Source organism: Simochromis diagramma, unplaced genomic scaffold, assembly GCF_900408965.1.
Source record: "Simochromis diagramma unplaced genomic scaffold, fSimDia1.1 OVJJ01000321.1, whole genome shotgun sequence".
In the NCBI taxonomy this organism is placed as follows: Eukaryota; Metazoa; Chordata; class Actinopteri; order Cichliformes; family Cichlidae; genus Simochromis; species Simochromis diagramma.
In genome coordinates this window covers 15,425,886-15,495,783 of record NW_024386772.1, presented here as the reverse complement: position 1 = coordinate 15,495,783, position 69,898 = coordinate 15,425,886, and the positions used below count along the sequence as shown (strand labels likewise).

Genomic DNA, 69,898 nt, shown 5'->3' with positions numbered 1-69,898 from the left:
CCTGAATTGCGGCAGATTAATAATGTAGAGGCCCTGCTCCCAGGAGGAACACCACTGATTGAATGGAAATCAGCCCCTCAACCAATGTGCACCATATACACATACATACAGAGAGTCACACATGCCCGTCATACTCTAACTGTATATGAAAGACATACATAACCACAGTGTCACCTGTTGCTTTGTGAAATCCTGTTTTAAAACCTTAGGTTGAGGATTTTTGCAACCACTCTTAGTTTATTGAAACAAGACATCCCGAATCAGCGGTGTTTCTTACTCAGTCTTATTGTATACTTCTACAGTAGCAACTTCTAAATGTATGGTATAAGATCCTAATTAACAAAATGAGCATCCAATTGTATTCACTAAGACCACAAAGCAGCGATTAAGAACACAAACTTCATCTGAAAAAAGTTTCAGAGGCTACGTCCATCTTTTATATACACTGAATGGTTACCACACACACACATTTTGTTATACTTTGTTTTTTTTCTCACAAAAATAATCTGTTTCCAGACATCGGCTTTCAACTTTTTCACTACTCTAATTTTTCCCTCCATCCATCTTTTTCCATTTATCCAGTTCAGCCCATTTATCCAGTTCAGGATAGATGTTCAGGGTGAGAGGTGGGTTACACCATGGACATGCTGCCAGTCAATCACAGGGCTAATGCAGAGATACAGACGATCATTCAGGCACACATTCACACCTATGGCATATTTAGAGCCACCAGTTAACCCCACAAACTAAACGTCTTTGGACTGTGGGAGGAAGCCTGTGTACTCGGAGAGCATGGGGAGTATATGCAGACTCCACACAGAAATAGACCAGTTGGCCAGTAAATGTGACGCCAAGACCTTCATGCTGTGAGGCCAAAGTGACAACCACCAAACTGGCATGCCACTCTAAAATTATATATCTTTTTTTTTTTTAATTTAGAATGCCAGCTTGACCCTTTCAATTTTGTATGAAGTGCTAACAGTGAAAAATTGTTGGGCAGACGAAAGAAACCAGCAGATGTCTGTATTAATATTCCTTTATAATCCCCCCCCCCCCCCAATCCAGTCTGTAGTCTCGGGTTGTGATTCCATTTTATCTCATTTGCAGGTTTGTAATGTGCTCAACAAGTGTTTCAGGTGGTGATGTCAGCATAAAGTCTGGGTATATAGAGAAAAGAAGCTGACATACAGCAGTCGTTTCTGATCATGTGTGTAGATGTTTGGCCAGCAATGCAAACATGACATGGTTGATCCAGTCATTCATCTATCCATCCAGGTTACAGAGGGTACTGGAGTCTACCCCAAGGTGACAGGGTACACTCTGAATATGTTGCCAGTCTGTCACAGGACGATCATATAGATATGGCGAACCACTCACACTCAGTTATAAGATTAAAATAATAATGGATTGGATTTATATAGCGCTTTTCGGGACCCCTCACAGCACTTTACAATACCACTATTCATTCACTCTCACATTCATACACTGGTGAAGGCAAGCTACAGTTGTAGCCACAGCTGCCCTGGGGCAGACTGACAGAGGCGAGGCTGCCATATCGCGCCATCGGCCCCTCTGGTCAACAGCAGTAGGCGGTAGGTGAAGTGTCTTGCCCAAGGACACAACAACCAAGACGGTTCGAGCCGGGGCTCGAACCGGCAACCTTCCGGTTACAAGACGAACACCCAACTCTTGAGCCACGATCGCCCCACGATCTTGACTGTTGTGCATCTCATGTCTGCTGTGCAAAATGGATCTGCTGTGCTCGTTTCTGTTGCATCACACTAAGTAGTTTTTTAGCATCCGTGTTTACATACTGATGGTGATAATTATATGAAGACTGTTATAGGAACTTAGAGCATGCAGTTCACTAAAAAGTGAAGCCAGAGCAGAAGTGGCAGAAACTGCAGTTCAAAGTGCCACTTGAGCCTGGCTGTAAAGGGAGGTCAGTCCTAGTTGACCCACAGTGTTAAAATGCCAAATTTTACAGCATCATACATCATATTTACAGCCTTGTATGATAAACAAGCAAACAAAAATATATGTATATGTGTCTTTATCTCTGTTTGAATGACCAACATTTCTATATCGTTAAATTTAAATCATCACCTGTTGCTTTGACATGAGATGCACAACAGTCAAGATCGTTTTCATGTGGATGACGATATTTTTCAAAACAAAGACATCCACTTGTTACAACAGAACAAGGGCCAGAAGGAAAAAAAAATAATTAGAAAGACAATTACTAATAAATAAATAAATAAATACAATAAGACCCCCAGAATTAAAACAAACAAACAAACAAACAAACAAACCATAAATCAATAAAATACAATACAAGTGTGATGGAGCCTTTTGGAGATTGCTGCTTGCTGTGTAGTACAAATCATTCAAGAAGATTGTGTTTCTGTTTTGGTGAATTAATTTTTTTAGCCTGTTACTAACTCTATTTAGTTAAAATGTATTTATATAGTGCCAAATCACACCAACAGTCCATTGTAAGGTAAAGACACTATAATAACACAGAGAAAACCCAAACAGTACGATAACCCCTGTGAGCAAGTACTTGGCGAAAGTGGAAAGGACGAACTCCCTTTTAACAGGAAGAAACCTCTAGCAGTACAAGGCTCAATAAGGGCAAGCCACTAACCAGTGAAAAATTGTTGGGCAGAAGAAATAAAAATCAGCAGATGTCTGTATTAATATTCCTTTATATGACTTTTCCCCTCATGCATATTAGTCTTGGGTTGTGATTCCATTTAAAGGACAAAAGACGCTGTGGAAGAGAGCCAGAGATGAATAAAAACGAATTATTAGAGATGATGATTAGCTGATTCACATGTCTGTGTGTTGAACCTGCATTGTGCATGAATGCAGCTTGCTAACCAAGCTAACAAGCAATTGCCTATAAATTAGCACTCCACCCTTTCATCCACGTAAAGTAACTTCTGGCTCCAACATGATGGTGGCAAATATGCGACTTCTGAATTTTCAAAATGCATGAACAAAGTCCAGAAGTCACTGTGCCCACATCCATCTTTTATATTAGTTATGAGTGGTTCCCAGAAGTTAGACCCTTGTAAAATAGCTTTAAATACTTTAAATAAGTGTACATCCCTTTAATATTTGATTAAAGAGATAGGGCAAACAAAAGAACCACACAAATCAGTTCTCATTATTTTGTTTTATTCCTTGAGTCCTACAACATACCTTTTGTGGAATAGTGGATAATTGTAAGCTTATGAGTCTATTATGTTAATGAAACCATCTGGTTGGATTGCTACACAGATAAATGTTGTGGAACAAAATCAGCTCCACCAAAAAATATATCTGTGACATATGAACTAGAGGAATAAAGTGGAATAAAAAAGGAAAAACTCACAGTTGCGTAAACTCTGTATAAGAACAGTACTTGGGTAAACGTGCATAATTATTCTCCACCAGTGCTGAAGGGCATCTACCTGATGCACTTAATTAACTCTGTTATTGTTCAGTTTGGCTGTGCTGGGTAAATGTCATATCTCTTGAAATAGAAAGGCCATTTCATTGACACAGTTTAAAATAACTTTTCTATAACCGCTATAACATTTTAAATGACAAAATTGTCAATTTTCTTTCAAGGTTAGAGACTCGAAAATGAACTAAAAATGAAAACTGGAGCAGGTTAATGAACAGAAGCTGAATGGGAGCCTTAAAAAAACACCTTGAACAGTCAGACAGACAGAAAGAAAATAAGACGCGTTAAATAACTATGACGCACAGGCCTGATGCAAATTAAGATTAAGTTAAAAATAAATCAGAAGAGGACTGATCACCGGTGGGTGGACAGCCTAACGGTATAAAGCAACTTGATAGTGAGACAGCATTAATCCCATTCATATTTCTTTATTGGACATCACACACTTAACAGCTGCTGTCAGCCATGAAACAGCTATGCATGTTATGAAGGAAATGTCCTTTAGCCATGGTTGCCATGCCCCCCTTGGCGGAACCGGAGGAGGCTGTAGGATGGCTAATAAACATGAGGGGAGAGTGCCAAGCTTAATCACTGTCAGCTGCAGTACCACACACATCTGATCAGCTAAAGGCAAACCCAGTCTGCTGGGTCGACTCCTGAAAAAAGTTTAGTTTTCTGGAAGAGGTGTATGGTGAACATGTGTGTGAGGGGAAAATGTATTTTTCCTGTCCAGAACTAAAAAATGAAGCCAACTCTGAGGGGCTAAAAAATACAGCTTTTCCCTTAATGGCCACGAGAGGCTGGTTTAAAAGTGAACCAGTCCCAGGAGCTCATCTGTAGAGCAGAAATATAAACCTTTAAATGACCTCTCTGGCTAATTCTCTCCTTTATAGCTCAGCCCAGCTAAACTTTATTAAGTTAAAGCTATCATTATTAGTGCACTGGCAGGTGGCTGTAGGCGTTAGCTGTCAGCTAGGCATCACCTCACCTTATGTGACTCATTAAACCGGACGTCTCAACTATGTTCGTGTTATCGGTGCTTTTTGGATGATTTTTAATGTAAACCGGGCACAAGAAACAGAGGGGTGAACAAGAGTTTCATGGTAGTGACCAGAATGGGCAGCTCAGGTTGATTTGGTTAGGACACAAAGTCAGACAGGGAGGAGATGTGTACAGGAAGGATCGTGGATATATCGGATATATGGAGTTGTGGAACACCACAGCTGCAACTGAAAGAATAAAAACTAAAACTGTCTTTTAAACATTAATTTAATAAAACACCTGATTATGGTCCATCAGATTCTCTCATGTCTTAATGACAGAGTTGTGATATTACTAAGTGTGATAACTTGTAAAGTTGGGATTTTTGCCAGATTTCCTTCCTGGCTATTTTCCAGACTGTCTGACCAAAGAGCTTAAAGCACACACACTATCATACAGCACTTCTAATATTAAAACAAATACTGTACACTCACACACACTCACTGCTCCGTCAGCAGCAGCTGTGCTGTGTCAGTCCGTATTGTATCTGTAACCTATTTATATTTTTCCAATGTGATAGTTTTATCTTTGTTTGCAAATCATACTTACTATAAGTGATGGGATTGGTCAGATGGCGCCAACACCACCACTTTCCTGTGATTAAACCTGGGTTAACTCAACGAACTGATAACCAGCTTTGTGTAGCCATTTATAATGACTGCCAGTGTGAGGGTAAGTGAATCCAGTTAACAGAAAGATACTGGGGGTATGTTGAACTGCTTCTGTAGGACTCTTTGTTTTTGATCAAACTAGGACAATAACACATATTTTGGTCACTGCCCATCAGTGTTGGAAAGGTTACTTTTAAAATGTTTTCCACTACAGGTTACAGATTACATGCCCCAAAATGTTAGTCAATGTGAGTAAAGTATTCTGAATACTTTGGATTACTTAATATATTTTCATGCTTTTAATGTACTATTGCTGTGTGATTTGTTACTATTATTACAAGGCTACTCGCCATGCCAATACCAACTAGATTTTTAAATCTTAATATAAAATGAGTAACAGTAGGGTGGACAGTGATGCAGTGTATCTCGTATAGAAAACTATTTCTGTATCAGTAAGATGATTTCTTTCTGTCTGTTTTCAGAACTGCACATGATTATCTGCAGCTAGCAGGTTGTTAATGCTATCCAGTGTAACAGTCTGCAGTCTTTGAACTGACCTCAGCTAACGTCACCTAACAATGTTATTAGCTTGGTGGTGAGTAGCTTTCAGTAATAGCAATAAATTACACAGCAATACTACTTCTGTGGTAGAATTTGACCTAAGCGGCTAAAGAATGGCAGGAGACAGATGCTATCCAGTGTAGCTAGTGATTTATTCACCCTTTTGTGACCAAACAATATTTACAAAAAATAAATAAGAAACTCAACTCCACAGTTAACTCGGTTCAAATAAACTTAACTGAACTTAAATCAACAGAAATTAAGGCCAACATGCACACAGCTACACTGACCTGATCCTTTTCCCCCGAACACCTGGTTCATCTGCTTAAATAGTCCGCTCACCCCTGGACTACTCCATACTGCTACTCCTTCCTAGCAATAAAACTCTAAGGTATAGTCAATACACATTACAACAAATCCATCTCTGTATAAACACACTCTAAAATCAACTTTATTAAATTACAAAGATTCTCCCTCTTCTTCACCTGGTCTCTTCCTGTGACCTCAGACTAACCAGGAAGCTATAAATACAGGAAGTGAAACTGCATTTCCTCCTTTTGTTCCTGGAAGACATGTAGGTAAGGTGAGTTCAAACTAAACCATTTAACAGTTGAAATAAATAACATGTTAACTTAACAAACTTGTATCAAGATGTTATGTTATATAATCTGTAAAAGTGCAAAACTTAAACAAACCCGGGATAGTAGATGTTTGCCTATTGCAGACTACATATGAGATATGAGAAATCAAAACAAGAATGTTAACTAAGAATATGGACAAGTGGTGTTCTCACCTACTTTGTCACAACATCAAAGATACTGAAGTGGCACATAACTCGGGTAGCTACCACAACTAAAACAAGGTAGTTGCAGTAGGCTAACATTAGATCTAAAAAAACAACAACAAAAAACTAACTTCCAGATGTTTCTTTAGGGTTGGAGGTGGAGTCTTTTGATGCTGAGAGCAGCTTGGTTGCTGGCAAACAGTTTGCACTGCACGGTCATATTTTGCCCCATCCCTTTCTTCTTTAAATGTGAAGTGGTGTTTCCAAGTATAAAATGCATTCTTGCTTGTGCCATTGTGTAACTGATGCCACCAACATTACCAGGACGCTTACATTAGAGCCTCTTATTGGGCGTTTTATTTGGGTTTCCACCAGCGTGGAATTACCAAAATTAGAGGGGAAAGAGAGGGGATAGCCTGACGTATGAAACAGGAAAAGATCGCCCTCTAACTGTAACTGTATTCTAATTATCATCTTTTTAAACAGTAATTGTAATGGAATACAGTTACTCATATTTAGTATTTTAAACATTTAATGCCGGTACGTGTTTCGACAGTTCCCAACACTGCTGCCCATACTTTGGACTTGTACTTACAGCCTATTCAGTAGGTCTTTTGTGTATAACACTTAACAGTAATTAGCACATGTCTGTCTGCATGAAGTGCTGATAGTGTATGGATGCAAACTGCTTACCAAATTACTGTTAGACGATAACTGTTGTTCAAATATGTTCTCTTCTGGCTCCAAATAAGCAAAAAGAAAGTGACTGTGTCTGCATCAGTCTTTTAATAACTGCCCGCGTCTCACATTCTCCCCATCTTTTCACTGGCACCAAAACAAGCACAAGACCCATGCTTCATAAAGAAAGTTCAACAGGAACTTTACTCCTCTATATGTGCAGAGCATCCAGCAGCAGCAGCGACATCCTATTGAGGGAACCCAGAAGGCGCCTAACCACTGTGTCCAATTTTTCAGCCTACATGAGAGCTCGATCTCTTTCTTTGAGTGGTCAGTAAGACTAGAAAAGCACCGTATAAATGCCAGTCCATTTCTGTCTTCATTTTTCATCTGTGATAGTCACCATGGTGATTATGAAACTCATACCAAAGAGCAAGCATATACTATAAATTGAAAAAAAAAATAAAATTTAAGATTGAGAAACTTTGGCTGTACTTACGTGATTTCCTCCCACGTTATGCACGAGTGAGTCATAGATGCAGATGAGAGCTTTTATCGAGCAAGTGAGAGAAAATGGTTATTCTGCGTCATTCGAAGGTACGACCGGCGGCACAGAGCTGCACACGTCAGCTAAATGTGTCTGGCAAGTGTAGTATGTCTCCTTTCTTTTGTTAAAGTTAAATATGTCGGTCATGTCTCCTTGTTTACCTTTAACAAAAATAGCAGTGACTCAGTTGAATGTCAAAATAAAATGAGGAACTCAGGTATTTATTTTTTGTCTATTGTGGGTTGCAGAAATCCTGAGAATACATGCATTTCAGATCTGGCCTTTCATTAATGTCTGATTTTTGAGCACAAATAAAGTTTTGCTAATTCTCCTGAAATGCTCCGCTCTAGGAATGTTAGACAACAGAGATTTACTGTTTCTTAAAGTCATGACCTTCACATACTGTTCATCAGTTTTAGGCAGTTTTCTAGGCCTTCCAAGTCTTCTTTTGTCCTTTGCTTCCCCACTTTCTTTAGATTATTTAAACACCCTGTACACACGCCAAGTACTGCAAAGTTAGTTCTTTAGGAATCACATTGTTGATGCAAAAATACAATTTGATGCCTGTCCAATTGTGTTATCATGGGCATTTTTTTGTTTTTGGAGTCTCAACTGAAGAAATGGGAACAATTGATGTGGTTTTGCAACAGGCTGCTAGTAACAAAGTGCCTAAAGATACAATTTAGGACAAAGCTGGTTGTTTGCTCACACAACAGTGGTTCAGCCCTCGAGTTAGGAGCGTTTTTATGCCTGCTTGATTCATAGGTCAGTGTTAAGTGGTTCAACAAACCTTCAACAAAGCCTGGGGAACTAGTGCTCAAGATGGCATTGGAAGAAATCAGGGGTGACCAAGACTTCTACACAGAATTGTATCATAAACAGAACAATAAGACAGTGTGTCATTATTTTATATAAAACAGTAATATTCCAGTGTTGAGAGGTTTATGAGCACACCAAGATCAAGGTGTCATTACTGTTTTTGTTTCTAAGTGTTTGCAGTGTTATTGTGAACAAAGAAAGAGCTGAGTGAAAGAAAATAGGAACAAGTAAGAAAAAAGTCAGAGTACAGGGTACACCTAACAGCAACTGGTACCACAACATAAAAGCCAAAGAAGCTGATAAGAGGAGAAAGAAACTGTCTGTTACTGTTTGCCCACCGCTTTTCTAAAATATGTTGTCCTCTGCGTGATTACCCGGCGCTGGCTTTGTCAGTCTGAGTACTATTCATTTCTCCTCTTCCTGTCACTGCTCTTCTTACATAACAGAAAAAGAAACATAATGGCGATGCTCAAATCTATTTTCCTGCGAGGGCTGGCCTGAATAACGCCTCCATGCTCATCATCCTAACAACCGTTTCCTGTGTGTGTGTGTTTTAGGTAATTATTGCCTGACCTCTTCTTCCACCTCTCCTCCCTATTGATTGTGAAAACAGACTTGGATTAATAATTCACAAAAAAAGAAGAAAAAACTCCCCCCAGTGTGACTTTTAACTACTCCTTGTTGCCCATGGCAGCAACCAGAGTATGTATTTGCTTGTTGTAAGTGTGTGTGTGTGTGTGTGTGTGTGTGTGTGTGTGTGTGTGTGTGTGTGTGTGTGTATCCCTGGTGCTTGTGATCATTAGTGTGCAGCGGTTGTATTTTAAAAATATATTTTGCTTTCTGCTCAAACTCTTGCAGCTCTTTCGCTACTGATATGATGACTTCATTTCTCTCCACTGGTTTCTCTTCTTCTCTTTCAGTATTGGGACACAAAATTGGTCAGTGTGAGCATCATCTTTGACTCTTGTCTCCCAGCTCAATCTAGATCTGTAGAGGCATGTTTAAATGAGAAGCCTGATCTGTACCCTACAGTTTGCTCTTTGCTGGACAGTTGATCGTTGACTAGCAGGCACCGAAGTTCCCTATGCTGTAAAGCAATAGCTATATTTCTTGCTTTTATGCTTTTTTTTTTATGGCAAAACTTAAATAATGAAAAACATATGATGGATTCATACTGAGATTTATGTTTGTAGCTGCCATACCATCTTTATACTGAGCTGAGTAAATGAGATGCTGTTTTGTTTGCCTGACAAGCAGTGGAAATGCTTCCTCCGAATGGTGGAGGGGCTCAGAGTAGAGCTGCTACTCCTTCACATCGAAAGGAGCCAGCTGATAGAAGTCGGTGAATCGATCCAATTTTTTTTTGTTTGAAAATGAAAAAATATACCTCAAACATGCACACGGTATTTTATTTATAGTCTATAGCACAGCGTTTCCCAAACACCAGACTGTGGATCGTTTTGTTCCGGGGAGCAAAGAAAGAACTAATTTGTAAAAAATTTGTTTTTTTCTCATTGCTCTTCTGGGAGTTTTACTTTTTAAAAATGCCACTTTTGTCCATACTTAAATCAGCTGTTTTTTTTTTTTTTTAATTTTTCCCACACACATCAGTAAGTCTGCAAGATAAACCATTCACAAATGACACAAAAACAAATGTCACTATTGAGGGAGAAAGATGAGACACTGGGATCTCAAAATGACCTCAGTAGTTCTTCATTTTTTTCTTAAACAAGACAATGAAATTTGTGATGCTCCAGATAGATTTTACAGCCGCTCGTTGGGTAGCATTTAGGGGGTTAGCGATGATATTTGGTCTGTTTAGGCACAAGCAGTGAATGAAAAGCACAGTAGGGCACGAGCTGCTGAGTCAATAACGTTTCCCCTTGTGCTACTTTAATTTCAAGTGAAGGGATAAATCTGGATTAAGGTTTTTGTTTTATACACACAGAGCTCATCTTCCATATTTCTATATACACAGTAGCTCCTGCAAAAGCTTAGGGGAAGCTTTCAATATTTCTGGTCCCTGACCTAGTTTTTACTCAGTTGTATATAGTATTTGTATTTGTATTCTATTTTTATCTTATTGTATATTTATTTTATTTTATTCTACTGTATATAGTATTTTATTCTATTCTGTACAGTTGTGTACTGTATTTATTCTTATTGTATTCTAATTTTTGCCTCATAACTTTTGCACTGTCCACTTCCTGCTGTGACAAAACAAATTTCCCACGTGTGGGACTAATAAAGGTTATCTTATCTTATCTTATCTTATCTTAGTTTCTTAGTTTCAGAAATAAAGCCTTTTATACTCATGAATGGAGCACAGGTGCTACACCTTAAATATGATAAATTAAGAGGGAAAAAAAATATTTCTAGACCCTGGTTATGGCCCTGCTCCCAGGCGAAGTGTTTCTGTATCTGTGCTTAGACTGATGCCCCCACAACACTGCACCCAGATAAGTCTCAAAAAATGGCTGGATGGATAAATATAAGAGGTGTACCAGTCTTTTCACTTTCCAACATCATAAACCCATCCACTTTACAAAATGATTAACCAGGTGTCCAAGATTGAGGAAAAAGGAACTTCTCCCTGAAGCCTTTCTTTCTTTTTTACACAGCTGTTTTGGTTTGTTTTCATGAGGAAAGACTCTTTGCTTCAAGTGTGTTTTAAAATCTATAAAAGATTTCATCTTTTTGGTGTTTGGATGTAGCTGAATAGCAGCTGTTGTGTTCAAACACAAAATATTATCGTTATTTTCACAGAGCTGCTGACAATCTGAGCAAACTTGCTCTATGTCATCAATTCCCCAGGAGTCCAGCTGTAAAAAACAGTCACATTTTCACACCGATCCACACCAGAGAGGAGGGTTGAAATTACATTTTTTTCCCCCAAGCTAAAACTGCTTAAATATTAATCATTTTTCGTTTGATTCTTTTTATTCTGTGACAAAAAAAAGGCAACTTGAGTCTCCAACTTTGTCTCCAAAACGCTCGATCTGAGCTGTCCTTCTGATGTCTTTTTGTCCATTCTGGTCATTCTGTTAGCACCAGATCATACATCATAACAGGTCTCACTGCAATCTTATAAACCTTCCCTTTCACTCCTGCTGCTATCCTTCTGTCACAAATCACCCCTGATACTTGTCTCCACCCGCTCCACACTGCCAGCACTCATTTCTTCACCTGTCTTGTGCCGTGGCCGATGTTTTTGAATGGTTGACCCCAGGTAATAACAGCAACAAATGTAAGCTTAAATATCAGCTTTCTCACCTGGGTTGAATGAATATCAGTGGTATCAATTCATGAATCACAAGTGCTTGTCAGATACAGATGCAGACAGTGCAGCAGTGTGTCAGCTCTGTTAATCCTTTGGCACAAATATGACAGTTTTGGTGTTCTGTTTAGACTCCACACAGACCCCGAAGTTGTTAATTTAAAGGCTTAATCCACCAGACAGGATGGGCTGATTAAAAAATGTGCTGCTGCAAGATTTGGCCTGAATAAAAACACTATGCAATAAGATGCAACAAAAAAACTCGCAAGTACATGAAAATTATCTTCTTATCTCCAGAAGCTTTATTTATTAAAATACACTGCTCCTATTATTTTTTTTTCTAAAATTATACCACTTGTCCTTCTCTTTTCTTCTTCACTATGAGAGCAGAAAACATATGTGATTTACTTAAGGACTCTCTACCCAGAGGACATTTTACTTTTTCATATATGCGCCGTCAGCTCCTCTTCCTCCATGCTGCCTCGAGGCTGGAGAGCAGTGTAAAGTACAAACAGATGAAGCACCGGTAGTGCTTTGCACTCTTGCGCGGGGTTGGATTGCCTTATTACAGGTCTATCTCCTCTCAACAGTCACTACCGATACAAGTCATTAGACAGCAGAGTGCCTGCTTGAGAGCGCACTGGAGCAGAAAGATATGGAAGGAGGGTGAAGGGTGAGGTGGGGGAGGGTGGGGGGGGGAGAGAAAGAGAGAAAAGCAGATAAAAAGAAGGAGGAGACGAACCAATGCCTCACTGTCACTGCCTGTAGAGGAAAGCACCAAGGAGAAAGGAAACAGGAGGAATATGAGGGGAGGAGAGAAGAAGAGAAGATTGAAGCTGACTCAGAGGAGGCAAAACAAAGAAACAGGGTGATTAATGAAAGAAAAACAGAGGAGAAAAGGGAGCGTAATCTGCTCTCAGGCAATAGAGGGAAACATACAGATGAAGGAAATAGAGAAAAAGATCATAAAGCAAAGACGAGAAATGGGAAAAGAAAGGAAAGAAAAAAAAATCTGGCTGAAGATAAGAAAAAGATAAGATACAGAAGATATGGAAGGTGTGGGCAGAAGGGAAAGACACACAAAAGAATGACACAGTGATGAAGACGTATAGAAAGCGACCGTGCATCAGAAACAACGAGACAAAGGCTGAAAGGAAAAAAATACAGCCGAGTGGAGAAGCAGAGCAAACTGTGGTAAAAGATGTACTTCAGGCCAACTCGAGTGTTGGTGTCACTGTCTCTGAGGCGAAGAGCCTGTAGTTCAGTGGAATAAGTGAACTATCCTGGTAAACACTGCTCTCCCTTATCTTTGGACTGAAGTGTGCATTCAGCCAAGCACTAGGAGAGTGTGTCTGACATCTGAAAAATGCCAACGGGCAGCATACTGGATCCCTGAAACAGTTTGGGTGTTGAAACTTGGAACTTGCAGTGCAGTACGTATAAGATTTTTTTTTAGGACTAATTAACAGACATAAAATCTGTATGTGGGGTTCAGTTTCAATATATTTATGTTAACAATCTGCCTTAAGGCATTTGATTATCTAATCAGCCACTTCTAGATATTATTTGTTGTACTTCTCCCTTTAAACGTGACTTTCTTAGCCATCATCCTTATGTAGCTGTGATGCTGTATGGACACCTTTATGGACATGAACTGTCCATTCCAATCCCCACCGTTAGCGAGTCATCAAGTGTCTACTTGTGTCATATATTGCAAGTAATTGCCACAGTGCCCAAGGGTCTGTTAAGACAGGGACACACATGCATTAATAGGGACAGCTTGTCACGCCCACACATACAAACACTGTGCATGACACATTTCAGCTCTGATGATTTTCTGGGATAAAGAAGAATGATAATGTTACTGAGTTTGCAGCTCCGCTATAGTCGGGAGAATAAACATATTAGATTACTGTCTAATGTAATCAAAATTAGTTATAAAGCACTTTATATACTGTTAGGCATTTGTTAGGTACACCTATTCAATTGCTTGCTAAACCACATATCTAATCGGTCAATCACATGGCAGCAGCTTAGTGCATTTAGGCATGTAGACATGGTCAAGATGACCTGCTGATCTTCAAACTGAGCATCAAAATGAACTTTAAATGACTTCGAAGTTGGCATGGTTGTGGGTGCCAGACAGGTTGGTCTGGGTCTGTGGGTCTCGGATTTTCAAACACAGTCATCTCTAGAGTTTACAGAGATGACTGTGGTCTGAAAAAAAGAAAATATCCAGTCGGTGGCAGTTCTCTGGGTAAAAATACTTACTTAATGCCAGCATTTAGAGGAAGATGGTCAGACTGCTTCTAGCTGAGAGGAAGGGGAAATGGTAACTCAAATGACCACTTGGTACAACCGAAATTCACAGAAGAGCACCTCTGAGCACACAACACATCGAACCTCGAAGATGACCACTAGTGTTGCCACTCCTGTGATCTAAAAAAAAAAGGAAGTGAGGCTACAATTTTAAAGAGCTCACCAAAACTGGCCAATAGAAGGTTGGAAATGTTGCCTTGTCTGATGAGTCTCGGTTTCTGTTGCGACATTCAAATGTTTTTTTTTTTTAAAATCATAAACACTAAAGCATGGATCCATCCTGCTGTGGATCAAAGGTTCAACTGGTGGTGGTGGTGTAATGGTGTGTGGCATCTTTCTTGGCACATTTTGTACCCTTTGTTTTAATGCCACAGCCGACCTGAACATTGTTGCTGACCATGACAATCCCTTTAAGACCAGTGTACCCATCTTCTGATGACGGTACTCAAACAGCTGACACAGTCACCAGATCTCAATCTAATAAATCACCTTTGGGATGTGGAGAAACGGGAGCTTGACATCATGAATGTGCAGCAACTGTGTGATGCAGTCGTGTCAATATGGACCAGAATCTCTGAGGAATGTTTCTGGCACATTTTTACATCTGTGCCACAAAGAATTAAGGCAGCATTGACAGTACAAGAGGGTCCAACCACTAGTAGAAAGTTAAAGTGAGTACAATTAAAAGACAGTCAGCAAACACTGATAGATAGAAAAGACTGACGTCTTTAGTTTTGCAGACTGACCTAGACATAGTGAGTTGCGAGTAGATTCATAGATCAGGTCAACCATACATTCTGGAGATAACTCTCTAAGAACCTTAAAATTTATGTTTAAAAGAATTAAAAGTATAAAAACTACTGGGAGAAAGTGAACTGATCGCTCTCAGCTCCTGAATATGTGTGTGCAGCCTTGACTGTGACATATTACTGTTAGGATCATCAGATCATATGAGCTTTATGTGCAGTGTTTGGACCTGATAGCCTATTACCTTTGTTTATTCATTTCATTCTCACACAGGCATTTTTCTTCTGGTACAGGTCATATATACTTGGATGAGAGATGTTTGTAATTCAGTATTGTGTGGCGGTCTTACTCTTGTTTCTGTCTGCTTTGCAGCGTTTGCTGCTGGCAGTCTTTAGGCGCTCGTGTTTTCTTTTGCCAGTCAGTCTCCATGGCAAACTTGTGTCCATCTGTGCTTTTCAGGTTGTTATGTGTTTCTCTGCGCTGTCCTCAATTCTGTTTCTTCATTTCATCCTTTTTTCTCTTCTGTATTCACCCATCTTGTAAGAAATCTAACCCTGTGATTTTAGCCTTTTTGCCTGCTTGTACTCTCTGAGGAATAAGGCTGAATGGGAAAGACTGGTACTGTAATGGTGGTGTGTAGAGAATAGTAACAGCTTTGACAGCACTCAGTCAGAGGTCAGGAAAGGGAATGACAGCTCTACATTCATAGCGGTGACTCAGAGGACCGGATGACTGCTGCAGACGTCAGCTTGTTTTTGTCAACTGAGACAAAGGTGAGATAAACTATGGCACTTCTTTGACCACATCTCTGTTTGGTTGCACCTTTTGAGGGTTTCTAGTAAGACTTTTTTTAACCACTGACATTTAACACTTACACTTATTGGTCACTTCATATCTCACAGCTTGCTAGTACTGGAGTGGACCATCATTTGCTTTCAGAATTGTGAAGAATCAACAAGACGCTGAAAACATTCCTCAGAGATTTGAAAGGTGCTTCACAGGACTGAGATTTGGTGACTGTGGATGCCATTTGAGCACAGTGAACTCATGCATGTTCAAGAAGCCAGTTTGACATGATTTGAGCCTAGTGACATAATCATGTTCCAAGCATCAATCAGAAGATGGGTAGACTGTGGCTATAAAGGGATGGACATGTTTAACAGCCATGGTCAGGATGTGGCATTTAAGCAATGCTCAGGGGCCCTTGTGGTTTGTATTGCAGACCAACTCTGGATGGTGCTGAGACTGTGACAGGCTCACTGCAGTATTCTCCTGAGCATTAAGTGTCACTAGTCAGACAAAAAATCTGCATCAGCGCTGGAATAGGAGTACAGGAAGCTGCAACAAGGAGCAATCTAGTTTCAGTTTTGCTATATTGTAATTGCCTTGGGAGTCAGATGTCAGAACTGGGAGTTACATCACTTCTGAGAGGGGTGTGTTCCAGTAGAAAGGCCACAAAAGCAAGGAAAAACAGGATTTCTTTTGGTAAGCTAGCACCACTCATGCATCACTAGCAATACAAAAAAGATGCTTCTTTTGCTTCTGCTTCTTTCTCTGTGCTTTAAAACTTCAGCACATTCACTGATAGATGGATGGACAGCGATCTGTGTATGGATTATTTAAGGAGTCACAAATCACAAGAGTGGCAGAACAGCTTTTCACTTTTACCAGTGTTTACGTGTACTGCTACCATCCTGAAATCAGGATGAAATCAGGGTTGGTGGGGCTTCCTGGACTTTCTGAGTTTGAAGTGAGGACATACTTGAAAATTATTCTTCAGAACTTGGAATTTCTGAATTCCTACTTCAAGTGGAATGCTGCATTTTATTTTCAACGTTTTCTCCTTTTTCAACATCTCCATCTGTATAATATTTAAATATGATATAAATCTATGCGCTGATGCACTTATATATTTTTGAAATGGTAGTAAAAACCACCACGATTGTACACTTTAGCACACCTGCACTGGTCAGTCTGCCTGGGTGACATTACAAATATTGAGAGATGTAAGACCAGCTGAAACAACACCAAAGCATGGCTCACAGCTGATGTTACATTGCTTCTGGCGGTCACCACAGTTTGTGATAGTGACAACAGCAGGTATAACAGATCCTTAAGACATCAAAAGACATCAAATTCTGTACAATTCAAATCTCACAGAAGAAAAGATGACTCATCGGATCAAGCAACTGTTACTAATTTGCTCAATTTTGGTGAGAATGTTGCAATTATTGCCTTTGTTTTCTGTTCTTAGCAGACAGGAGTGGCACAGGTACAGCAGCTAAAAGGAAGACAAGATACTCGTCTTCATTCCTCGGTTATTATAATAACTGTTGCCTTCCTCTCAGCTTGAAGCAGTCTGACCACATACTCCTCTGATCTCTGGCAGCAACAAGGCTGAATATTTTTCTCTTTTTCAAACCGTTCTCTCTGAACCCCACAGATGGCTGTGTGGGAAAATCCCAGTAGATCAGCATGTCTGAAATGCTCACACCAGCCTCTCTGGCATCAACAACCATGCCATGTTCAAAGTCTCTTAAATCACTGTCTTTCCTACTCTGATGCTCAGATTTCTAAATGCATTGACTTGCTGCCATGTGATTGGCTGATTGAATATTTGCCTTAACATGCAGTTGGACAGGTGTCACTAATGAAGTGACTGGGGAGCTAATTCAGTCCAAGTTCAGTTCTCACTGGACAGTTGTGCTTCTCTACAATATAAAAGCAGTTCAACAAACATTGTATTAACTTTTTTTTTGTAACCAAAGACAATTGAAAGTCTAACTATAAGTGGGATGCAATGATACAGTGGAATTTACTCCTAAAGGCATCAATGCAGTTGCTTAATTAACTATGACGGAAAATCTAAAATCAAACAAATGTAGGATGTAGAAAGCACATGCTCTCATTCTTGTAAGGTAAGTATGTCATGAATGATTTAAAGATTTTCATCCATCTATTACATCCACCCCTGAAAAACCTTAACTTGCTGAATGTTAGGCGTCTGAAGAATTTCCAGTAGGTTTGTCTCTCAATTCAAGCACATTTTCTGGTTGAAAGCTTCCCTGAACGTGGTTCACTATTAATTCAACGTTATTATGATTGTACCACAGTAACAAATGTCTCAAGTTGCTTTATACTGTAAGGTAAAGACTCTGTGGTGCTGAAGACACTGTAACTGTAAAGGCAAAGTGGAAAAACAAAACAAAAACGGAAATACAATGAAATATTTGGTCAAGAAAGGACTTAAAATACCACTTTTATTTTGAAATAAATAAACAATCCACTTTGTCACTCTAAAGCTAAACATATCAAAACATAATAGGAGGGAAAGGCCCTGTTTTATTAGTATTAATATGATTTCAACAGTAATGTAAGTACAGAGGCACTAACATGATTAAGCATGAGTAATAAATTAGTAGACATTTGAAGGTCAATGTGGAAGAATATGCCCCCCAAAAATGTAAAAATTCAACATTTACTTGCACAAAAACAAAGAATTGAAAAGCTTTACTCAACTTTTTGATGAACATGATCTTATTCTTTAAAAAAGCTAATCACTGACATATAAGAGCAATTTTACAAATCAAAAGTAAAAATCACCTTGTTTATATAATTACTGTATTAACACTGAGTCAGGCTTTTTTCACAGAACTGGTATAAATGCTTTATTATACATATTATTATTATTATTATTATTATTATTATTTATTATTATTATTATACATGTCTTAGGTCATTCTTTGGCTGTTAATTATTTTAAAAATGTGATGTCCAGATTCAGTCACAGGATCATTTCACATCCTCATTAGTCGTTAACAAAATGAAGATACATGCAAGTTTTATTTAATATTCCTAAAATACAAACGTGGATATCGTACTGGTGTAAGGAAAATGGGATTGTTCTTTCTCAGAAAGACCTCAGAGATAAAAGTAATAATGTCTTCTTGTGTTCTTGAGTGAAGCATCATCGTTCAGGGATTTTGCTGCACCTGCACCAGCTGAATAACTCCGTGGCTGAGTGACTCACTGAGAAATAACATATAAGATGTAGACTGGTTTGTTTTTTTTGTTTGTTTTTTTGGTTAACATTTTGTTACAAAACGACTGCCATCAGGTAAAATCAGGCATTGGAGTTTTTGTTGTTGCAGAGATCATCTCTGATTCATTTCATCTGTGAAACTGAATAAAAAGCCACATCTTTCCGATCACGGTTTTCTTTAGACAGCTAAGATATAAAATTCTTCATCATTCGAATTACTATTTTACATTCAATGACAATACTTTAAAAAAACACGACTTATTCTAAATATTTGTGACCCCATAATGGAAAATAACCCCAACAAAAATGTGAATACTGCACTGGAATGGAAAAAAAAAAAAAGAAATCTTAATGGTCTTCCTGTTTTGTTTTTTCTTTTAAAATAACATTACTATCTGGAGCAAAACTGGAACAATGGCCGATCCCGTTTAAAGGTAGACAAAAGCTTTGGCTCTTCAGTTTGGACAGTTTTTGTCACTTGTTAATGCAACCAGCTGTTGTTAGGTAGCACTAGAACTATTGATAAATTATAATAATTATTATTAATAAATTAATCTAGATTTTTAAATGTTCACAACTGATAAGTTGTAAGTGAAAATCCCCTAAATAGTTAATAAATAAGCAGTGGATTGATAGGCTGGAGCTGCTGTTATGGCTTAGTCACACTGGAGTAAAAATAGTATGGCAACCTGTATACTCGTAAATGACTGGTTAAAATCAGCGGTTGCCTGGTGATTGCGCAGATTTTTATCTTTTTGGGGGGTTTTTATTTGGAGACCAAGATTGCAAGTAGCTGTGATGACCAGCTGGTTGCTCAGAGGTTGAACGTGCAACACCCTAAACCTCTTGGTGACCACTCTCCGTGACCACTTTCAGGATGATTGCACAGGCTACCTGGTGGGAGGAAACTGGTCTCCAAGTAACTGCGGTCTAACTTGGACTGAGTGCAAATAATTGCCTTCTAATTCATAAACACAGACAGATTGCCAAAACATTTCAGTCAACAGGGGACACGACTCAGCTGGTTGCCAACTGGTTTTATTCTGGTTATATTCTTATATAAACGTGAAGTTGCCGAGGGCGTATGTCATGCTGCTGGTAGATTGCTGTCCAGCAGCAACTATGTCACTATATGTCACTATTTGTGAATGTCTCTTTCATATCTACGAGGTTCTGGATGAATTCTGAATGTAAGTAGTTAATATGAATTTCTGTGTACATAAACAACAGGTTTGCAGCATACGGTAACACATTTGTGATTGCCATATTATCACAAACAGATGTAACTGCCAACTTGAACCTATTCAGCTGCAAACTGATAACAGATTGACTCCATCTTATTGCCATTTTATCACCGTCTTGATGCACCAAAGAGTGCGATTGGTTGCAGACCTGATCCCCCAGTTCATTCAATAAATCATACTGCATCCATTGAACACTGTATAATTTTGATCTTGCTGTGTTCTGCTGGTTCCCATAATGTGACTGCACAGACACCTTGCCCATCACTCATGCAGACAACTGAAGAAAAGAAACCACATTGTTCTAGTGTGTCACTAGTTTTCAAGTTTGGAAGATCAGTCTAGCATTTTATTCTAGGATAACTGTTTAGCTTACATACCTGAAACTAAGTATTGGGACCACCACCCAAATTCTTTATATGTCGAGTAAGATATTGCTGTTATATATAAATAATCAGCGATGTTCTTAAAATTGATGTTTGCAGTGTTTTAACTACTTTTTTCTGGGTCTCGACTAACAACAGAACATTTCTAACATACAAAGCACAGGCCAGAGGTTCAGCAGATATTATTGACAACAGTATGGATCAGAGCTGCTAGACCTAAATCACCAGGGATCTTGAACAGTGACTCAAAAATCAATGACTTATGTCAACAAGGGAGTATCCAGGATGCGGTGTCTCTCTCACGATGATCAATGGCATAGATCGATTGTAGAAAGTTGGAGGAATGAAAAGGCTGCCGACCATTACAACTCATTAAAGCGTGTAAGCTCACTCTTCCTATCTGTTGTGGTGGGGTACAGATTTAGTTCAGTCTTTCTTAAAAGAAAAAAAAAGTCAGTCTTTCTTTTTCTGATTTATTTGTCGAATTTCAGTATAATAATGCATTTGAAAATGATCTTACTTTAATAAGGACTCGATTTACTGCAGTTGGACAGTACTGGTGTTAGATAAATCACCGATGACCAGATACATTATGAATGTATATGTAACTGCCCAGCAGTTTGGACTTCTTTACAGGCTAATGTGTCACAAACAACTAAATGTGATGTACAAATGAAAAAGAATCTGTCTACACAGGACATAAAGAGCATTCCAGATGTTTTTTTTTAATGTGTTACTTCTTCCACATTTGTACAAAGCATACCATAATACTTTAGGCTGATTCATTCCTCAGTTATAGCCATCCACTTGTTGGATCCAATATCCAGTATTAAAAAATCAAACTGCTGATCTATTATATTTACACCTCATTAAAACCTGGCATTATATAGCCTCTTGACAGTGACCCCTGAAGACCCAGTCACACAGGCCTTGAGACTAGCTGGTGACGGCCTAGCAACCACTGGTGCCTGACTGATTGGTGAATTGTTGCTCGAGGTTTCTGGCTGTCACTGGGGTAAATTGGTCACACAGAACTATACAGTGTTGCACCAAAATCCTCCTTACAATTGCTTTGGTCAGTAAGACACTGCCTTGGCTGCCTGTAGTTTGTGTGAAAGATGCTGACATGTCGGCTCTAGCCAAATATATGCTAAGCAGAAAAACTTCAGACTTAATTTCCTTTAATGCAGTAACATTTCAGGAATGATTTACTGGTTGACATACAGACAAAAATGACGAAAAAAAAAAGCCTGGGACTGTTTGAAGGAATCCACTCTTCAGATGTCACACAGCTTTTGCCAATCATTGTGTGTCCAATCATTTATTTATTGTCACAACGATATTTACTTCTTTCATGGCTGATCTGGTACTGTAACATAAGTCATAGTTACTTGAAAATATGAATTTTAAGAAAAAAGTAATAGGAGCTTTTAGAAATACAGAATAAAGATGAGTCTTGGCAAATCAGTCTCAGATCTCAGATATAACTTACCTACTTTTAAACAGTTCTTGGTCCCAATTGTTCTACAACGTGTTGATATTTTGTGTTAATATTTTGGTAAACACTGAATGAAACCAATGGACGTGATCATGAGAAATGATGCAGAAAATCTTTTAATGCTTTGGAAAATTGATCGCAATAATAACAGAAAGAGAAAACATCTCCTTTCAGAGTAAAGTTGGTTATAGTTACAGTTGTTTGTGTGTGTGAGAGTGTGTGTGGTTTTTTTTTCTTTCTTTTTTTTTTAAAGATATAGCTGTTACATCACCTGTGGCTAATCTAAGGTGTCAGGCTCAGCGTCCATGCATGTCTCCCAGGGGTTACGTGGCATGTGAGGCATGGAGATGAGGAGCAGGGCGACTCCACTGAGGATGAGCAGCGTAAAGGAGGCACAGGCGCAGGTAAATGACCAGGAGTAGTAGTATTCAATCCAGATGGTCTCATCACTGGCGATCATGCGCTTCACAGACTGGCGCATTACTTCGACAGAGATGATGATGCAAAGGCCTGCGTGCCAGAAAGAGAGAACTGGTTATAATCGGCTTCAGAAAAAGCAGATGCTTCATTTGCATTCATGCCATTTGTGTTGTCAAGACGGTTCAGTCAAACGCTGTCACAGTTTCTCGTTTATACTAGAAGATTGTCAGTTTTATTTTAAGTTTGGAACAGATCGGCGCTCACACCAATCATAGGTAATTTAACACTTAGATATTTGAAATTGGCACCTCAGAGAAACATCAACTCTATCGGCATTTGACACCTCTCTCTCTCTGTCTCTCACAAACATGAAACAATTTTATTAACTCTGCATAAGTAACATTTATCACCAGTGAAGAGGGTGTGCAACACAATGACAATGACACAGCTCATATTGAGCTGTAAATACAAGGCAAAATCATCTGTAATAGCTGACCTGCAAAGGCAAAAAACATCCCAGCAGGCCGGAGCAGATAGTCCCGCCCTTTCCCAAAGGAGAAGATTACACACAGGGTGCCCAGGATCATGAAGAACAGACTGAAGATGGCAATGGCTGCTGCTGAGATATTGTACTCTGCAGAAAGAGAAGAAAAAAATTAGTAGAAATTAGTAAGAAGTAGATGAACGAAAAGGGGAAACGAAGAGAGGGAAAAATACAGTAAACACGGTCGTCTTTGAGAGCAGGGGAAGAAGAGAAAGTGGAGGTGATTAAAAACCGAGACAGTGGGTAGGAACAGAAGGGGAGGATTACAGTATCGTTTACATAATAATTGTTTCAGTACTGCGCTCAGCCGAGTTATGTCACAGATAATTAGCCTTTAAATTAGCCCCACTTTTAAAACAACAGCCATTTATCCAAACTGGCAATAATGCCGCTTGCATGACAGATAAGATACTGAAGGCTTATAACAAGATGATTAGAACTTGTCGCTCTCTTCCCGCCCTCTTCCTTTTTGTCTGTTTTCCAGATAAAGATAATCTATTCTTTTCTTCTCTGTAACACTCCAGCTGTGACTCAAATGATCCTTGGAGCGTCCTATTCCATTTCAGCTGGGGAATAACACCGAGTGTAAAACAACCTTACACTCCGTCTTTCCAGTGCAGGTTGTTTTTCAGGACTTTTGTCTGTCTGTGTGTATGAAGGTATGTGAATGCTTCCCAGTGTTTGTGCATTTCAGACACAGTTACGTGTTTGTGCCTCACTGCTGAGCAGGTGTTTTCAGACAGTCTGAATTTGATGTTGTTTCTTGTATTTTATTCTACGTAAAGTTTTCTGTTATAATTTATTTTTAGACTTTAAAAAATATCATATATATTGTTTATTGCATTTGGGGTTTTTTTGGTCTCAGTGTTGTAAGTGATGTTTCCAGCCATGCTTGTATGAAACATATTATAAATGCCTTTACATGGAGTCATATAAGCACCATAATAAAGCATGAATCTGTAGAAGGCAAACACAGCTCAATACACCATAAAAATCCACACATAAAGCAGTAACTATAGCCATAAACATTTTACATATATTTTTTTCATGTATTTCTGCACATATTATTATCATATGAAAGTATATTTATCTTGTATTATTCTACTACAAGATAAAACTATGAATTCTTGTTTTTCCCATTCATCTATTTTTTAAAATATTCTTGATATTAGCAAATTTCATTAGTGTTTACAGGGTACTGTAAATGTCCTGCCCTGTCTTTACACTATATGGACAAAAGTACTTGGCAAGCTACAAATTACACCTACAGGAGCTGCTCAGCCATTCAAACCCCTGCTACGAAGCTCCTGGCAGACAGTTTTGCCAGTGTTAAGGCTGCAGGAGGTTTGGGACTCTGCAGTCTTTGAGTCAGCAGAGTAACGGTGACTTATACACACCATGGCAACCCTGGTTTGCCTATTTGTGGCTAAACCCTTCCATATAACACAGCACTCAGTTGGTGATGGAAAATCTAGGAAGAGAGAAATGAGAAATTCAATGTGCTTTTTAGAGTGACCCATTTTTAAATAGATGTTTGTAAAGGCTGACTTCATGGCTAGATGCTTGATTTCATACACCTATGGAGATGGGACCTAAAGCACCTGAATTAAAAAACTGAGAATATATAGTGTATACTGTGTAGTGCATATATACATATACTGTACCCGTGGAGTGTACCTATAACGTTTATCTAAAGCAGTGTTCTCTAAACGTATATCTTTATGTCTGTGTGCAGTGTGTCTTTCTCTCTACCTGAAGTTAAAAGCATCAGCTTGTCATCATAAGAAGAGAGTCGCTTTTTCACTGAATCACATTTACTTTGAAAATACAAAAGGGATAAAAAGATCAAATCTGAGGCTGTAGAAGATTCATTTCTCATCTGATTTCTGAGCGAAATGGTGTGCACTGTATTTATGTTAAAGCTTTATCTTATTATATGGAAAATCAAAAGGCAAACCACAGATTTCTGCCTGTTTTTTTTTTCAGAGTTGGATGCTGTTGTAACACATGTAGCCTGTGTGGCTTTGAGGAAACACCCACCTTTCTGGGTCTTGACTTCAAAAACTTCAGCTTCCTCCCCCGACGTAAAGTGTTTGAAGTAGGAGCAGTTTTTTGCTGCAGAGTAAGAAAGGATGGGGAAAAGAGGTGAGAGAGAAAGAAAGAGGGAGATGAAACAGGAGGGTGAGACAATAGTGCAGACTGAATCCTTGTAGTCTGTTAGAAAACCATATGAATTAATTACACACACACACACACACACGTCTGGTTTGCTATCCTCGTGGGGACATCCCATTGACATAATGCTTTCCCTAGCCCCTAACCCTAACCATCCAAAATGAATGCCTAACCCTGACCCTTACCCTAAACCTAACCATAACCTAATTGTAACCCTGACACTAAAACCACATTTTGAGCGTGAAAATTGCTTTCAACCCAGAGGGGACCTGGATTTTGGTCCCCACGGTGCAGAAACTCCCCACCAGTATAGTAAATGTCAGATTTTGGTCCCCACACACGCACACGCACACATACATATACAAAGCTATGACAAACTAAACAGGGATCGTGGTTTGTTGCATTTCTACTAACCTAAACCTAGTTTTTGTCCATGCTGTGCTTTAAACTACTTTATTTATCAGCTATTATTCTATCAATAGACTTTATGAAACTCATGCCTTGTGTATCTAGAACTAATTTCACACACATGAAACACCTGATAATCATACTATACTGTAACTTGTAACTTTTTTGGAAGTTAATTATTGTTAATATAAATCTGTGTATTGTGTTCATATACAATGTTCTTGATTTATTACTTCTAACGAGCAGTATTCTGGACTTAAATCTTTATGTCCCTTTACTGTGAAGGATGGCAATTTTCACAGTACAGTCTGTGGGATGCTCTAACGACTCCAGTCCACACCAGAGCTGCCGATTGATCACACTGACAAAGCTGAACAGCTTCCACCTACGTAGATCTGGTAGCAAGGTAACATTACTGACTGACATTTTACAGTTATGACTGATACACTACATTAAATGGTGCATAAGACTATTGTGAGCACACAGTACTGCAAAAACAGTCTTGTTAGTTTTATCATCTGGAAATTTTGTAGATTTGCATGAACAACTGTTTTTTTTGTAATACTGTTGTGACAATGAACATCTAAACATCTAAACTCTGTGTGTGGCCATATGTAAAGTGGCAGCCCACAAGGGAGGTTGAGAATGAAGATCCTGTGGGACTTCTAGATGCAGATGGATCCAGATACAGATGATCAAGCTGATGATGGCTAACCAAGTGTGCATAGTAGTAGTCGACAAGCAGAGGAAGAAGGTCATAGTGACAGATGTAGCTATAACGAATCATAGCAACATCAGAAAAAAGGAAGATGTAAAGTCTGAGAAGTGCCAAGGGTGAGTGGTTCCATCAGATCCCACAAATGACATCTGAGATCTCTGTCCAGTAGAGCACAGTCCTAGGAACAGCAAAGATGCTGTGCAGGACCCTTAAACTCTCATGCCTCTGGTAAAGGACCCGTGTTTGAAGGATTAAGATCGCCCACAGGGTGAGTTGAAAATCTGATATATATTGCAAATAAAATGCTGTTAGGCTTTTAGGCATGTACATATTGTCAAGAAAACATACTAAAGCTCAAACTGAATAGGAAAAAAAAGGAAATCGAAGGAACAGATGGGCTGGTCTACTGGCATTTTCTCACACAACCATTTCTATGATTTGCAGAGAATGTCCAAAAAAGAGAATATATCCAGTGCCCTGGGTGAAAATGTCTCATCGATGCCAGAGGTCAAAGAAACTTGTTACAAACAAGGTATGCAGAAGAGCACTCTGACCACACAACACATTGAGCCATGACGCAAATAGACTACAGTAGACAATTTATATGGGCTCATCAAAACTGGAGAATAGAAGATTGGAAAAACTTTGTCTGGTCCGATGAGTCTCGGTTTCTCCCCCGAAATTCAAATGGTCAAGTCAGAATCTGACATAAACACCATGAAAGCATGGAGCCTTCCTGCCTTAGTTCAAAGTTTCAAACTGCTGCTGGTGGTGTAGTGAAGTGGGGGAAAGAGAAAGAAAGTAAGAGCTGGTACTTTAACTTGTGTTCTTACTGTCTTGGAGCAGCTGTGACCACATAATTTCCTTCCGGATTAATAAAGAATTCAGTTTCTGATTAATTTCTTGGCGCACCTTCGGTCCCTTAGTACCAACTTAGCAGTATTTAAACACCACAGCCCACCTGAGTATTCTTGCTGACCATGCCCATATGGAAAAGAGATATATATATATATATAAATCTTATAAAGTTTGTATCTGTCTTGTGTGAAACTTGTATGAAAAGCATACAAGAGTGAAAACAGATATAAGATCCCTTGAAAAATTATATAAATGAAACTTGTATGTTTTGGATCCTTACTAAAACAATATATGAAAGTAATGAGAAAGTGGCCACTTTCATGAGTAAATCATATAAGCCTTATATAATTCACTATATGAAGTAGGCCACATCTGATGCAAGTCTTTTATAAGTTTTTTCTTTTCCATATGGGTGTCCACCCATTTATGACCACAGTGTACCCACCTTTTAATGGCTGCTTCCAGGAGGATATTGAATCATGGCACAAAACTCAGATCATCTCAAACCGATTTCCTGAACATGACAATGACTCCACAGTCACCAGATTTCAGTCCAATTGTGCATCTTTGGGATGTGGTAGAACAGGTGATTTGGATCATGGATGTGCTGCAGACAGATCTGCAACAACTGTGTGATGCAATAATGTCAATACGGACAAAATCTCTGAGGAATGTTTCCAGGACCTTATTGAATCTATGGCATGAAGAATTAAGGCAGCAATGAAGTCAAAATGAGGTCCAACCTAGTACCAGCTAGGCATACCTTATAAGGTGGCTGGTGAATTTATGTAAATTAAATAAAAAGAAAGTTGTCCCAAGTTTGCTTCTTTCTTTTACAGGTAAGCTAATTTAGACCGTAAAATGCTGGCATTCTGCAAATTAATGCTAAGTGGTCGATTAAGGACATATGAAAACAATTCAAAAACAAACAAACAAACTTAATGTATAAATAAGAAACGGCCCTCCATGTCGTTTGATGGTGACCACTACAAAAAGGTCGGCGTCAAATATTCTCTGCTGCACGGTTCTGTGGCGTCCTTAATACTCACAACACTTAAAAAATCAACAATGATAATGGCTGAAGTTCCTCTTTGGCTTTATGATCCCAGTATGCTCAACACCCCCTCCAAGTCATAGCAGTGTTCTGTGGCGTGCCATCATCTTAGAATAAAGTTTATACTTAAATCCTTCACTGTCTCCCCTGTTGGCTGTATTCCTCTGAAATGAGTTCACACCGATTTCTACAAGGGAATGATGCATCTCTGCACTTTGCTTGCCCAAACTCTACTCCTTTGACCACAATCTTTAAAATAACCTCATAGCTGTAGAAAAATGATTCCTGGGTGCAGTCATTTCCCACACATTTATCTATTTGTTGCCTCTGAAGGCAGCTTGGCTCAGAGCGAGAGGTGGAGTGGACCTTAAAGGCCAAGTGAGTGTCCCTTCGTTCCCTTCTCGCTGAGATTAAACCCATAAAGCAGACAGGTGCTTTCTCTGTCTACACAGAGATGGACAATGTTTGTGTGCCGGTGTCTGCCTATATGTCTGCGTGTGTGTGTGCATGTACTACGTGTGTGTACCAGGCAACAGTGGGGCTGTTTGTTACTCGGGATGAGAAAGAATCACTAAAGAGGTAACCTAGCAACAGGCTGCTGCAGGTCTTGGCTAGCCTGAATGCTATTTGCACATGTAAAAGCATATCAAGGGGACTGTGCTCGTACGTGTGAGCGTGTGCATGGGTGTGTGTGTGTGAGGCTGGAAGTGGGGGCGAGGTCAAAGTGCAGCACAGACATTATACAGATATTATTAAAACAATATATTATATAATACACAATAAATTCTTTTTATCGGTCATCTCTCATTAAGCGTCTTTACCTGTGAGGCTAATCTAATCTGACTTAATATGTGTTTTTGTGTGGCTGTGAGATTTTCTCCTGTCTCTCTGAAGACCATTATCTGCCTTCCACACAAAGATAAGACAAATAAAAGACCCTTAGAATTACGCAAAGAAGCTCCAAAAGACAAAACTGCTCTTTAATTGTTTTATCCTGATTGAGAGTTTCAATGTTGAAAGTAATAAAAAAGGATTGTTGCTAGTCCTCTGAAGCTTCCCCGTCTGTTTGCGGTTTATGTGGATAACAGTGATTTATCCCCTGAAATTTGCTGCACTTTTAAGTAAGTCTTTGATTTCAGTCTGTTTTCTTCTATTAGCTGTCACTAGCTGCTCGTCAAAAAAAACAAAACAGTTGAATATTGTCCAACTGCTGCCCCCTAAGCGCCAGACATTCGCAGACATTTTTATAGCCTGTGTTGTGTTTTCAGGCTGTTACAGACTTGAATTCAGACAGATACTTCCAATAATTAAGTGTTGATTAGAGATCTAAAACATCTCATCATACAAACACAGCGAGTCAGGTTGAACCTGATTCAAAAGCAAAGTTCAGTAGATGCTTGATCACACCTAGCTGTCTACATTCATCTAATGCATTAAACTGATGTGTGAAATGGTCATAATGACACAGCCACTCCATTTCAACATAATAGACTTGAGAACGCTGGATGCTTTCTCTGCTTTGGGCCAGATTCTGCAAACCCTATAAAGTATATAGTCACGATGCTGCTTTTACATGAGCAAGACAGCTTGGAGAAATAGCTTAACAATCTAGATGGAACACAAATGGTGACAATACAAAGTCATTAAAGAGCAATGTATTGTTTTTCCCTCCAGTGTGGGCAGGATTTAACAGTGCTCAGTCTCCATTCTAACAAGCTGATGACCTCTGTGGAAAGCATGGAAATAATAGAGCCTCATTGTTAATGTTGCAGCATGGAGCTGTAGCTACGCACAATGTTACGACACTTTCAATTAAAATTTAATCTAATTCCAGTAACCCTTGGGGAGTGAAAGTTTATGAAACACACTGTAGCACACAACTATAAGTGCGATTTTATGTATTTTAAAAATAATACACAGATGTATGTGCAATAAATCTGGAAAAATACAGGTTGATGGTTAACAAACTAAGTCATCATTATGACTTGTATATCTAGTACCTAACAGATATTTCACATTATGATCTTTCAACTGCATTTTTTATATTGTAAAAGCTTTAACAGAACTTGTTTGTAGCTTCAAAGTTAAATCAGAGCCTCAGATTTTTTTTGTTGTTGCAAAAGTAGCATGCCAGTCTGCACATAATCATTTTTGTTACATTATGTGATTTGCTGATTCATTGGAAGAAAAAAAAGATCATACCACATAATTAGAAAAACTCAGTGTTAGAAGATGAAAAGTCCAGAGAATAAATCTCTCTTTTCCTCATTGCTTAAAACAGACAGAAGACAGGGCGGGCAGCTCAACACATTTTCTATCCGAGGTGTCAAAAGCCGCCGGCATCGTGGAGATATGCATACGTGATTCATCAAAGCAATTTAACCGCACTGCTGATTTGTGCGTGCCAAAAAATTGTAACTTCTGTTGCCAAGTTACGGTTACCCTGTTGTTAGTATGATTGCAATCCAGCACAAACATTAACATTTTGAATTTTAGCAAAAGCACGCTGCCCACAAATAGTTAAAAAAAAAACCCAAATCAAGCACGATGGTTAATCTAAACAGTGAGCATTCACAGAAGAAGAGAACATCTGGGTGCGTATCATCGACCTTGCAGTCAGGGTAATGTGGAGATTTAGTTCCAGGGGAGAGTGATTAGGACGAGCTATCGCCTGTCATTTTAGTTTCACCTCTTTCCATTAAACTCTGCTGCTGCCACCTTCTATCTTTGATGTTCAGCTTCCAATTTACCCATTCCTTACTCTTCATCCTCCTCGCTCTACCTGTCACTATGCCCGTTTCTCTCTTCCACCTTAGCTCTTCCTTTCAATCTTCCTCCAGTTAAGCATTCCTGTGGTTTTTGCACTACGGTTAAACAGAATTACTTCTATGTTTTTAAACATAATAATCTAGAAGATTGTACAGAATTTGCTGCAGGATTGTCAAAGAAAACATAATATTAGGTAATTAGGAAACTGTTCTGGTTTTCTAGCTAAACAGAGCGACCGGGTAGTTCTGGGTCAATGTGAATGGGATGTATCATGGTGGTATTTGAATGGCTATTCCGCCTGAGCACCGGTATCTGGGACAAAACAGCACAGGAGAGTCCTCACTACCCTCATGTCTCCTGTGTGTGTCCTGACCTTTATTATGAAATTCAAAACAGTAAAGTTTCTTAGTCCTCTGCTCATCCTGCAAGCGACACCAGCCCTGAGCTCTGTAATTTCTTTTTATATATTTCTAATTTACATATCGTGGAATGATTCATCTGAAATTTTGAAGCTGTGAGTTGTTTTCTGAATACCAAATTCCAGCGACACACCTCCGCAGTTTTGGGCTCTGCGCTCAGAGCGTGGTTGGAAAGAAAGAGAAAAGAGTGGCTCAAGGTGATGTTGGTGCTACTGTGTCTACGAATCGAGGGCATTTGAAAGGCACTGTGTCAGAGGCAAGCTTTTAAACTTGAAGGTGTTTTTTGGAGCTCCAAAAAAACACCATGATGGTTGACCTCTTGGAAGCAGTAAAACATCATTGATAATGAACTCTTCTCCCTCGCTTCTCTGAGCACATATGTGAAGGAACACATACGTGCGCACAAAAGCACCATTTGCGCTCTTGATTTCCCAGCCGAGCTGCATGATGCGATCCATAAAGGGTTTGTTTGGTTTTTACAGCACTCAAGCTGTCATGCGTCATTTGTGGGAAGCTAATTTCAAAAGTCATTTGGGTTCACTGCTTTGCTGCCGCTGTTACGCAACCCCTTTCGCAAAAGCTGTGTAATTGTGTCTATATGAAAAAAGGGGTTTGTGTACGCTCCTCATGACGACTGACTCCCCCTCTGTTTGGGGAAAATGCAAATCTGTGTTATTAAGTCCAATAACTGCTACTTGCTTGGGTATACTCTTCATCAAGGATGTAATCTGTTATAGTGCACTCATGAGCAACCTGTTTTTTTCCTTCTTTTTCTGCTTGACACATTAAATTTAGACGCAGATAAGGTAACACAGGTGTTAGCCAGTCAGCCCCTCTGCTTGCTTTTGCTTGCCTTCAGAATCTGGCATGCTTGTACACACTCCACATATTTTGGTGTCATATTTGTCGCCTGGACTAATAAATCCTAAACTATCAAAGTAATTAATTAGAACTGCATGGCCAGCCACACTAATCGGATTTTAGCTGTTGTCTGCAATCAATTAGAACAGTCAAATTTACTTTTCAAGGCAGACCTAGTTGCACGGTTTTGTTGCCTGGCTTTTTAAATTCAAACAAAAAACCCCTTATGTAAAAAAAAAGACACTCGAGTATTTTAGGCACATACAATGTGCGCTCTACCTAAACCCTCACCGCTCAGCCTCGTAGCACTCCATCAAGAAACAAGAAGACCTCTGAAGGCAGAGAACGGCTGTTACTTCCGCAGTCCTCTCTCGCCTCATGTCAAACTGCGCAGACCTGGCAGACTGACCTGGTGGATGGAAGTGGAGAAAAGCATCTCAGAGGATGCGTTTTGACACCTTTTCCTGGGCACTGGAGCGGGTCAGTCAGCCTGGTAAGGATGTTCAGTGACACAAAGCACAAAATAGGCTGACCAATCAGCGTCTTGCCCTGCGTCGTCTTTGGATTACAGTGCATAAAAGGAAGCTAGAACTAGAGAAGCACCGCCATGCCAACAGAGAGCAGCAGGGTCACAAATGAGAAGAGATGGGCTTGTGTAACCAAAACTATTCAGCCTGGCGTGGGAGTAAAATGCTAGAGCAACCACACACCAAAATCTCTAGATCTTTTCAGTTGATATAAGAGTGACTCATTTTCTCTCATTACCCAGATGTGAAAGCATCATGGTGGTTGTGGGAATGTAGCCAAGGGGTGTCTGACAAAACAGCTGGTAGATATTTTTTGTTTCTCACTGCAGACCCGGAGAAATGGAAACAAACTTAAGGCTAAGCTGAACTCTTGGTGTGGCGCCAGAGAAGCACTTGAGATTTCGCACAAATATTCCGACACTGTTTTAGTGCTTCTGTCAGGCTGTGATGGCTGTGACTGGATCATTTGTCATACTACATGCTGCCCTTCATGCATTCCACAGGTGACTGACTTGTCCACGAGGAAAACAAATCCCCAGCAAAGGTCTTAAACAAAAATGTATCCGTGACTATTTTTGCAAGGTGTTCAGATTTTTATGACAGGTAGCTGTCACACTTCTTTTCCACCTGCCTTTTGCCTCCACCTCAATTCGCATGAGATACATGCAGTAAAATAAGGTGCAGCATCATCTTTCCTGACAGAAAGTCCCATCTCTCTCCTCCACCTTCAGACTCTCTAAAAGAGCACCCAGTCTCGCTCTCTCCACATGGGCATTCCTGCCTTTACACGCCCAAGCAATCGTCTGTTTCTTTCCCCCCAAGTCTTCTTCATTCCTCCTGAGTCTCCCAGGTGTACTCTAACTCATGAGCTGGAGCGGGAAGCCACACTTCATTAAGGCCTGCGCTGATCCTGAGGTGCTGAAGCCGGAGGCAAAGTCAATGACAGAGTCAGAGCGAAATCTTTCAGTTAAGCTGCAAGGCACGCACACACAGCCAGAGGCCAGGGAGAGACACTCTTTACCCCCAGGGCTGGCTCTGTTCAGAGAGAGTTTCTAATTAAAGACTTTTTTTTTGGTGGAAAAAGAGTCTTAAATAAAAGCTTGACTTGTGTTTTTGACTTATTTTCAGAGTTACAGTATGAAATGTTACGCAAGTATCCAAAAGGACTTCTAAAATGACTTTGAAAATTACCTGACTTTTTGACAGATTTTGCACCATCTTTGACTCTCTTGTACTTTTGCTTTCTTTTTTTTTAATAGCTTGCAATTAATGGAGTTCTTTCCACAGCTGAGTGAATTTAAGCATCCTTCAAAACGCTGTTTATCAGTGGCATCAGAAAAAAATCCTTAAAAATGGCTCTCTAGACAGTTATATGTCTATTTTGATCAAAGCCAGTTGCAAATCTGTTTTGACACTATGAGTCAGACAAGACAAAAGAGGTATCAGTTAAAAAGCATCCAAGCTTTCAGTTTAATATAGAAAGAGTCAGACGGTATTTTGACAAATGATGTAAGACTATGCTGTTTTCTGAGAAACAGCAGGGAAATTAGAGGAAAAGGCTGTGAGGTAAACTGAGTTTTATTTCTCTTTGTACTCTGAAGGTTGAAGAGCCCGAACGGAACAAAATCAACAAAGTCGTGTTAACTGTGAAGTACGGCAAAAAATAAAATAAAAACTCCATTCACACTTCCGTTGCGAACTTGACTTCAGCCGTTGGAATGTGCTTAATTGGCAGTCTGTTCAGTGACTTCCTCTGAGGAAGATAATAATGGTTCGCTGGGAAGCTGGTCATAGAGCTGTTAAACATTCAGTCCAAGCACATGTCCGTGTGTGTGTGAGTTTGTGTGAATGCATGCACACATGCCAGCACGTGCCAACATATGTGCTGGCATGTGGCATTGTATGCGTGTGAAAGGAGAAAATAGAGAAAGGGACAGCTGCACAGATGGAAAAAAAAAAAGCTGACCAGCACTGCTGCACGCTCACACTGACACTTGAGCCTCACACGTTTAGAGAATGGGAAAAGGTTTGTTTCCAGTTCCTCCTAAGAATAGTTTTAGGAGGAATGAATTTTTTTCTTGGTATTTTATCTATTCAATTATATGGTTTTATAAAGCTCTAATTATTATTCACCAATTCCAATCCACATGTCACAAAGTTTTCATCTTCTCACTATAACTCCTGGAAACTCAAGCCAGGAAAGCTTTCCATCAGCTACCACACAACAAAACCACAAATCAGATTAAATTAAAGATAAATAAGACATGAAGATCACCTTGACCTCAACTTACCTCCAGGTAAGCTGATTGGCCCGCAGCCTTTGCCCTGAGGGTCCTCTTCCACGATGAAGATGCTCTTCTTGCAGAGCCTCCAGAGGCCAAAGTGGGCCGCCTCGCAGGTGGCGTTGAGCTTCTCCACCCGGGGGCTGAGCACAGCCCAGTGGTCAGTCACCACCGCCGCCAGCATTGCTGACATGCCGACGACGATCACCACGGATGTGATTTTGACCTTGGTCGCCTGCTCCTCGAACATGTTTGTGGTCTTTTCCGAGCCAATGACGCAGGTTTGCACGTCCCTGCGAGTGTGCGAGTCAGTCAAGGTTGTCTTTGTGCTGTTTTTCTTCAGGTCCTTGGTGTCAGATGTTGACTCTGGAGGTTCCCACGTCCTGACTAAAGCTTCACTTCACTGCTGGTGTCCTCTCCCCTCTCCTTCTCTCCAAGGCTCTTTCTTTCTCATTCTCTGCTTTCTGCCTGGTGGTTGGTAAAAAGGGGCCAGATAACAGTGCCCTAGTTTCTACCTCGCTCCTCTCTTCCTCTCCCTCCCTTGTCGCCTTTAGTGAGCTGAGGCCATTCAAATATAAGTAGATGATGCACCTGATAGAGCTGACACCTGTACATTAAACACTACCCACCAAGTGGGTTAAGATCAGATGCTTTCAGTTTAAGTTTTGCTACAGTCTGTTGATCATCTGTACTTTTGCAGTTTGACTGCAACATCAAAGATGATACAGTAAAAAATCTCCAGCAAATGTTGACAGTGCTTTTCAATATTTCACTGATATGCCAAATACAGATCAATCCATCATTTATCCAGAACATTCACTCTCCCATCTCTCTGTCGTATTCTTATTCAGTCCAATCCATTTCCAGCTCAATTGTCTCAGGCTCTCTGTGCCAGGGGACTCCCAAGGCAAAGATGTCCTCTATTAGTTGTCTTCTGAATAAGCTGATCTACTTATTTAGCCAATCAGAAGTCAAGGTTTGACCCAAGGGTCCCACCTGACGCCAGCAGCTGATCCAGATACAGAAAAACACAAAAGGAGCCTCTAAAATTTGGGGTTTATTCGACTGACAGAAGAGTGTTATTTAACACACGTGTGTGTGTGTGTGTGTGTGTGTGTGTGTGTGTGTGTGTGTGTGTGTGTGTGTGTGTGTGTGTGTGTGTGTGTGTGTGTGTGTGTGTAAAGACTGAAAGCCTACAGGTGTCTTTGGAAAGCTGCACACAGAAGTGTTTTCATCATACCCCAAATCTGATTTTATACAAAATGCTTTTAGAGGTGTAACCAAAAAACAAAATATGACACTGTTTGAAGATGGGAAAAATCTGGTAAAGCCTGATGCACTTCAAAGGCACAATCAACCATTTTCCTATGAAAGGCTTGAATAAATGGACATGCTTTTAATAAACCACTGTGACCCACATTAGACAGGACTCTGGCCCATTTTCTGTCCTGCAACACTCACACAGCTCTGCGCTATTAAACCACTAAAAGGCAAAACATTAAACCAAGAGCAGACAAAAAAGAAAAAGTCAGGGGAAAGTCGCTTGAGAGGATGAAGGATATAATGCTGGCACACCAGTCTGATATCTCAGCTTCTTAGAAATGAATTTAATGTGTGAGGATCAGAGTGTTTTGTAGCCATCAGTAACTAACTCAACCTAGAAATTGATCATAAAAGATAAATCATCTCCTATCTGTCTTAAATAAAGAACACCCACTGTGGGGGGCGAGAGGAGATGAAAAACAGTTGTGTTCATTATCGCATCTCACCTGCAGCGAAAACTGCTTTTTCTCCCAAAGGGCCAGTCGCTTGTCAAGTCTGTGAGAGCAGCCACTTGTCTCTAACTGTGTAATAATAGTGTCTTTTGGTGCTTCCTGTCTTGCAGCGTGGCCCTCTGACCTGCTTCATTTGCTCGCGATCCCCCCGGTGACTGTGGAGAGACCAAACACCTCACAGCGGCGCAGTCTCTAAGCAACAGCCGTGTCATACTGGAGGGATCACCCCATGCCAGTCGACCGGCGGGGAGAGACACTGAAAAGAGATGACAGCATCTGGCAAGAAGGCAGCTCTGACTCACTTGTGAGTGCCACTCGATGGATTGTTATCAGCATTACCGGGAGTATCACATGTGAGCCGTCAGTGCTGGAAATGTACAATGACAGTAACGAAACGTACAAAAGCACCTCTCCTGAAATCAAGACTGCCACGTCTGAGCTCAGCAGTGATTAACTTCAATTATGGCAGCCAGCTTCCTTGTTAGAGTTTTTATTCCGGGATGAAAAACAACCTTAATTGGTGGCTAATTTTACCCATACCAGACTAGATTGCACAGCCTTCAGAGGGACCCAACTGTATTCATTTCCTAATGACAGGCAACATTACTCAAGCTAAATTAGATTACCCATGCCCCAAGGCCATTTCTATGAAGGTCATGTTAATATTCTTCTATAAAACGATAGGATTGGATACAACGCACGTTCGCCTCGGTGGCACCACCCTCACGTTTTTGTCTTGTTCTAGCAAAAGCTTTGACCATCGATTTATGGGGCAAGGTTTAGCTAAGGTGATTTGGGATGGTGAATTGTGAGTTAATTGTGAGCATGGGTTGAAGAAAAATAAAATTAGACTGAAATTACAAAGGGTTGGTTTAGCTGCTGTACAGCAACATCAGATATTAACATCTGAAGACAATTCCCCTAATTAGATTAAAATGAACCAACACCAGTGTAATTACACCTATAAATGAGTAATGCAGTTTTCATTTTGGATGCGAAGCTAAATGTGGAGTATCTCACTGTGTATCCACCAGCACACATGATGCAGATATTCCATATATGGTGTATTGTGCAGTAATAGCAGCTACAACACATTTGACAAAATACATAGCCTTTTGGAAATGAGGAAGAAAATATGGGCAGCTTTATTTAGCATCACCAATTCCTCTCCTTTGCTCACAGACTGAATCAGCCGGGTGACTCTTGATATATATATTCTTAAAAATTGCTTCATTTGTCCAGGTGGTATCGCTGTGAGTGAGAGTGCAGCAGCTTTTCAACATTTTGATCTAAGAGCTCTGCCATCAATGTGATTCCTGCTGATTTATTTCTTTGTCAAACAATGTGGAGCCTCCAAGGCTGAAGTGGCTCATAGTTTATTCAAGATGACAGTGATTCAGTCTCATGCAGCTGAATAGAAGAGGCATTTAGGACTCTGAGAAGGTCAGACAAACATCTGAATGAACCATTGAACTTTCATTGAAAAACAAGCTGCATGAAGAGGATTGCATGTGGCTGTAAATAGCTGATAAATTTGCTTTACTTGCCAGCATAGCAATGATGCAGTTGTCCCTTAAAAATCTGGTAACGTTTTGATTTTGTTTGCTGCTGTTTCACCCCCCTTTTTTTGCTAAATTGTGAATGTTTATTATCACAAAATCAACAGGTTCAACGTCAGAATGACTAATCAACGAGTAGGAAGAGAAGGCAGTGTACCTGCAGCAAGCAGTGCAATCAAAGCTGTCTGCTAACATGTCGCAAGTCTCTGATGCAAATTCTAAAAATCAGATCATCAGCGGCCACATGACAAATAAGCAAGGATCGTGCTTGTTAAGTAAACTCATGGAGACTAAATCTCTGTGTAAACTTCTTAAATGGGAACACAGACAGGTGGCACTCAAAGAAACCTCAAGAGAAATCTCTGACAGAACATTGTCCCTATAAGACTACTTTAAAAAGGTATGAAATTAACTTGCAAATAGTAGATGACTAACTCTACCTCCTGAACTATAGCACCTAAAATGCACTTGATTAACTGATCCTCAGCTTTTATAGAGAGAACCACTATAAAAGCTGAAGTTTTGACAGTTTGCTGCTCTGAAGCATTCAGGTGTGCATTAACACAATGCTACAATCTTCCCAGGAGTGGATGTCTCAGCAAATTTGCCCCAAGGTCAGACCATGCAATGTTCAGAGAAACTGCAACAAACCCAAGAGCTTTATCTCAGACTCTTCAGGCCGGCGTTAACACCTTGAATGTTAAAGTTCATGACAATCAAGTCAGTAAAAAAAGTCAGTTTGGGAGGGTTGCAGGAGAACGCCTCTTCTTCTTTAACTTTGCAAACCACAAAACCATGAGGCCAAAAGTGGAGAAGCACAGTGCCATGTTTCGTGAAAATCAAACACAGCATATCAGCACAAACACATCATAACTGTCAGGCACGCTGGTGGAGGGATGATGATTTGGGCTTGTTTTACAGCCACAGGACCGGGGCACCTTGAGTTGACTATGATCTCCTCTGCATACCAAACTATGCTAGAGTCAGCTGTGAGGCCAGCTGTCCAACAGCTAAATCTTGGCTGAAACTTGGCCATGTAACAGGACAATGACGACAAGCACAGCAGAAAAGAAAAAAAAATTGCAAGGCCCAGTCAAAGTCAGGACCTTAACTTGAGTGAAATGATGGCGGGACAGAGAGAGCTGTGCATATGCAAATGCCCCAAACCTCAATGAACTGATGCAACACAAGATAAGTGGGTCAAAACTCCTCCACAGTGATGTGAGGGGCTGATAAAAATCATGATTATGCCAGGTTACTATGCAGCAGTTCATAATAATAACACACTGTTGAGGAATGGTTAAGCATTACTTAATACTTAATTCATTATTTAAAAGTATAAACTAGTATTTTACTAATGATTAATAGTGTGTAGTTATTATAAAGTGTAACCAGTTATAGCTTCTACAAGCTATAAACTCATTGGATGTGCTTAATTTTTCATGGGACTACATAAAGACCTGTAAACTTTTTTTTTAGGTTGATTGTGATTTATAACTTCGCCGCCAACCTGTTAAAGATGATATGATGATATGATACCAACAGTACCACTAGCATGTTAGTAATGCCACTATGAACACGATAGTGTGCACTTAAAAATCACAGCTGAACACACAGTTTAACCCTGATTTTGTTTATTTATCTGTACACGTGATGTTTGGGGTAGTACCTAAAAAGTGGCAGAGACAAAAACAGTGTAAATTCAGATTAAATAAAAATGCTTTTTGATTGGAACATTAAAAGCAGGTTTTACAATAGATTATACGTCGAACAAAGGCACTGAAAATATCCTTACAATAGTGATGATATTGTGGCCGGTTTGGTTGTTTTAACATGGAAATGTACTTTTTCTTCTCTGCCTATTTAAACAAAACAGCTCATCCAACTCTCTTCCCTCCAGAAAATCCATCCTCAAATTTTTACAGTTAATTTTCTTGATGAAGAAAAAGAATGTGCTTATATCCATAGTAAGCCATAAATCAACATAAGCACATACAGTAAGATACAGCTGCTTCATACACATGGAATAGAAAATATAGTTTCTCTTCCTAAACAGACTTACTGCACTTCACCGTACAAAACAGAATACGTAATAGATTCACAGCAAAAACAGCGTGTGTTTATCTGAATATAAAAAGGTCAATTGAAACACATAACCACTGCCAGATTTATCAAGGCATTATTGTTGTTCTGTAAAATAATGCTTTGAATCTCTGTTCATGTCTCTGCACATTCAGCTTTTTTTTCCTCTGTGCTTATATATACACAACTTTGCAGCTTTACATTACAAACATATTTTTCCCCACACTGTAATATAAAAGTGAAAGATTTACACTCAGAACAAATCATACTGATGGCTTCATATAACATGTGCTCAGCTGGATATGTGAAGTGATATCTCTAAAGGAATATCAGGCGCACTAAATACAATCAAATACTATTCTGTGGTTGAGTGAGCCGACTCCCAAAGAAACCTGGCTCTGAGATCAAGTTCAAGCAAACGCTCACAGCTTTAAATTAATGCCGTAACAGCATTTTGTCTTTTTCATCAGGTTTATCTTTATCAACAGTCCATTTCTTCAAGGACCTCAAAAGCGTTCAACCTGCCAACACTGCACTGTATTTCCTGAGAAACTAAAAGAAAGAGCAGTGAAGGACTTGCAAGATGAAACACACATATCTTGTTATTATAGCCAAATCTTTCAGGGACCCACTCAGCTCCCTCTGCTTCTGTCTGGGGCCTCTGTTTGACATAGAAGCTGGGTTGGGTGGGTAGGTGGGGGGCTAGCAGATGGACTGCCAGGCTTTGTGACAGACAGACAGACACACATTTGCCGCCTGGCTCCGATCCTCCTGGATGTCGAGACTCCATTCAGAGCTAAAGGAAGTCCTGACCTGTGCTGTTTTCACAGTTCTGGGCAGCCCTTTTTTTGTCAGCTTCTCTTCTTTTGTGACAGGCACATACACAATGTAGCCTCCATCGGGGGGTGTGATGGAAGGATCGCAGGCAGATATGGAAGTAGGCAAAAAAAAGGACCATTGAAAAGAGGTGCTCCAGTGACAAAGAAAAGGACATTTTGCTCCACAGACAAATGTCAGAGAAGAATAAGGAAAGAAAAAAGGAGGAGACGGCAAGGGAGGCAAAACCCTTGCTACCTTTCTAACTTGCACAATCTACTACTCAAATATTAAACACTGTATACATTACAACTGAGCTGTTTCATAAAGACACAGTACATAAACTTTCTCATTCAAACCCACAATTAAAGTACAGAGCAGAACTAAGTATGAGGGCACAATGCAAAGTTTGAAAAAGAGCCACGCTCATAAGCAGTGGCAGAAATCTTTAGGGAAAGAACTCTTTTTACTTATACCTTTTTTTTCAGTTTTCACTCATTGTTTGATTAGGTTTATGCAACAAAACTACAGGATCAGACATAAAAGAAAAGATCTTTGTTTCCAAAATGTTAACCATGGCTAACAGATCCTGCCTGTCAGAAAGCAATGAAGAGAAACTTCACCCACGCGCACACACAAAGGGAACACCTTTATGGTGAAGAGCACATATCAGTTAGCACCTTGGTATTTAATTTGTGGGCAGAATACTGCTGAATGGCACATCTCTTCCCTCTCAGGTTTACCCACGAAGCACAATCACCATTACTCCAATATCATTTGCGATTGACACACTGCTCATATAAGAATTTTGGCACAGTTGAAAGATAATGCTAATGTTGGACTGGCTACAGCACATACAATATTAACTGTATTCTGCTTTAATATTCTCTAAAAGCAGATGATAAAGCGTCCTCCAGTCTTTCTTTGGTCCTTTTCAAAGTGGACACTCTCTCTGTGAAATGCCAGGTTGTCACAAGTGCTCAGTCTCTTGCAGGTTAGCCCAACGCTTTGTCATTCATTCATTTCTTTTTCTGTCCTTCATCTGGTAAACTTTGAGCTACACAAAATGCTGCTCACACTGGTGTGGTCCTGCGATTCACCCCATCCTTTAAATCATTGGGGAAACAGTTATGGACCTGGAGGAACTCAGCAGCAGCCTCATGTTCAGGGCTGTACGTGTTCTCTGTCACGCTGTCTCTTGCCAGGGCGTACATGGACAACTCATCCAGGGCCCCACTGGAAGATGCCGCCCCCTTCAGACCAACAATGGGCGAGTTCTCCCGGGAAGCCTCCGTAGAATGAGAGCTGGCGTGCGACGTCCTCCGGCGGTAGCGAAAGCTCGGAATCCTTGAGTACGGAGAAGAGGAGGAGAGTGAACGGATAAACTCACGCCGCGCCTTCCAGCGAACTTCCTTGTTTTTCTCGATGTAGATGTTGATGGCGAGGACGGCCACAGTTTCGGCTACAATGAAGGAGAGGGCGCCAAAGTAGAAGGACCAGCCGTAGGAGTAAGTGTACTTCTTGTCATCATCACGTTTGTCACTGGGATCTCCTGCATTGCTTGAGATGTAGACGATGATGCCAATGATGTTGCTCAGACCTGATAAACAAGAAACAGATGAAAGGTGAGGCTCAGTAACACGAGAAACTTCAACAACCAGCGTTTACAGGCTCTCGTCACAACCGAGGTTCTAAATGTGTATACTCTGATTCTTACAGTACAGAGAATCTTGAGCCACCACCTTATTTATTTATATGTTGCTTCCAAACTTGCTTGTAATATCTTAAAGTGGTCTTTAACAACAGTTCTCCAGGCTTTCTGAAGGTCTTTAAATTTTATTTATTTATTTATTTTTAGTATGGGAGCGTTTACTGTTTTTTCAGTCCAGTCTTTGTATCTGACTATTTTCACTGGATTACTTTTCTTTGTTAAGCCACTTAACACTAACCTATGACTCACTGAAGCATAAAAAAGGCACCTAGCTCAGGGGATTAACCATTATTGTATCTACACATAACAGGCAACAGCAAAGAAACAATTTTGAATTGAATCATTAGCCTCTTTGTTACTGTCACAAACAAAACCTATAATTACTTCCCTCTTTAGCAGAATCTACAAAAATAGCAGAGTTCAACAAAAGTAAATCGTAGTATTGTACCAACTAGATTATTCCTAGATAACTGCACAGTGTGTCCTTGAAAGGGCAACTGCACAAGCAGAGGACCAAAGAAGAAGTGGAAGTCCTAAGAAGCTATCTAAATTTGCATATGTACAGACAAATACATTTAAAGAACAAGAAAATTATGTTTTATTACATTTACACTGATTTTACGTTAATTTACATTTAATTTACATTTGAAATGTAAAATCACAGTCTATTTATGTAAATTTAATGATATTCTAGAAAAACAGTACAAAACTGTAAAATACACAGTAAAATACTTTTATATTACTTTTTTTTTTTTTTTTTTTTTTTTTATAAACAGTGCAGATAAAGAGTATCTGAAAGTCAAAAAAATCCAGCTAAGACTTGACACAGGACCTGAGAGATGGATTTGACTCTTCAGTTGATCCATCTACTGAAAACTCATCAGAAATGGTCTCAGTGGAAGGATGGCTGGGGAAACAGGCCTGCAAAGGCTGAGGTATGCCAAATTACACAAGAACTGGAGGTCTTATTGAGTGATAAATTTGAAATTTTTAGTTCAAATCCCCATCGATATGTGCGGAGGTGGTCAGGAGAGAGATCCAATATCAAGTGCCTACAGATATTTAAAAAAAATACTCTGTCAGGGTATTTTGGGTAATTTATGGAATTTGGAAAATAGAAAACTGCCTCAGATTCATGTTCAAGTTCCTGTATTGATACCCTTAGGTAGATTTGTTCCCTTTTGTTGATTTTGATCCAACATATAATAATATCATATGGAAAACGTTGGCAACCTCTTCATTTTTCAGCATGACATTGATCCCTGGAAATCTATCAGTCATGGATTGGCCTTCCCAGAGCCTGGAGCACAACATTATTGAAGCAGTGTTGGATCATGTTGAAGGAGATCAGAACAAAAAGCAGTCAACATCCAAAGAAGAGCTTTGAATGTCCTTCAAGACGCCTGGAGAACTATTCCTGAAGACTACTTAAAGAAATGCCAAGTAAGCTTTCCTAAGAGACTGCTGTGGCTCAGGCTGTGTTAAAAATGAAGGTGGTCATACCAAATATTGACTTTCAAGCTCATTTAAATTGTACAAACCCTATTTTTGCCTTATTTGCAGTATTTCCATCTATTTCTGCATATGTCTTACTAATTCTCTGAACCTGGTTCTCATTTTTCTAATATAAATAAATCAGGGGCCATGCAAGACTTTTGCTTGGTATTGTAAGATATGTGAAGAATGGATATGGTGCCTTTTTTTTTAGTGGCAAATAAAGCTCATCATCATGATTGCACCTCTGACAAAGTACAAGTTACTTCCCTCCATTTGTAAAACCAGCATGCAAGACTGGACTTGACTGTAAACATGGATGACAGTGCATGTTTCCTCCAGCTCACCTGCAGCTACGAAGAGAATACCAGCGCTTAGGAGCACATTGTTTGTCTTGTTGTAGACTCGGCCCACCCCAACACACAGCCCGCCGAGCATCAACAGGATGGTACTGAGGATGGGGAACACACTGGAGGCGCGAACTACACCTGCAGTGGATGGAGGAGTCACTGTAAACGGCTTTAAAAATGCAGTTTATTTCAAGACTGTAATGTAACAACCAAGTTTCATAAATTATCAAATATATTATAAAATATATATTTTTTATTAACCTTTCGAGTCCAGTACCACTTCTTTTCAACCTCTTCTTTGATCTGTTTTTTAAGCTCCATTATTAGTCATGCTTTGGGGCTTTGTTGTGACAAAGCTTTGCTAATCAGCTGTGGGTTGCAACACGCACTCTCGCTGACTATCACCAACCCTAAAATGAATCACTGTGCCATTTTACAGGTTTCCAAAGATGAATGAGCTTATTCAACTGTAAAGTCCTTTATTAAGCCCTCCTTTTATTTAGACTGGTTAATGGACTGAGTTTGGACTTGACAAGTCTCCTTTGTTCTTGCATATTAGGCAGATTCTGAATCAGCTTTAAGTGATGGGTCTCCAGTGACAGAATATTCATTGTGTATCAGACTAATCACAAGTCATGTTTAAGCCAGTTTTTCAAAGAAAAACAAGGAAAACTCTGGTTTAGACTCATTGTAACAGTGATTTTGCAACTGAAATGTAAAATCTAAGACATCAGTTAATGAGTAGAATAAAGATGAAGGCTATCCAATAGATACAGCCAAAAAATTGCTTGTAAACATAATAGTGTTTAATAATGCTTTAATGACTTTAAGCTTTGAAATGTGTGAAACCTCACTGTCTCGTATATCTTTCTGACTCTACATAGATAAGTGAGTTATCTGTCTGCTTTCACAATCAAATGACAAGATGCTGAATGTCAGAGGACTTCCTGTTTTTCCTTTTAGGAGTAACACAGTTTTACCGGTACCAGACGAAATGTACAAGTCGGGAACACTTACGTAGCAGATACTCCGAACTGTCTGTGTCATAGTCGTTGTCATCAGGGAAATGGTTGATTCTGTAACAGCTGCCTTGATTAATGCCTGCAGGGCGAAAAGCAAAAGAATGAGCCTCACTAGCCCGCTGTACACATCAAGGCTGCATTTGATTTAAACATTTAGGGTGATTTCTTTCCTATTTTTGTTAATCCCCTCCACCTTCCCCCCGTAACAACGTACAACTCATAGGAGCATGGTGCTGCCTAACATGTTTAAACAGTGACCTTTTTCAAAACATCCCTTTCCAATTAAAATCTACAAACACAGGTGCTGCTGTTCACATTAATTAAGGACAGGATCAAACGACATTAATGTAATTAGTAACACCTGTGTTTACCTAGTACTTCATGCCAAAATGGTTGCTGGGAAAACAGTGTGTTGAAAAACGGGCGATAATCTACTCGCAACCCTAAGGAAGACATTTTGACAGAAAGCGAAACTTAAAGATGGTCCTGGACAAGAGTCGAGCTTCCCCAGTGGGAAGTTAGGCGTGTTTATTCCACCAGCACTTCACCTGCCACTTAATGCAGATTTTTGTTGCTATATATGCCAGATCAGTAGTGTTTATGTGAGTCATTTCAGACAGAAAGAACAAACAACCTATATAATCATTTCGTGGGTGGAATCGTTGCGTGATAGCGGCTGATGCTTCCTCCCTGTGGGCAACTTTTTTTTTTTCCACCAGCAGTGGCAATGCGTCTTTGTCACCGTGGCATAGACACAGGTCAGTGTGGTTTGACCTTGTGGGTCTGTGAGCTGTGTGTTAGTGTGTGTGTGCTGCTTATGCAAAATGTGGTCCTGGAAACACTGGTAAAAATGCTTCTAGTCTTACTGACAACTCAAAGTTTTTACACTACAAACGACATTCGCACATTACCTGCAGCACTTGATCTATCCCACACACTCTCTCACTGCCTGACCCTTTGATGAATATGTTTATGGTTATTTGTGTTCAGCTGTCTGGATATCCATAGACGGATGTTGTCAATGAAAAGATGGACATCACTGACTAAAATCTGCCCACTTAGCTCACTCCCAGTTGAAGCCTCTAAGCACATTCTTTTTTCATTTTGGGGTCTTCTCTTTATTGGCTCCTTTGAATTCACTAATAGAATTTAAAATCTTTTTTCTCACACATGGTCTTAAATAATCACGCCCCAGGTTATCGTGAAGACCTCATGATATAGTATTACCCCGATAGAGCATGTTGCTCTCAGACTGCTGGTTTACTCGTGGTTCCAAAGGTGCCTTCAGCTTTCAGGCATCTCTCTGGTATAGCCAGCTACCAGTTTGGATTTGGGAGGCAGACCCTCTCTACTTTTAAGATTAGGCTTAAAACTTTCTTTTCTGATAAAGCTTGTAGTTAGGACTGGTGGACTTCTTTACTCACCTCTTTTCTACTCTTTATGGGTTTATATTCCCCTTTGCAATTACTTAGTTATTATTAACTTCTGACTCTCTACCACAGTGTGTCCTTTGTCCTCTTTCCCTACTCTACCCCCAGTAGGTCACAGCAGATAGCTGACCCTCCATGAGCCTATATTATTATGGGGCCTTTAAGATATAAAAAGCCTTGAGGCTACTTTTGTTGTGATTTGGTGCAATATAAATAAAAGTGAAATGAACTGAATAAAATTTATTTGTATCTCCCTAGCTTATTAAAAATCTTCATCTGATGTATAAATACAGATGTCTTTGCTAAGTCTGCAGAGATAAGATGCTTTAGTGGATCTAGATAAAAGAAGATGGAGTGAGAAGACACTTCTCAGATGACCTCAGACAATTTTTCACGTTTAATAGTGCTTCTTCTTCAAGGTAAAAGTGAAACACAGCATGGCTTCCACTGGGATTCATTTGGTCAACTATCAGGCAAATGTTTGTGTGTTCATGATGTTAAAAAGCCTTCCCCTCTTTCATAATAAGCTCTTTTTTCCTTTACCTTTTCTCTTCTTTCAGCGTTAGGCTGGAAACATTTACTTGAATCTGTACATGCAGCATGCAAAGGCTACACGTTTTCCCAGATTCCATTGTTAAGACTTTGACCTTTGACCAAAACTATTGTTAAGAGCTCGCTGAGTAGACTGTGAATTCTGCAAAGTTGAAATCACAGTTCAGTGCACACGCATTTGAAGAAGAAAAAGCGGCAGGACTATATAGCTGTGTGATTAAGATTGCAATGCCCGTAGGGATTTGATGGCTTGTGGTGCGTGTCCAAATCCAGCTCAGGTGAATGGTTGAATGCCAGAACAAGAAGTCTATTTAAACAACACAACAATAGACTGTGCGGGAAGCTTTTAACGCCAAGGTGAGCGAATGAAAGAAAGAGGAAAGAGGGAGGGAGAGGTTAAAGCTCAGAGAGGCCCTGAGCTGTAATTGAGCGCGAGTATAAACAACACCTTGTGAAGAGAAAAAGGGGTTAGGGGTGGGGTTAATGGATGTGCTCTGTGCAGTAGTGGTAATGCAGTGAGCTCTTTGACTATTCATTAACCATATGAACACACTTATTCTAGGAGGAACATCCAAAGTATTAGAGATGGGCTGCACTGGGCTCTAATTTGCATATATTTACATAAACATCTCTACAGCCTATGTGTTGCATGTTCATGTGTGCTTGTTTGAGGTTGTGTGCAGAGATATTGGCCATAATCCCTGCCACCTAGCATGTTGCTAAACGATAGGGAAAATGTAAAAATCGGACACCTCTTATTGTATATGTGACTCATGTTAAAGTATTGTGTTTTGTTAATAATATGCTAATAGTCCTCATACTCTATTAAACCTATGTTCTAACACATGAGGACATTATTAAATATTTTCCTTTCTCTTTTGGGTTTGTGCTTTTAGAGGCTAAAGAGGCTCTTTAAACTTATTAAAGTCATTTATCTCTCATATTGAAGGACCTGCCCCCTACTTTGGCTTGTGAGGACGATGAAAGCCTGACATAGCTTTGCTAGTTGCCTCACCATCATTGGACAATTGGTGTTTAGGGAAAAAGGGGTCTGTGAATGGTTCATTAGCTGAGGCTCAGTTAAGCTTTGCCTGCCTCTGTAAGCATAAAGACTTCTACCCATGTCGAAAATATATTCCCCCTTTCATCTCCGCCCGGTCTAAAAGACAAAAGAGATGGGACCTGACCCGCTGCATGAACACCAACCTTCCCATTAACAGCACACAGACAGATACCTGTCAACTCCATTTCCCAGGTGCCTGAGGGTGAGCCACCGAACCACCTTTCTCTGTCGCTCAGCTTTTAAGGGCACACTCGCTTCCATTAACTAGGTCTGCTGCTTTATAAGGGACATCAAATTAATTAGTGTCAAATCAGTCTGTGGAAATGGAGCACAAGTTTCTGTGTATAGTCACTGATGGAAAAAAAAGGGTTTTGGACTATTTTAAGCAGCAACGTGAGACTTTGTGCCTTGTGAAAAAAAAGAAACACACGCACACACATCTGGCTCATGTGGTTAAACAGCAAAAAAACAGGCACCTGAGCTGTGCTGTTAATTGCTGTGTAAATACCGGATCGTGCTGGAGCGGCAAGGCTTGTTGCAGATTTTACACGCGCATTTCTGTTTGCATGATTGGCTGTGTCTTTTTCTGCTTCTGCATCCAAGTGATTTTACACTTTTTATACGCTGCTTGCAAAAACAAACCTTTCACTGTGAACCTAAAATGTTACTAATAGCCAGTCCAGTCTCAGCTACTCAGCCAGTCTGACGCCTCTGTTTTCCTCTGTGTGTGTGTGCGTTTAGATGTTTAGACATCTTTGTGAGGACAGAAAATTGGCAAGCTGCTATATTCGTGGGGACCAACAGTCACTTCGGGACAAAATGCCCATCAACACGAGTTTGAAGGCATTTATGAAGCTCAAAATGTGTTTTTAGTGTCATTGTTACAATAAGGTTATGGTTAGGTTTAGTTTGAGGGTTAGGATCAGGCATTTATTTTTGATGGTTAGGGTTAGCGCCTAGGGAAAGCATCATGTCAATTAGATGTCCTCATTAAGATACCAAAACAAGTGTGTGTGTGTGTGTGTGTGTGTGTGTGTGTGTGTGTGTGTGTGTGTGTGTGTGTGTGTGTGTGTGTTGGAGAGAGAGTGAGAAAGAGAGAGAGAGAGAGAGAGAGAGATGTAGATTGGAAGAGATAGAGGACAATGTTGGTACTGATTGGAAATCTTTTTATAAGTGGATGCCTCAAGGTTAATGATTTATGAGTGACAGTTATCAACACAATGTCAGGGTTTAGTGTGTGTGTGTGTGTGTGCAGGCTGTGAGATGGACCCTTCATGAAATGAAATAAAGTCTGAATACTGAGCAGGTGGGAGGAGGAGGGGTGAAGCAGAGATTAAACAATGGAAGAAGGTACAAGGAAATGAAACAACAAAGGCGAGCAGAGGAACGGTGAGGATGGCGTAAAGATAGGAGCCAACCTTAAAAAGGAGAAAGAAATTAGGACGGGGAGAGAGCGTTTAAGGGCAGAGATCTGAGATCAGCTGCAGGAGTGCTGGTGATTAAAAAACAAACAAAAAAAAAAAAACTAAAAAAAACCCGTGCTTATCAGGTTGATGCTTCCAGTATGACTGGGTCGAAACAAACTGGGAATTATTCCTACACAGTCAACATATTAGTGGGGAAATGATGGGTTCCCAGGGCCTTATTCGAGTTGTGAAACCCCATGCTGAGCATCCCGTTTCTCTCTTCTCCATGGCAACCCCTGTAAGTTTTTAATAAGCTCATTTACATAAACAATCTCAGAGGATGCATTTGACATTTTCATTATATCATGATACCCGTTAAATAAGAGACTTCCCCCTTCAAAGATCTGTCAGTGCTTAAGCGGGCATGGCTGTGAACACAAATGGGCACGCGCCTATACAAAAAACAACAACAAAAAAACCCAAAACATGTGTTCATACACACTTACACACATTTATTGGAAGCAGCTGCCACAGCTGTGGTGCCACTGGCAACAGCATGATGCACGTTGTCGTTGTTTTGAATTAGAGCAGCTCAGCCTATAGCAAATGACAGGGCGGCCTCGGTGGAATACACCAAATAACGTTGTCTCATCAAGTCACTGCTCGCTCACCCCGGTGTCTGCAGGCGAACTGCAGGTGATGGCAGTAAGCTTCATGCGACACGTTCCCTCACTTCCTCGTTTTCACACCTTGCTGGCTCTGGATAGATTGATGTGTGAACCAATCAAAAGGGACATCAATGTTGCATTTCACTGGAGCTGCGTAGCCTCCTCTAAGCGATGCACCTTACACTCTTTACAACAAACGGGCTCAGCAGCAACCTGTTCTGCTTTATTATCCTTACTTCTTTCAGATCTGCGACGGAGAGCAGCTGATGAGGGAGAGCGCTCTGAGCTTTACAGAAAAAGGAGGGATGAATCCATTTTATGAAGCCGTTAACAGACAAAACACTGTAAGCGACGATACCACAAACGACTCGCACTGATTCCGTACGATTATTGCGCTGCGAGCTGAGGATGGCAGGACAGGGGTGAAAAAAGAAGAAAAAGAAGAAAAAAGCTCTGTGTAATAAAACAAACCCCTCCTTTCTTTTCAGTCCAAGTGAGGATGAGAGAAAAGCAATTTGGCGAAGACATCAGTGATTCAGTGTTGATATGACTGACAGTTGGTTAATTAAATTGTCACCAGGCTGCAATTTCTTCAAACACAGCTCCGCTTGGGTTCCAAGTTGTTGGAAGAAAACTGTGATCTATCACGTAGTCTGCTGTGAAGCCTGTTATGCTCTGCCACTCATTTAAAAATGTACATGTATAATGGATTCTCAACATGGTGCTTGTGAGGTCATTGTAAGAGTGTGGATTCAAATGAGAAAGCTTTAACATATCTGCACAGGTGCTCTTTGGAATTTTATGTCATACGGTTGATATTTTTCCAAATGAATTCTGTTACTTTCCACTGTTGCTTGTCTGTATAATATCATTACATGGACTAGAACCAGAGACATATTGGCTTCTGTTCATTGGATCCCTGTAGAATCTTGAAGTGTTGGTCTTGAATATTCAGGTCCCGGCTTGTCTGAAAGACCTTATAGTACAATATCACTCCAATATAGCACTTTGTCTTAGGCTTCAGGGCAGGCCTGGCACATTTTAATTTTGTTCTTGGCTTTTCTTGGCTCTTCCTGGTCGGCTGTTGCACACCTTCAACTCACTGTCATCATCTGGATTGTCTTAATTGTCTTGAGGACCGTCTGCAGCAATGCTTCTCTGCCTGATCGTTCCATCCACTACGGTGATGAATTTGCTGGAGCGCAAGAGCTGCCTTTGGATCCCAATACCTCCCCACGACCCACCTGCTTGCCCATTCTTCACCATTCAGCCCACACCTCTCTCAGAAACCAGCCCACCTAAGGAGCCTCTCTTAGCCACCTGTTCTCCTAAACCAAGTAAACACGTCTAGCCATTTATAAATCTTGACAATCTGCTCTCAGACTGCTGGCTTACTTGTGGTTAAAGCGCCTTGTTGTAAATTGTCACTATATAAATAGAATTGAATTGAACTGAGTTAAACTGAATCATTACCATGGTGTGTATCTGGTTTGCGATTCAGATCGAAATCTTTTCCTTTCATTACCTTTCATGTGACAAACAACCCAGACTTAAAAAAAAACAACAACTATATTTCAGCAGCAGCTTCAGTATATAAACATCACATAGGTGAAAAACATGTGCCTTTCCTTGCTGCGGGCACACACTGGCTTCTCCAAAATGACCAAACGCTTTTCATGTATGTTGAATTTTCCCTCTACAGTTTTACATCTATATACACCGAAGATTTGATGTTACAAAGTCTTTACTTTGTTGCAGACTGACTGTTAAGAAACAGAGTAACTCACTGCTGACTCTACCTGCAGCACAGCGACAGCACCACAATCCATTTGCTCACCAAAATGAGAAAGTTGCTGGCTTTTACACTTGGAGCACAGCAGTGGTTACTTCATTAATTACTTATGATAAATTATCCCCAGAGACAGACTTGATCAGGATCTGAAAGCAAATGACATCGTGGCTGTAACTTCAGGCAGGTGACTCACACAGAGTCATAGTTTATGAGCTACATTTTAATAAGTGTCTGATCAATTTATCAAAGTTTACTAATGTGTATGCACAGATACATTGTGTGATGTGGCTTCACTCATTAGAGGTGCTGTTGGTACTGTGTGTGTGAATGAGGCTGTGAGGAGCAATAACTTAAAGAGCCCTGTGCAAATGACAGAAAGACGCCACTTTATGAGACTGATTATGTCAGCAACATGATATGTTCCATCACTTGCAGAGCCAGTGTAATCCCAAACCACAGGATAAATCTTTGCACAAGGGTAAGCCAGTAAGTTTTGTCATCTATATTTTAAGGTTTTTTAGGTGTTTGACCACAACAGTAAATCTAGATCTCGTCAGAAGGAGTTAAAAAACACCTCTTCCACCTTTTCAAGAATTACGAGGTTAAAATTGCTGCTTTTGTTACATCTAGACTGGACTACTGCCAAGCACTGTATGCTGTAGTTGGTCAATCATCTCTTGCTCATTGACAATTATTCCAAAATGTCACAGGAACAGAATCCAACATAAAGCATCACTGTTTTTATTAAAAGCCTTAAACAATCTTGCACCTGTATATGTGGTAGTTAGACTGGGTCCACACACTCCTTCAAGCTCATTAAGGTCTGCTTCCCAATCAGTCCTGACCATCCTGCCATTATTTCAAGTGGGTCTTTGCTGTTCTGATTGCCTCTGAAGTGGCAATTCCAATGCAAATTTTATTTATACCAATTTTTTATTATAAGTAAACTTAGTGTGCTTAACACAGATGATAAAAACACTGAAAAAACGTGCAGGCAGTAAAAACAGCAAAATAAAACTTGGCATCAGATAAACATGTAACTGTCTTTGAATCTAAGCTAAAGATATGCCTTTCTTTGAAAAGCCTTCAGAAACCTGAAGGCTTTATTGTTGTGTTATGTTACATGAATGATGTGGATGTAAGTAGAGGAGTAGACGAGTTTTAGAAGCTCTTTTGTTTTTATTGTAAAACGCTTGGATTTTAAATGTGCTACAGAAACAAAATGTGCAGACTAAACGCGAAGGCACACCGTGCAGACAGTCTCGGGTTAGTACACAGGCAGGAGGAAAAGGTGCAGACACTTTTCTGGCTTAATCTGGGCTACTTTGGACACTCAGTTTTGAGGATGGCCTTCCTTGGGTTACAGAAACTGTTTTGTGGGCCAGATGCCCACCTGACATCCGGCCCATATAATGGAGACCTGTGGCTGTGACTCATCCTGAGTCAGCACTGTCAGTCAACACAAGCTGTGAGAGAAACATAAGAGAACTGCAGATGTGGGCCAAACATAAATTGCCATCCCACATGTGATTGCCAACACAGAAAAATGACACTTCTGACAATCCTCTCCAGTCTTGGAAACAGGTGATGGTACTGTAGCTCTAGAGGCCTGGGTTCAAATCTGCCCTGAGATCATTTTTGCCCTGCTCTTTCTTGCACCTTTCCTGTCTTTTATTTACGTTCCTATTGCAACAAAGACTAAAAAGCACCAAGAAATTTTTTTAAGTCCGCTAATTTGCAGTGGCGGTTATGTACAGCACAAAGACGAGGGTGTGGGATTTAAAGGTTTGAAGAGATCAACTTAGATTAATCATCAACTGTTTTTCATCAGCTGTTTTTGCAGAGGTTTCAAAATCACCACTTTATGAGCTTCATCCTAAAGACACCAGCCCCTAGACCCTAAATATGAGATGAGCAAAGGCGCACTATTCCATAAAACTACAATTCATTTCATTATCAGCGGATCTGATGCTAACTATCTTCAATAACAGAAGTAAGTTTAGAAAAAGCATCTGTCAGTAATTTTCTAAAGTCAAAAAACTGCTTTTTTAAACTGATGAACAAGCAAATATTCACATTTCACAGGCTGATGGCAAAGATTTTTCTTGGTCCCAATGACATAAACCGTAGTCAAAGGAGCTTGCAAAGAAAAGCGTCTGGACTTCTTTAGTTGCTTTCAAGCAACTAAAGAAGTCCAGACGCTTTTCTTTGCAAGCTCCTTTGACTACAATGACCTGGATGACTGAGAACCTTCACAGTGACATAAACCGTGGATCTGTGGAAACTATCGAAGTAACAAAGAGCTAAGTGCAATAACACAGAACAGAATGAGGAGAACTGAGGACTTAAACCTATAAAACAGAGGAAAACATCGCATCAACCTGAGGAACAGAGCATGGCATGACTGGTGTTAGAAGTTGGGCCCTGCTGGCTAATTAGTGCCCCTTCACGACTTCTCAGTTGTTACATTTTAATTACAGACTCTTAGAAAATGGCAAGAATAGCAAAGTGACCCCCACACAACCTAAACTAGCGCTCCCACTGACCCCCAAGAAAAACAGCTGCCTCCCGACTCACACCAATCCGCCACCAGCTGGGACGTTTACTGCAAATATGTACCTGGTAATTGGATTGTTCATTAGGTTATTTCTCGTTTTAAAAAGCTGGTTGTATTTACTAGAGTCACAAGCAATAGTCTCTGATGCTTGCCGATTCTGTTGCAAATGAGGTGCACTCCGTGGCCTTACAATATTCATGTGGGAAAACAAACATTAAAGGGGAAAAGAAGTCAAAACAGCGGCGGTGAAATGCAAAAGACTCCACAGAGGAGGGAAATAATGACCTTCCGATAAAGTAGACTCATTTTATATATTCCTGCCTACTCCTTAATTGTCATTCAGGCCTGCTGAGAGAGAGAGAGAGAGAGACGAGAGAGGAGGTAAAAAAAAAAAAAAGAAAAGAAAAGAAAGAAGAGTGTCCAGAAATGTTAAACACATTCATCACTGGATTCTGGGAAGGGAAAAAAATGGGGCTTAACAGCTGCTGTGTTCCAGAGATTTGATGTGACTGAGAGAAAGACATGCTGTTGCTGTAATCTGTTCAGCAAAATGTGATGATGTTTTCTCCAGAAGCTGTGATACACACAGAGGCGTCCCCGTCAATAACCCAGTCTGTTTGTCTTTATGGCCAGAGGGGTGTGTGTACATTTGTGGTTGGAGTAATGGTGAAGGTGGTAGAAGTGGTGGCAGTGGTGGTGGTGGGGGGGAACTTCCTCGCTTGTGTTCTCCTCTACACTTATGAGTCTCCATGACAACAGAGCCTCCAGCTTATAGTTTTAGGCAGAGGCACAGAAGTGAAACTATCTACTCGTAACAAACGAGGATGTTCTCCTCTCCAAGCCGTCCACCTTCACCCACAGCGTGAGCCCAGAACAGTCAAATCAATGACGACAGCTCAATCCTTCCCGATATGTGGCCTCTGATGACATTAGCTCCAGGACATGTGATTCAAAACAGGCTCATAATCAACAGAACAAACTGCAGAAATGGAAAAGCACTGATTCTGACACCAGCTGATTTTACATAGGCTGCACAGGCATTGTATACAGAGCTGTGTTTTCCTTTTTTCGGATACAAGTGTCCTCAAAAAAAAAAAAAGACAAGAAAAGAAAAACATACACCAGGAGATGTATTCTGTACTTCTATATAGAATGAAATCCAATATATATAAACAGTTGTTAAAGTGGGATTTGGGGGGGAACGCTAAGATCAGGTGTAGCCCCCCCCCCCCCCTCTGGGAGATACAACAACTTTACATTCAGCTCATGAGAGATTTGTTCGCATATTCCAAGCAAAATATACTGAATTCTTGTTGGCTGTCCATCTGATGATTCTTTTTTTTCCTTTGTCATTTATTCTTCTGTGTTTTATTTATTTTTCTGCTCGTTTTGCTTCAAACTGTCTTCTATCAATCACTGCGTCATAACAGACGTCTGTGCCATAAGCAAACCGATCAGTTGAAGCCACTCTCTGAGGCAAGAAGTCAAGAGGTGGTCGGAAGGAAGATTGGTCAATGAATGAGTGCCAGTCTGCCTCCGAAATAAGACGTCACTGCCAGCGCACCTCCTTATCGAACATGTAATCAGAAAAAGGGGGAGCAGGGGAGAAGAAAAAAAAGAAACCCCTCAAAACACATTCGGGAAGGTTGAGCTTGTGAAAAACATATTGTTTACCTGATGCTCTATAACAACAAATAAGTTTTTTTTTTCTTTTTTTGCTCGGACGTGACGTGAACTCAGAGTCATCTATTTTTAAATCACCGGGCATGTTTCCATAGCAATTTCAGGGATGTTGCCAAGCAACAGCAACGGATACAATGAAGACATGAATGAAAGTAGACTGATAGCGCGCACATTTCCTGCCAGCTTAAAAGTGAATGGGCTCAGACGCGCCGTCTTGGCATCATATTCGTTTGCAGACTATTCAGCCGAGTTGACTGTGTGGGCCTGCGCTTGAACAATGAGATGTAACAGTTGGCAGACAGCTCGAGAAGAGCGTGTACGCGGGGCAACGCCGGTTTCTTTCCCGTTTTTATGCCCCTCAAATCTATAAATGTGTGCATATTTGTTTTTTCTGTCTCATTCTATATCACCTGAAAGTTGTTCCGCGTGTGTGATCTCTTTCTCATTGTGCGCCCATCTCCAGAAAGAGACACTTGGCATGCGTAAAGGGAAGGCGTCCTTTGTGCGCTCAGACTGAGACTGATTGTACACACTGGGAAGCAAAAGGTTCATACGAAACCCCCCCCCCCAAAAAAAAATAGTTTCTAGGAGAATAAAATGTGCTATATTTTTAACAACATTTCACTAGAAACCCGGCGTGTTTTTGTCAAACATGAGCACAGTTAAATCCACAAAGTGAGCAGAGCTTACCCTCGATACAGCAGATTCTCCACAGCCCAGAGTGGGTGAGATCGCCCTTCTTACTTTTGGGTTGTGGCTGTGTCTCGTCTGTGGTGGCATTAGTGCCGTTGCAGATGTATGCCCGAGAATAGAGCCAGTAGTCCGTGCCGATGGCGATGGTCATCAGGCTAAAGGCAGCGAAAGCCCCCACAGTGGCCAACAGCGTTTGAACCCCGCGGTCACACCAAGCCATGGCGCTTCATACTAGTCCACACACTCACCGGTCCAGCATGCACGCACCGGAGCGCGTCAGGGCGCGGATTCTTTGGTCATAGTTGTTTTTCTGCGTCCCATCTGCCCTGTGGTTAAAGTGGAGTGTATAGAAGCCCCGGGTAAAAGAAGAAGAAGCAGGCTACAGCTACTATATGAAATGTTCACCTGATGCTCAGAATCTACTGGTTGCTGCTGTGAACAGAAGAGAACACCGGTTCTGCTCACTCCTTATGCCCCACGCTGATCGGGAGCGCTCCGGAGAGCACATCGCACCAACTCAAAACATTTCAAACCTTCTGATTCTTGTTTTTTTCCCCCCTCGGAACACTTTTTCTCTGTTCCTACACTGACCGCATCCTTGTTAAAGCCCATTGCCAGTGAGGGCTATGTCAACTGCTCTTAAGTGAGACCACACCCTCATCAAATCTAACCAATGGAGGAGATGTGCATTTGAATAAGTAAAGGGAGAAATTGTGTGACATTTACATCTATCTCAAAATTGGAACACTTTCGCGTGAAACAAATTGATTTGACTTTTTTTTTTAAACAATCTGCGCCTTGTTTGCGACACTTGGACACTCTCCTCTGATTTCAAAAATCTATGAACATTACCAAACCAAACTCAGAGTCAGCTGTCATAGGGGAAGGGTGGAGGCGCGAGCCTGTGGGAAAGAAATAATGACAGGCTTTGACACAATGGTCCTTCTCTGTGGTGCGCAACTGCCAAACAACCAATTCCCCGCGGAGCAGACCATTAAAAAAGCAATTAGATGCTTGGCGTGTGCGCACACAGCATTCTAAATCACACGGAGTCATATCGGATTTTCCCAAGACGGTCACAGGAAAGCAGGAAGCTGGAACTGAAAAAAAAGTACGTATTGACTGACCAAATCTATGACACCTCCTTAAATAAACCTTTCCCTCCGCTGCTTCTGACTTTGATCATGCACCTGGCAAACTGGTTAATTGGATTTGCCCCCCAAAAGCCACTGAGCCCACAGAGTGAACACCGAATGAAAGACGTGCTTAATGCATCTCCAGATGGAAGATTTTTTTATATCAGCAGGAAAACATTTTAGGAGCATGCTGCTCGGATGGCTTGAACTGGCAAGATGCCTAGGGCTTATGGAAATAAATGAATGAATGAATGAATGAATAAATAAATAAATAAATAAATAAAACAACTCTTGATGGTGATGAAATCAAGCCAGGTAAGGCAAGCTCTCACATTTGTTTTAATGAACAATTGTGTTTAGAATAGTTTATTCTTCATATTACACAAACTCGGTACAAGTGTGTCTTTACGTTCCCATATGCTGCTAAATGAATGAATGAAATCAACTTGGGAAAAACACTGAATAAACTCTGTGGTCATTTCAAAAGACTTATGGCGACAATGGACTGCGCTGCATTATACAGAGAGGAGTTTGTGTTGTTATGCTCAGATAAACGAAAGAATAACAGAAACGCCAGTAAAGAGAGCCGTAACAAACAGCATATTGTCGGATTGTTTGGCCAGGTTGCATATAATTTCCATGTGTGCCAGCAGAGTGTATTATAAAGCAAATGAAGAGTATTTATTTGTGTCATGAGTTGTTTTATTTTATTATGTCACGAAAGTGCTCAATAACCTCGTTAAAACACAGAAAGAAAGTTGATGCATTCCTTAATTTAAAATGTAATGTTTCCTGCTTCTCAGTAAATTTAATACATTTTTTTCTATGTTCTCTCAGGGATTAAAGATTTTATATTACATTAACATTACATAGCTGCACACCACAGCCAACTGTAAAGCTAACAATTCAAGTTAATTTATATAGAGCCAATTAGTAACAATAGTCCCCTGAATGTGGTTTATACTATTAGGTAAGACCCCGCGGTATTAGAGCCCCCCAAGAATCGCGCAACCCTTCTTGGCAAGAGGGTTTTTTTTAACAGGAAGAAACCTCGAGCAGGACCAAGCTCAGGGAGGGCGGCCACCTTTCCAGCTGCTGAAGGAATATGATAAAAACACTAAGACAATAGAAAGAGAATGGCACTAAAGTATAAACCTGTACAACAAAAATGTACAAATAAAAAAAAACAGAAAAGAAAAACTGACCGCTGTTTAGAAATATGCACCTAAAAACTGAAAGTGCGGTGTGGAAACGAATGGGACTCAGTTAAAAGTCAGAACAAAGCGGGCTGAATGCCACTTCATACCTTTGCGTTAAATGATGCACGAACATCTGTCTGCCCGCTGAATGTGAACAACTTTAAAGGCTGTCCAGACTAAAACAATCCAACAGTTGTGCTTGTGTTTCTGTCGTTTTAGCCTTTCAGATCCCCTGTGTGAAACTTGTGATAGGCTGTAAAAGGAAAATGTTCTAAGCTTCTCTTTTTCCCCCATTAATTTTCTTCGCATGGTTATTTTCTGTAACTGCTTGCTCATTTAATATATTCGGTCTTTGAAACAATGTCTCCATTGATTGCGTCGTTTGTCGTTTCTTACGTCGGCTGCCTGGTGGTGGCGCCAACTCGCAGAAACACAGAGGGGAAAAGGAACTGCTGGTGAAAGCACCACAGTCAACGCAATCAAACGTACAAGGAGAGGACAGCGACGACACTCTGATGGGACTCGTTTGGGTATGGCGCATGCGTACTTCCGCCAGTGTTCCCGTTCTTTGCCGTTGCTGCTCTCAGAGCGCATGTGAGGTAGCTAGCTGACGGTGTTGTCGTCTCCTTCTTCGTTTTCTGGGAAGCATCTGAACAAAGGCCTGCCCCTTTTTCATGAGGATTGCTCTACCGCCATCGTTACTTTACGTGTAATCACGATTACTAAATCGGATTACGATACTTTTATTATATTTCAAGGTACCAGTAACAACAGAGACAGAATTCGAAATGGATGCGGATCACCAAGAAACCAGCGGCGAGACCAAATCGGCCATTAATACTTGGCGTTATCGACACCATTTCACGTACAAGGCAGATCAAGGGAAAAATATCATCGTCCAGTGTAATCTGTGCTTGCCGAGGGTTAATCTGCTGTCCACGTCAAAAACCTCCACTTCAAATCTAAAGAAACATTTAGACGTAAGTCAGTCAGCCTAACAGCCCCGGTACAACTTCCCGTTCCAGTGTTTGTTAATGTTTAAAAGACTCAATGAATGAATAGCCACCCTCGTGATTAATAACGTTACATTGCAGCTGCATGCTACAGGCGCTGGAGGCTCGTAGTGCTCAACTTCTCTGGAAAGAAAAAAAACACAAACAGTCGCTTTACTCTGCAGAAGTGTTCTTAGGAGTGTTTTTCAGTGCAATTAAAGTTTATAAAATGTTGGGAAAGTCTGTTTAAAGAAAAAAACAACTGCCATGAAATCTGTCTTTGTTTTCTAGAGAACACATTTAGGCTGTGAAGCCAGGCCTGATGCCAAGAGAGGACGGAAAAAAGAGGAATACAACGGTGAGGAAAGCAGACACTGCCAGCTCAAAAAGCTCAAAGCGGAAATCATCTCCAGATGCCTGACCCAGGCAAAGATCGATGATCTGATCTTCAACTTCATTGTGGAGGACTGCCAGTCATTTTATGTGCTGGAGCAGCCTGGCTTCAGGAAGCTGATTGCCGGTTTAACTGAAGGGCTCAAATCCATGGACAGGGTGACCCTGTTTACTAAGGTGGACCACGGATTCTCCAAGATGCGGGAAGAGTTGATGTCTAAGCTCAGCAGCGTCCAGTATGTGTGCACCACAGCGGACATCTGGACAGCCCACAACAGGAGCTTCTTCGGGATGACCTGTCACTGGATCGATATGGATTCTTTGGAGAGGAAATCCGCCGCCCTGGCTTTTGCACGGCTGCAGGGCAGGATCACGTATGACACCATCGCCGGCCGCATACACGACGTCCACGTGGCCTACAATATTGAGAGTAAAGTTCAGACAACAGTCACAGATAACGGCAGCCCCTTCATCAGTGTCTTCAGGGAGTTTGCGCTGGACAGCCAAGAAAGTGACGACGACATCGGTTTCTACGAGAACGTGAGCACCGTGCTCGAGGGTGAGCCGGAGCAGGACATGCTGCTGTTTCTGCCCACCGTGCAGCGCTGCGCGTCACACACCCTGGAGCAGATCGTCACTGATGACTTCTGGCAGGCTGTGTCACAGGGGCCCATGTGCCAGCTACATTACAGTGCCATGGCTAAAGTGTTTGCCATATGGAGCAAATGCCACCATCTCCAGGTCGGGATGGACGCGGCAGAGGAGATAGGGAAGATGGCGCTCGTCGTCCCCACCGTTATACGCTGGAACGTAGAGTACTGTGCCGTGCAGAAGATTGTCTCTCTCAGCGAGCGGGAGCTGACGGAGCTCTGCGCTCGCCTCGAGGTCCCACGCTTTCAGCCGGAGGAGATGGCCTTCTTGAAGGAATATGTGACTGTGTTTCACCCGCTCGCATTTGCACTCGAACTTTTCCAGGCGGAGCAGAAATGCTACCTGGGCCTGGTCATCCCAACCGTACTCAGTCTGAAGAACAAGCTAAATGAGCAGAAGGATGCCGCAAAATACTTCGGCGATGCCATCAACGCCATTGTAATGGCTATCGACGTGCGGTTCCAGGAGCTGTTTGGCAGCACCGAAGCGAAGATTGCGACCGCGACAACTCCTCAGTTTCGCTTGTGGTGGATGGCGGCCTCCGAGAGGGAGGAGATGTGCGCCCTGCTGGCCTCGGAGGCGTCCCAGATGGATCCCTGCACCGTAACCGAGGCGAACACCAGCCGCAACCTGTCCACCATTGAATCTGAGGATGACTTCTTTAGCTACGGCTCAGTGAAACCGGCCGTCCAGATCCAGCAGCGGGGGGTGTTGGAGGAGATTCGCAAGTATGTAGAAGGAACGGGGAAGAGCCTCGAGTGCCTGCAGGACTTCCCAAGAGTGAAGCAGCTCTTCCTAAAATACAACACCACCCTGCCGTCCACGGCCCCCGTCCAGCGTCTCTTCAGCCAGAAGGGCAACCTGGTGACGTCACAGAGAAACTTTCTGACTGACGACTATTTCGAGCGCATTCAGCTTTTGAGATACAACAGCAACCTGTGCTCTCTGGTCAGCGAGTGAATGGGTTACCGATGGCCGTCTCAGACTTTTAACCGACACAAAATCAAACCATATTGTTTTGAAGTCATCACAGGAGAACACTGAACAATATCTCATTTCAGGCACTTTAGCCCAAATGTTCTTTCTAATATTTATCCCCCCTGCCTGTTTTGGTTGGCAAAGCATATGTCTCCCACTCCAGAATGGCTTAATGAAAACATCTGATTGACAATCATAGACACTGACACTCGGACTGACAAAAAGCATCTTTATCTGTGCTGTTGTTGTGATTTGATGTAGCCACGGGGTTAAACTGAAGTGATTTTTGTCTTTCAGTTTGTTTTTTTTCTACAGCTGTTCAGTAAGAATGCATCTCCTGTCTGTATTTTATATCATATATAAAGCGACAAGAAGAGACCCCCCCCCTCTCCTTTTGTTTGTTTGTGTCTCGCCTTTTTCCCCCCCCTCTCATAAAAACCAATTGCAAGCCACAAGTAATTAGATTAGTTACAGAATGACATCAGCTGCCTTATTTACATGCAGCACCAAACGCGTTCGGCAAACACTCATTGCACTTTCAAACGCGTCCGGGTGTGTTTGTGTGCGAGGAAGATGCAAAGCATGCAAACAGTGAAATTCCAGTGGTGCACATTTCCCCAGTGTATTCTTTGCCATGTGCCCGGATGTCAGCTAAGAGCTTTCGTCTTGTCAGACAGCTGCCTGGAGACCAACAGGAGGCTGTCAGAGAATACAAACACAGGCTCTGTCTGGACCCGAGCTGTCGAAGACCTGACATTTTTGAAAATGCAAAAACCAGCCCGCAGAGAGCCTGAAAAACCTTGGGATTTGCTTTCCCTTCGATATATTATTCCTAAATATATTCTCTGAGTGATTTTTCGTGAGTTTGCCTACAGCAGTCACAGAGGATTAAACGGACTTGAAAACTGAAAACCTATTTCTCTTCTGAATTGGGATTCTGTTCCATAGTGCAGCTTCTGATAGGGAGAAAAAACAGCTTACACAACTGATTGCAGAGAAAGAACAAGCTGGGGGAGTGTAGATTAAAGAGTAAAGCAACAATTCTTTGCTGCTGCAAAGTAAAACGAGACAGAAGTATCTGGAGTTGCACTGAGTTCAGGGGTCTTCGTTTATGGACTGTAGGAGGAAGCTGGGAGTACCTGTAGAGAACCCAGGAAGAGCGTGTAAATGTACTAAAGACTCAATCACAGCTTCTGTATCGTTAATATGTGGTTGGATGACACAAAATATGCACTGATTAATACAGGGTTTAGGGGCCATAATACTGGGAGTTTGGGGGTTCTCTCTGGGTATGCCAGCTTCATCCCACAGTCCAGACACATGCATTTTAGGTTAGTTGCTGACTTTAAATTGGTAGTAGGTGTGAATCTATTCCTGTAGCAAAGAAGTGAGTTCTTGTGTGGGGTTTTTTCACCCTTTTGGTTCAGTGCACCTCTGTTTGACTGGATATGATAAACATCTGAATAAGGTTGATGAATGACATGCTAGAAAATTATCTTCTGTCACTTAATGTCACTCCTGCCACCTGTTAGACGCAGATGTGCACTTCAGTAAATGCCAGCCGTTTGTCTACTTGGAGTGAAATGGTTTTTGAAGTGATCAAACAGTGCAACAAATCAAACCTGGGCACAAAGTTTGAAGTAGAAAGTAGAAGTTTTAATGATTTCAGAAAAACAAAACACACGAATGGTACAAAGTATTACTTCTGAAAACAACAAGCAATACTCATCACCACACACATTTTTAACAGGGTCGTGTTAGGCACAAAGTGGGTGGAAGGTGTAGAGTGTGTGTGTGTGTGTGTGTGTGTGTGTGTTTGTCTAATAACCTCCGTTAGTATCACTGATTGAACCCATCGCCAAACCCTTGTCCATACCATCTCCTTATTCTTCCTCCCTCGCAAAATGCAGCTTTAGGATCTCTCTATAGCATCATGGCAAAAATAAATACCGTTGAGTCACTTTACCCATCTGCCATAGTGCTTCTACTTCATCTGTGTCAGTTCAGTGTTACGCTAGAGCAAGGAAGGAAGCATCAGGAGGTGTTTCAGACATGGCGGGGATATATTTTATTATTCTAATGCCCTTCTCTCACTTTGCATCTGGTGTCTGGTCCTGGAACAGCCCAAGTCATTTCAGAAGGAGCTTGGCATGGCTGAAGTGGCCCAGGTTCTCGCAAGACTTGATCCAGCGCTGGACGTTAGCCGGAGATGAGGAGGCCGAGCCGCTCTGCAGCACGCAGCAGTAGCAGGCGACATCAGCCAGGGAGAACTCTGGTCCGGATAGCCAGGGGTTGGAACCCAGAGTTGAGTTTAGGGCCCGCAGGACAGCGGATCGCTCTTTGACACTGCCCTCTGCCAGCTGGAAGAAAGCCGTATCCACCCAGCTGTCCACCAGGGTAGCAACAGCGGGGTCACTGGGATAGGGGGCAAGCAGCTTAAAGAGGAAGCGTGCTATGTTGGCCTCACCCTCAATGGGACACATGTTCTTGATGCTAAACTTCATCTGTGGTTTAGGAACTGTGGATGCAGAAGAGAAATGAGGTCATAACTTTTAGACAAATGGTGTCAATATAAAGATTAAAACATCTGCTTTTGTAGGGCATGGGTCTAAAAAGTGAAACCAACACTTAAGTGCCTTAAACCCACATTCTTTCTAATGACCAGGAGGGGGCGGCTGTATAAAAAGATTCTATGAAAAGAGTCTGTGGGAACAAAACTCAACTACTCACTTGATCTTTGACCTCAGTAAACACTTTCCTGATAGATTTATGGGTACAATTTTTTTTTAATAGGACATGCTTCTAATTTTTCTAGTTCAAGTAAAGAGTCAAATATACAAAACAGCAAAGTATGTTGATGGTAAGTCACAATATGGGCGTGCAGCATTCCCAGACTTCACTGCATTAGAAAACTGAGGTGTTTTTGTTTTTGATAATGAATTCATTATCTGCATCTCATAAATGAAGCATTGCTTCCTAATTATACACTAAAAAATAAAGTAGCTGAACGCCTACTCAGAAGACTATGTCTGATTGCAGTTGTTTTTGTTTGTTTTAAAAATACCCTGACGTGGTTATGGTATGATAATTGGTTTCATAGTATTAGAAAAACTAGAATTCTATGAAACAAGCCACCCACATACTTTCACAAGACATTACATCCAAATTAAACTGTATCAGCACTGCCTTGCACCAGCACATTAAAGTGAGCAAGGACAATGAACATATGACTACTACTGTTTTAGGTTCTTGACTTTCTAGAACTTCTAAGTAGGATTTCTAAACAGATTCTTTGGAAGAAACCAGAAAAACATCCTCAAGCATGTGTGACTGTTCAAATCTGACACTCAGAACAAGCCTAATGTGCAAAAGTGCCCAGGTGACCTCACCATCTTTCCATATGAGGGTGAAGCCCAGCTGAAACATGTGGCGGGCGTAGCTGTCTGTGTGCCGTGGTCCGAGGCAGGACAGAAGCTGTGGTGGCACACTGGCAACAGAGGAGTGGACGTGGACAGTGGAGAGCACTCGATAGTGCTGACAGAGCAGGCTGTGGAGCACCAGCAAGGTCAGGGGTGGCTGCACCGGGTTGGCGTTTATGACGATATCACGGAGAGCACCGAGATCCTGGTCACATAAAGATAGGCTCTGCTATTATGACACCGCTACAGCCTGCACATACAGCTAATATTCAGTCTATACCCTAAGGTAGGCATGAAAGGTAAACTCAATTATAGCCAGGTTGAGCAGGTTAACAGTATAAAAACCTGGAATGACAGAGGAGATGTGATCAGGAAGATGGATAAGAGATTACTACTACTGGCAAGAAAAGGCAGTAACAGTAAAGCATTCAGTTAAAATTACTGTCAGAGAGTAGTTTGAAAGAAATGTTACCAGTAGCAACAAACAATTTTTTTATACCTTGCCCAGTACTGTGTCCAGGTCTGTGGTGTTTTTGAAGGTTGTGGAGCACTGGGAGGAAAGGCTGCTGCTGACTGTCAGGTCCAGATCGGCATCAGGGGTCATCACCGTCTTGGCTAAGCCCTCCACAGCTGCTTTCAGCTCATAGAGTTTTCTCATGATCTCATCCTGCCGGGCCTCCAGAGCTTTGACGGCTGGGTCCACCTCGCCATTCTGAAGCAACACAGAAAAAAACAACAACAACAATGAATCTGGCTTAAACCACCCGGTCACATGATTGACTAATGTAAAGCAAAAAAATACTGGCGACTACCCCTTATCCTCCTATGAGGCACACCTATGGTACCAATTTGAAGCTCCTATGTCATTCCATGTAGTAATTACTAACAGCTGCTTTGACAAAAAAAAAAAGTAGGAAAAAAATGGCTCATAATTTGCTATACTTTTAGTATGCTTAATTTTTTGTTTTTAAACTAAATTTTGATCAGTTTTACAATCAAAATGTTGTGGTGACTCAGCTCTACAGAGGTCAACAGAGCTGAGCGGTTACTCAGTCAGCTATTTTCAAGATACACAAAGACTACACATCTATCTGAAGTCTGACTACAAGTTTATATGTCTGGTTAATGCATAACACCAGAAATCTCTAAGGACAAATGAAGTTCAAATTCTCTTCATGGCCTCAATCTCATCACTTAAACATCATTGAAATGTGCAAAGAAAACATGCTATACATTCATGAAAGCCATGATGTGAGTCATGAATCAACAGAATCGTTTATGCTCCACTGCAGATGCTGAAAGTGAAAGCAAAAATATTACACTATCAAACCATGGGGGGTTTACAGCTGGTTCTATTGGCCATTTTGGATCCAAACTGGTCCATCCACTGAAATAGCATGCCTCCATGATGATCAAACAAGAAAAATCTATAATCAACCACCAGTAAAATTAATTAAAATGAAAAATCTCTAATTAAGATGACTATTCAGTAACACGTAAATATGGGTTCAATATTACTTGCTGGTATATAGCTGCCTAGTTAAGTCTATAACGATGAGATAATTACATCTATGATAACATTAAGTTAACCAAACGTGACTGCTGCAATTTCCCCAATACAGTGTCATGAACTTGCAGATGAAACAGTACGGTCGGTGCACCCCCACAAATGAAGAATGGTCTCAAATAAAGACACAATCCTGATCGATTACATTAAAAACAATGTCACAGACTGGAGACAAGCTAACCGAACCGTTTCACAACTCTATGCCGTTTAATAATCTTGATGTAAAACAGCGGAGACACGCTGTAGTTGTTGCATCAGCCTAAAACTGAGATTACTCCCTGACAAGCTAAGTTAGCTAGCTCGGCTACAGACAGCTCCAGCTAATATCGCGTCCGAGAAGCGCAACTATGAATGGAAACAACGAACAGGGAGAGGAGCATAGCCCAAGCGAAAGAGTTAATATTAATAATAATAATAATAATAATGATGATAATAAAAAGAATAAAATTATAACTTCGAAATGTGATTAGTTACCTGAAGCGCGTGTTCGGGGGTGCAGCTTTTTCCTTGCTGCGCGTGGATATTTGGTACCTTGTACATGCAGGTGGGCAAATCAATCTTTATGTCACCCCCACAGATGGGCTTTACCTGGTACATGGGCATGGTGGTGGAGGACAGAGTGTCACAAAAGGCTAAAAACAAAAACCCGGACACACAAGTCTTGTTGACAGGCAGCAGCAGCGGCAGGGACTACCACAGCTCACGGTGACACGGGAAAGAGGCCGGGGTGACGTCATATCCGGTGAAATCAAAAAGACGTTTTATTTCCGTTTTCTAATTTTATTATTATTATTATTATTATTATTAGCCATTCATAAGCAAAATTTCCAGTTGTTATAATAAACTTCTGACAATGACTCTACAACTCAAAATTTCAAGCTATTTTCTCAGTTTCACGTTAATTTGTATTTACAATACAGGGGGAAAAAAGCTTACATATGTTTCAGCTTCTAACAATAGATAAATAAATAAGTCGAATTCAAAATTTCGACTTACTAAGTCAAACATATGAGAAAATAACATCAAAATTGTGAGATAACAACCCACCACTGAATTTTATTTATGAGGGGGTTTTTTTCACAGTTTTTTTTTCTTATGCTGGATTCCATGAAATAGAAACCAAAGAGCCACTTTCATTATTCATAAAACAAAATTTATATGACAATATTAGATCATGAAGAAAAAAGTTAATGAATTAATGTAGAAAATAATTTTAAGAAAAATCAAATATATATTTAAAAAAAGCTTATGTCAAATTAATTATAATCACTCCATAAAGAAAATATTTTAAAGGATTTTTCAACTACAGGCTTCAGCTGGTTTACTACAAGGCCAGCCATAAATCTATACAACACTTGCATTTATGTTAAAAAAAAAAGAAAAAAAAAGCAAAACACTTCCCTAGTAAAACGAAGAGAGTCCAGATTACAATTTTCATCACACATTCAAAATCTGATTGCTTTTGCTGACAAATGTGGTAATTCAATATTCTTACCAGCTCCACATATTATTCCAGAGAGGCTGCACTGATTCACAATGGAAAACCGTTATTCCAATTTTCAATATCATTTTCACAGAACACATAATTATTCACATCCAAATTAAATCTCAGATATGAGAATTCATTAGATGGGTAAATCTTATTTGGGATATTGAAGCTCGTCTCTTTCACCTAAGGAGGGAGAGAGAGAGATATACTTTATTCTCAGCACTTTAACCTCTTCAACATTAAATTCCTCCATAATACTGTTCTTTCTAAGGAACTAGGATAGATTATAAGTCTGTTGGTATAATTACTATCACATAAGTCAGTTCCTGCTATGCAGAGCTTTCTCAGACCAGGGGAAAACTATTATTGTTGAACTCAAAG

General features: G+C 40.7%; 4 protein-coding genes and 1 long non-coding RNA gene across 6 annotated transcripts; 2 read left to right on the top strand and 3 right to left on the bottom strand.

Moving 5' to 3' along the window:
* Nucleotides 1-22,240: 22,240 nt before the first annotated feature.
* On the bottom strand, nucleotides 22,241-35,897 carry LOC120746440 (voltage-dependent calcium channel gamma-1 subunit-like). Its single transcript, XM_040051859.1, has 4 exons — nucleotides 35,050-35,897; nucleotides 25,010-25,084; nucleotides 22,922-23,059; nucleotides 22,241-22,515 (listed from the first exon to the last, which is right to left on the bottom strand). Exons 1-4 carry the CDS (start codon nucleotides 35,288-35,290, stop codon nucleotides 22,283-22,285), a joined length of 687 nt encoding a protein of 228 aa, XP_039907793.1. The 5' UTR covers nucleotides 35,291-35,897; the 3' UTR covers nucleotides 22,241-22,282.
* LOC120746449 lies at nucleotides 24,127-27,169 on the top strand. The gene is made up of 2 exons (XR_005698844.1): nucleotides 24,127-25,114; nucleotides 25,838-27,169. It is a non-coding gene; the product is annotated as an uncharacterized LOC120746449 (long non-coding RNA).
* A 4,094-nt stretch (nucleotides 35,898-39,991) lies between the features above and the next one.
* On the bottom strand, nucleotides 39,992-58,325 carry LOC120746423 (voltage-dependent calcium channel gamma-4 subunit-like). The gene is made up of 4 exons (XM_040051858.1): nucleotides 57,691-58,325; nucleotides 45,845-45,928; nucleotides 44,825-44,965; nucleotides 39,992-42,872 (listed from the first exon to the last, which is right to left on the bottom strand). The coding sequence occupies exons 1-4, from the start codon at nucleotides 57,911-57,913 to the stop codon at nucleotides 42,346-42,348; spliced, it is 975 nt and encodes a 324-aa protein (XP_039907792.1). The 5' UTR covers nucleotides 57,914-58,325; the 3' UTR covers nucleotides 39,992-42,345.
* Nucleotides 58,326-60,560: 2,235 nt separating this feature from the next.
* Nucleotides 60,561-63,421, top strand: zgc:161969 (uncharacterized protein LOC569044 homolog). The gene is made up of 2 exons (XM_040051855.1): nucleotides 60,561-61,008; nucleotides 61,312-63,421. Exons 1-2 carry the CDS (start codon nucleotides 60,817-60,819, stop codon nucleotides 63,022-63,024), a joined length of 1,905 nt encoding a protein of 634 aa, XP_039907789.1. The 5' UTR covers nucleotides 60,561-60,816; the 3' UTR covers nucleotides 63,025-63,421.
* A 1,255-nt stretch (nucleotides 63,422-64,676) lies between these two features.
* aimp2 (aminoacyl tRNA synthetase complex interacting multifunctional protein 2) lies at nucleotides 64,677-68,762 on the bottom strand. 2 transcript variants are annotated; one of them, XM_040051856.1, is made up of 4 exons: nucleotides 68,503-68,762; nucleotides 66,961-67,173; nucleotides 66,432-66,666; nucleotides 64,677-65,560 (listed from the first exon to the last, which is right to left on the bottom strand). In XM_040051856.1, the coding sequence occupies exons 1-4, from the start codon at nucleotides 68,629-68,631 to the stop codon at nucleotides 65,172-65,174; spliced, it is 966 nt and encodes a 321-aa protein (XP_039907790.1). In that variant the 5' UTR covers nucleotides 68,632-68,762; the 3' UTR covers nucleotides 64,677-65,171. The 2 variants fall into 2 exon arrangements, with proteins under 2 accessions (XP_039907790.1, XP_039907791.1); XM_040051857.1 differs by having other exon boundaries at nucleotides 68,617-68,762.
* Between the last annotated feature and the right edge of the window lie 1,136 nt (nucleotides 68,763-69,898).

What these genes read in the sequence shown, in the direction of transcription:
- zgc:161969 (XM_040051855.1), top strand. Translation starts at nt 60,817, where the DNA reads ATGGATGCGGATCACCAAGAAACCAGCGGCGAGACCAAATCGGCCATT. An exon ending in ATCTAAAGAAACATTTAGAC is followed by an intron (nt 61,009 to 61,311) that starts GTAAGTCAGTCA and finishes TTTGTTTTCTAG; the next exon opens with AGAACACATTTAGGCTGTGA.
- aimp2 (XM_040051856.1), bottom strand. Translation starts at nt 68,631, where the DNA reads ATGCCCATGTACCAGGTAAAGCCCATCTGTGGGGGTGACATAAAGATT. An exon ending in CCCCCGAACACGCGCTTCAG is followed by an intron (nt 67,174 to 68,502) that starts GTAACTAATCAC and finishes GTGTTGCTTCAG; the next exon opens with AATGGCGAGGTGGACCCAGC. An exon ending in CACCCTCATATGGAAAGATG is followed by an intron (nt 65,561 to 66,431) that starts GTGAGGTCACCT and finishes CTGCATCCACAG; the next exon opens with TTCCTAAACCACAGATGAAG.
- LOC120746423 (XM_040051858.1), bottom strand. Translation starts at nt 57,913, where the DNA reads ATGGCTTGGTGTGACCGCGGGGTTCAAACGCTGTTGGCCACTGTGGGG. An exon ending in CAGTTCGGAGTATCTGCTAC is followed by an intron (nt 44,966 to 45,844) that starts GTAAGTGTTCCC and finishes CATCCACTGCAG; the next exon opens with GTGTAGTTCGCGCCTCCAGT. An exon ending in TATTCTCTTCGTAGCTGCAG is followed by an intron (nt 42,873 to 44,824) that starts GTGAGCTGGAGG and finishes CTTGTTTATCAG; the next exon opens with GTCTGAGCAACATCATTGGC.
- LOC120746440 (XM_040051859.1), bottom strand. Translation starts at nt 35,290, where the DNA reads ATGTTCGAGGAGCAGGCGACCAAGGTCAAAATCACATCCGTGGTGATC. An exon ending in TGAAGTCAAGACCCAGAAAG is followed by an intron (nt 23,060 to 25,009) that starts GTGGGTGTTTCC and finishes CTCTTTCTGCAG; the next exon opens with AGTACAATATCTCAGCAGCA. An exon ending in GATGTTTTTTGCCTTTGCAG is followed by an intron (nt 22,516 to 22,921) that starts GTCAGCTATTAC and finishes TCTGGCACGCAG; the next exon opens with GCCTTTGCATCATCATCTCT.